The following is a 72,089-nucleotide window of genomic DNA, read 5'->3' as shown; positions in this document are numbered from 1 at the left end:
TAGATACAACCCACATGCAGTCCTACTGCACTTGTTGGTAGATGTAACTACTCTGGGGTCTCCTGGCAAGGGGAGTGATGGGTTGCAACTTGCGTCCACATTTGTGAAGTGCATCAGGACGATTGTACTTGGAAGGGTGCACGAGTCCATAAAGAAAGCATAGCCTGTACAGCACATAACAATACCATTGCGTTTTATACATACTGCTTATTATGCTCACATTACTGAGAAGCAAATTGGGACCACAGAAAGGCAAGCATCCTCTGTACTACACAAGGGCACAAAACCGCTTGATCTCAATCCTGCTGCTCGCCACATACCCAATTCGAAAGATGAGGCCAATGCAAACCATAGTTAAACAATATGGATATGTGCCTGGGTCTCTCGCATGCAATGCTAGTCTCATTCATGAAGTTGTGCCTCCAACAAGCCACTTCAATGACTGACCACTGTAGGCTTTCACTATCATGAATGTTCCAATGAATCCACAAGAAGCTGAAGCCCTGGCTCTTCGACAATCCCCTGCCCTAGGCAAGGCTTGGTACTCAAACCTGCTCACCACCAGGATACCCTTGCGGGTGACAATGTGCTGTACAAATACACATACCATTGTGACAGACAAAATACATCACCAATGTATTGATTAGTCTGGCACAACTGACTGGAACTCTAGTGTTCCATTATCCTTAGCTTAACTTGATGTGGGGTCATGCCCGCATATTCTACATAATAATGCCACACAAATGTATAACATGATCAATATTACAGGGTGTAAACATCCTTTGGACTCATGTTATATGCAATCCTACACAAAGTCCTTCACTGCATGTGTAATAAGAATACTCATTGTAATACATCAAGAAGTGTGACCACATTATCAAAGGTCCACATTATTATTTGTTGTTTTATGGGTTTTGAACCTGTTTTGTAGAAGACTGTTACTGAGACGTTTGCTTCTCTTTAATGCAAACAAGGGGTTGGGTATATTATTCACCCTTACATTTATTCTTCGTTATGCTTTTCTTCAACTGATTGCATGATTTGTAAGGTGCTTTGGCAATGTTTCCAATAATGCACTGTTTGTTGTCACCTATTCTCTTGGATGCGCTTTTGGAAATGATGACTGTACAGCATCAATCCCTTTGTTTGGTGGTCAGTGTTTATGAGGCTTTATCACACTGTTGTACATGTGTGCAAGTCATATGGATGGAACATATATTGTATACATTTTCCTTTAAACCCTGGTGGAAATATAGAAAGACATTCTTGTCAGTGGACTTGGGATCATCAAATTTAAGAAAGATAGCTCTTGCTAATCAGATGTTTAAATAAATATGAGGAGAAAATTAATTATTCATCGACAGTCTTAGTACACTTTGATTTTTCAGGACGATTAGGCCAAGATTAGAAATTTACAGCCATATTTACAATGAAGTTAAGGAGCGCGGCCTTAGCTTTTTTGGCCTATTGCCGCGCTCCGCCACTTCAGAAATGCAGCGCTTCACCATATTTACAAAAATACAGTGCAGCCCTACGTTTCCTCCTGTGCTGGCACTAAATTTAGCTGCCTGGCACCAATGCAGGCACCCTTGCACTATAGTGAAAGGGTGTCTGCATTGCAGGGGAAGATTGTTTATGTGCAGGAACGTGTCCCTTCCTGCACATAACCAATTTGAAATGGTGAATTGTAACTTCTATGTGTGCTGCATTGAGCAGCACTCATAGAAATTTCAACTCGTTAATTTTACAATGATTGTTTATGTGCAGGAAGGGACACCTTCCTGCACATAAACAATCTTTCCCTGCTACTTTGCCCATCTTTCCATGACCTTTGCTTTCTGCCAACCAGCCCTCCACGGGGACCATTTCCTGCAACCTTCTGGGGCTCCCAGAAGGAAACATGGCGTCATTTAGGGGCTGCAGCTGCGACCTCTGGCTTGACCCTTGAGACCACTGACACTATTCTTGTGACTCTAGCCTCAGAGGTGGCAAAATCAGTTCCAAGAATACATGGGCAGCTCCGTCATTATCATTTTCGGCCCATTTATTACTATAAAGAATCTATTAATAGTAAATAATACTCTATTATCATATTATATTATTAAAAAATTATATTATTCATAAATTAAGTAATAAAAAATGGACATACTTCGCTGGAAAGGGGCCTTTCTATGCTGATTTGGTAAGTAAAATGGTTTTATATGTATGTTTCTGTGCAAGCATGCAGATGAGTGTCTTTATGTGTGAAAGAGCATGTTTGTGTGTCGTAAACATTGTTTACCCTGAATCCAGAACACCGCATGCAATTACAACGTGGTTCTTACAACAACCGCATTTTAACAACGCCTGCCATACTCTGCAAGTCGGAATAACAACTTGCGGAGGGGTCAGAAGGTGTTGGATTTTAAATCCAACACCTTCCCTATTGTTGCACAAACTGGAGTTGGAATAGTAAATTATACTATTCCAACATCCAGTGCCCCCCCTAGAGCAAGTTGTTGTTCCGACTTGTGGAGAAATGGCATGCGTTGTTACTCCGCAGTCATTCTAACGACTGCGTTGTACTTGCATGCGGAACAAAAGCATGCATGCTAAGGTGGCATATTTGTATGTCTATATGTATAAGCATGTGTGTATTAGTAAAAGTGCATTAGAGTCAGTGGGATTGTGTGAGATTAAGTGTTTGTAAGTATGAGCGAGTGAGAATGAGTGAGGCTAGGAGTGAATGCAAGCGAGTGTATGAGAATGAATAACAATGAGCGTAACAAGTGAGAATGAGTGAGCTTGACTGAAAGAAGTATGTGACCCTGGCATATTATTATAATACCATTCTTGTAAAGAGCATGACTACCCAGACATGGGCTTCCCAGCGCTGCCTGGAATTGCAAGAAATGCAATGATGATTAATTATGCTAAAAAGTGGGTCTTTAATTGCTTTCTAAAGATGAGCAGGTTGTCATTAGGCTTGAGATGAATGGGTAGGGCGTTCCAAAGCTTGGACACTTGGTAGACAAATGATCGCCCTCCACTTCTGGAAACGTGCGAGCTGGGAAAGACGGACTGTGGGAAGAATCTCTGTTGGAATCCGGTCCGTGTTTTTGTTGTGCCTGAGCGGTGCCTGAGCAGGAGCAGGAGCGCAGCGGCCGTAGGCAGCGGCCGCAGGGGGTTCCCGGTTCCCGGTCGGTTCCCGGTTCCTGGTCGGGGGCTACAGGCTACAGCATCGCCTTGACAGTGCCGCAAATTGGCAGCAGCGGGCAGCGGCGGGCGTTGCATCCCGGCAAGCGGTGCATCCCGGCAGCCGACGCTTTTCGGCCTTTCTGGACTCCCGTCCCTGAGCACAAGAGCTCCCTGGTTCCAAGTCGGGGCGTGACACAGTTTCGCCACGACTGGCAGCGGCGGCCGGTGCATTCCAGTTCTCCCGGTTTGCCGATTCCCGGCCTCCAGCAAAGCTGCGGCAGCAGGACCTCCGGTTGGGTGAGGCGAGACACAGCCCCGTAACCGGTAGAGGTCTAGAGGAGGTCTAGAGGAGGACTTGAAGGCAGCTGGAGTGGAGCCGGATTCTGCAGTACGCAACAGCGGACCATAGGACCATAGGACAGCACAAGACTCCTTTGCCTCGACTGCAGCTTCGGGAAACTGGAATTGAGCAGCAAGTGGGCTGTGAACGTGAGCCGCATACAGCGGCTGATCCTGCTAATCCCTGAGCTAACTCTTGGACCCTGGGGAATAGCGGGAGAAGCAGGAACATTTATCTTTTGGCAAGGGGAGAGTGTACTCACCGTATTGCTCTCACAACACAACTTAAGCCCGGAAAAGTTATTCTTTCATGCTTCCGTGTCCTTCCCGCCCCAATAAACAACCAGAGTGAAGCCCAGGGTTTACCCCAGCTCACTGGTAGCAGCAGCAGGATTCCGGAAGCACGTACTCACTAGACTCCGACAGAGTGCGGGGGTCAGCATTTTCCCACTCTTGTAGAAAAGGAGCTTTTAAGTAATGATCTGTTGTGGGCTGTAATTGCTAGAAGGCTTTTAAGGAATTTTTATACTTTGCTTCCTTCGCACTTTCCTACAATAAGTGGAGACTGGGTGCGGGTGTTAAGTGGGGTGGATCAGGCGGAGTGGAGTAGGTGCCTCCTCCGGCCCGTAGTATCATCACAGGTAGTGTCTGAGCCCACGCTCCCCCCACAGAAACATAGGAACAAGGGGGGCACTAGGGCATCAGGTCAGCCCTTCCCCTGGAGAAGGACGCAAAAGGACGCACAAGGATACTAAAGGTCACTTGAGCAAATGGAGTGGGCCCGAATAGTAGAGCAGAGAGCAGGGAGCAGTGAGCAGTGAGCAGTGACCAGAGGGCTCAGAGGAATTTAAGTGGCATCGGGGACGGAGACCACATCCCTCCAACTCCTCCCCCGGCCGCCTCCATTTCAGTCCATCCTCCTCCTGCTTTCTGACAGCTGTTTCTCTAGCAATCTGACATCTATCTCTTATCTCCTTACGATCCCCACATTGGTCAGGGATCACAGACACTGTAACCTTTATCTCTAAGTTTGATCTTGCATCTTGCATCTTTGGGCCTATTGACCAAGCTCAAAGATCGGCGTTTGTCAGACACTCACCACATAGAATAAACATGCAGACAAGGAATGCGGGACTGACCCATCCCCATCCCAACTACCGCCCTCATAAGTCTGCAAGACGCCAAAAAGTCAAGATGTTATATTCTCTCGGAAATGTCAGAACTAGACACGACCCAACCTTACAGGACAGGACCTTACAGGATGGGAAATAATAATAATAATAATAATATGAAATTTATAATGTGCTCAGCTTACCCGGGGGCATCCCGGCGCAACAGGAACAAATAAACTCTCCCCAGCTTCCAGGACAGTTTCTAGGACGGATACCAGGAACACAAACACAAATACAAATACAATTACAAATATGAACACAAGTCCAACTCAAAACCCGAGTGAATATGTTGAAATTGACAATAGGAACAGAGACAGAAACATTATCAGCATTTGCAGTAGTAACAGCCCTAATGGCAACAACGATATCAGAAATTATTGTCAACAATTTTCAAAACAAGGCAATTCCACCTCTTGTGGAAAAACAGTCGATACACCTTCCTACGCATTTAGGACGGACACCAATGGAACTATTGCCAACACACCACCATGTGCTGCAAAAAATGAAACTTTGAATCAAAACCTTTTACTGTCTGTTCCCCTTTCGCCAAAAGTTTTCATTGTGAAGGGTAACAGAGCACAAGCTGAAGAATATTCAATCGATCACAGCTTGTTTAGATTCAACTATCCAGGAATCAGCATATCGGGACTCACAAACTCAGATAATGGTCTCACGGAAGCTCCACCTACCTCTGTTCCAGAGGAAAGTGGGACAAATAAGGAACTCTATTCTTTAATACGAAACCCCACGGACATTAAGGATAATCGTTTACTTCAGAAATCTCAGTTTGACCCCCCGACCTTCCCCCTTACGCCCATCAAACAGGGTAACGACGACGAGGGCCTTTCATTAGAAGAAAATCTCGACTCAGACTTGGAGCAAAGTCCAATAAACGCAAACGAACCACGGCCATTCGACTTGCATAAAACCAAAACGGAACCTAGTCTGGCACCACAAAGAATAGAAAATCATCTTGCATTGATTAATGAGGCTTTGATTTCAATAGGAAACGCAGCCATAATGCATGTGGATAAGCTAGACATCCAAATAAACATACTGCAATCAGTAGCCAACCTGATTTCCGGATTGGATTTAAAATTAGAACATTTAAACTCCCTAATTCGTAGAGCACAGGCGGACACAGAGGTAAAGGTAAAATCAAATGACTGCGGGTGCTCCCCAATACTGCAGACCTTGGGAAACTCCCAGAAATAATGAGCACATTAGTTACAGACCTTAAGTGTGAGGCGAATAGACGGATGAGCAATACAACACGCTCCTTTCCCCACAATTCAATTCAGAGTTTAAGCACAAACATCATATATAAAGAAAAAAATATGACAAAAGCAACGCATGCTCCACTAAGGCTAAGGGGAGATCAAACTAACAAAATAATCATAAGTGATACGCAGTCCACCGCGGACCCACATCAATGGTCACAAGATAACCAGGATAGCCTAGAGAAAATGCAGGAAACTTTCAGCAATGATAATAATGATTTCAATTGTCCATCGAGCATTAATATTTTGGCTTCAAATTCAAAGTTAAAACCACAATTTCGCCAAAAAATCGATAATAGTCCTGGAAAACCTGATGATCCAAAACCAGCTCCCTTAGTACTACAATATTTATCAAGGAAAAACAAGAAAAGCTGAAAAAGTTAAATAAAGCAAAAAAAAAATGATAGAAGTCATTTACAAGGGACCATTAAGCATTGGTTTACGCCGGTAAACCAGGACAACAAAGATAACAGCAGTGAGAACCAGATGGGTTGCGATAGTATACAAAAATCAATCACCGCAGATCAAAATAGAGACATACAAACAAATGGCATAGCCATCATTGAAATACCTCCTCAGAGCCTTCTGTGCACCTCAAGCGTGAATTTGACTAAAATCTCGACTGAAAGATCCCCTGTGCCCAGTGACCACCTGAGCAATGTACACGGCCCTCCGATCAACAAGCTTTGCTAAAACACCATTAACAAACTTGATGCCGTACAGACAATTGCTAATAATGACCCCCAAATTGAAAACACAATTAACGCCCAACGGGAGAGAAACACCGTCCAAGTAAGTCTTAAAGGCTGTCAACTTGCCCCGGACCGAACCATCACCTCCAGGACTGACTCGCACATCCGCATCGCAAACACAAATTGGACCGGGGGGGATCGGTCCTTTGCGATAATTCCATGCGGATATGTGAGCCTTTGGAATCTATTAAGGCCCTTCCCAACTCACTTAACCCCTGCCAGACCCTAGGCATAGATCGTGAAAAGCTGAAAGTCTTGTTATATCCCGAATACACTTCGCAGGGGAGCTGGGACATCCTCAACAGAGGGAACCTTCTGAAGCTGTGCGAAAGCATTCCAGGTCTGGAGAATATCAAATCAACAGACATTGATAGGGTGGCTTTTTCCGGCCCAGGGCCGAGTGAACTAAATGAAACAACTGAGATAACCTTCTCTAACCAGATAATGGCGAATGCTCTGAAAGGATATAAAACTCAACTGGTCAACGGGGCATAAAAATTAAGTCTCCTCTTGCCACCAAATATCCAGAGATTTTGAAAAATAAAGGGCCAAATGACCAACAGGAAGATCAAGATCTGAAGGGACAGAAAAGGTCGAACAGCAAACATCCAACTTCACCTGCCACCGGATCGATCTTACACGGCTCTATAGGTAGCACCCAAGCAATACAGCGGAGCAGCAACTCGATCCAAATCATCAAACATATAGATGGAGGCAACCGCTCCTGCTCAATTATGGGACATAGTAGCAAAGACTGGACCTGGCTCTCTCAGGCCTTAAATTCCAGCTCCTAATATTAATATTGGATACTTGTCGGGTAATCATCCGGTACCAACAAAGATCACCACCCGCCACATCCAGCACAATAACCCCATTGTGAGCAATCAAATAATTAACATAATGTCTTGGAATGTTGCCGGGCTACAAAACGTTTTGCAAAGTCCAGGAGTAATCATATTCCTAGCAGGAGCAGATATAATCTGTGCACAGGAAACATGGGCTACTTCTTCAACACCATTAGGGGATTATGCTGAATACTTCAAACCCGCAATAAAGGCCAATATTTTCGGGAGACCATTAGGGGGCATTTCAATATACAATAAGCATGCACTGAAAGTAAATTTTTCAGTAATACAGAATACATCAGACATGTTTTTGGCAGGTATTTTGAAAGGCCTGACTACGACAGACGGCCCAACATCAATACTTCTAATCAATGTCTATCACAACCGCTATGGGACGGGTGCAAATGACAAATTTAATCAGCTATTAAATGAGATGGAATCTCTATTACTACGGTATGCAGGCATGGACTCCATTATTTTGGGCGATCTTAACATGCATGATAAAGGGCAAATGATCCCTGAAAATTATCATAATGGAAGTACCAGAAGATTCAATGCCCTAATGCGGGTCTATAAGCTGGCATCGACACACTGTTTAACTACAAGAGATAACTCAACAACATTGATACCACCCACCTACAACAACCAGACAACAATAGATTACATTCTACTAAGTGAGAACCTACAAAAACATATGTCAAATTATAAAGTCCACCCCCGGATCGAAAGCGATCATGCTGCCCTAATCTTAGAATTGTCCATTAGTGCGAAAACACTGTATACTCTTTGTTGTATTGGAGACACAAAGGAAGAAGAGTTATATGGACTCCTTGGAAGAATCAAATGGGGACCGTTTCCGAGCCATAAGTTCGCTTCATGGAAACTAACATGGGAAGGCTGGCAGACTGACCATAATGACAAGGGCAGAATAGGAGAATGGGACTCACTCACATATGATTTAGCCCACCAACTCCGAGGGAGCGATAATCAAAGATTTCATGTCAACTCCGCTTATAAACTGGGATACCAACCAGCAATCAAGAAATGCTCAAGAGTACTCAATTCCAAATGCAGAGCCTATCGAGCAACCACATCGGTGACAGCAAAAAAAGATTTAAAACAAGCAGTAAAGAATCATGCAACAGTGGTCTGGCAAGTAATCGTGAACTTACAGAGGAAAATTGGCTGAAGATTTTCGAGTTGCTCGCTCCCAGTAAATCGCAAGAGTTTGGGCAATATATAAATAAGGTAACCCATGGAACCTCAAGCAGAGTGAACTCACTGGATGCAAGAACTTGGTCAGCCCACGTAAAAACTCTTTACACCAACGATTCAAAGAAAAACCCAATTGAAATAACAACTTTCGAGAACATCTAAATAAAACATCGATTGAATCGACGGACCACCCAGCCAATGCCATACTTACTGAAACACAGACAATACGAACAATCTTGAAAAAAATACGTCACAATGGTGCCCCCGGACCAAATGGCCTGCCGGGCTCCCTTTTCAGAGAGGATATCAACTTCTGGGCTGAGAATTTCAGACAGTTGTACACGGAGTGTAGGCTTTTGGAGGACGTCCCAGATTCCTGGAGGGGATCTCTATTACATCCAATCTACATAAAAGGGCCAAGTACGGATCCCAAGAACTATCGCATGATTGCCTTATTGGACGTTGAGGGCAAGGCCTATGCAAGCACTCTCCTGATGGAACTAGTGGATTGGGTCAGCAAGGAGAATCTGCTTCCTTTCTATCAGACCGGGTTTCGCCCGGGAGGCTCCACTTTAGATAACATCATTGTCCTATCATATTTAGTACAACAATCAACGGCTCGGGACAATCTGCCGCTTTTTGCCTGCTTTATTGATTACACAGCAGCATTTGACGGGGTAGATCGAAACATCTTATGGAAGAAATTGACCTGTTGGAATATCTGCCCAAAACTACTACAAGGCATTAGATCGCTGTATACGCAAACTTGGGTAAGAGTCAAACTCTTGTGTGAAACAGCCACAGAAAAAATCAGCACAGATCACGGGTTAAAGCAGGGCTGTGTTCTTGCCCCGCTGCTTTTAATCTATACACAGCACATCTGGGAAACAAACTGCATGGAGCTACTCTGGCGACCCCCAGGATTGGGGCAACCAGAATCCAGTTGATACAGTATGCAGACGACCTGGTTCTCTTGGACCATACCAAAGTTGGCCTTCAAAAAGGCCTAACAGCATTAGCAGAGTATAATGCCAAAAATAAGCTGGTCGCAAACCCTATGAAATCTAAGATAGTGATTTTTGGCCGCTATCCGAAAAAGAAGTTAATGAAATGGAGTCTGGGACCCTTAACATTGTCCAGCAATCAATCGTACAATTATCTTGGAGTATGGTTCAGTGAAACAGGCCGACCACAGGCCCATCGACACAAGCTCCAGCAGAAAGGAAAAATGGTTACTTACGCCATATGTAAACTTAACGCCACTTTGGAAAGTCTAACGACCATGGCTATCCAATGAGTCTTGAAGGCAAAGTTACTACCTTCCCTCAACTACGCGACACAGGCGTTCCCAGACAAATTGGTGCAAGACCTTGAAAAGATCAATTGTGCAGCCTACAAAAAGCTATTCTGTCTTCCGTCGTGCCCTAGGAACACTCTAATTTGCTTGGAATTTAATCTTAACCGACAATCTTTGGAAGAACTGGCAAAATACCTCTACTTAACTACTGTGACCCCAGAGAACTCAATGAAGTTTGTTATAAACAAAATATTTAATAACCTGGACAGCCTCAGCCAAAGACCTCTTGAACCTGGCCACAGAGAACTGGGACCCTAATATAATTAAGTATACAACTATTAAAACATCAATAAAAAAACAAGTAAGATCATGCTCTTGAAAATTGGATATCGAAGCTTTGACAGCTAGAGGCTTCCACGAGACCCAAAGCTCCCTTTACACTCTGCATGGCCTCAAACCACACCCCACACAGCCGGTGGGGAGGCAAGCCTTACAAAAGATTCTTGCAGCTAGACTGCACGTGCTTCCTTTAAAATACTTGTATCCTTCAGTGAAAGTAAGACCAGCAATTACGGAGTGTCGCCTCTGCCATTACAAGCGTGAAACATTGGCCCACGTCTTACTATGCTGTCCCGCCCTGTTGTCAATCCGCCGAATCCATTTAAGACCTATTCTCCTCCACCTGGGCACGCGGACGGCTAAGGAGGCAGTCCTTCAGCTATATTTACTGGACACGGTGAAGCACATGGCTAATTTTGCTAAGTTCATCTATCATGCCCGACAAGCCCTAATGGACAGGCCAATCAAGGCACATCATGGTATTCATCCGGAGGAAGGCACCATGCATGCTGCCCCCACTAAAAACTTGCCCAGTGCAGCCAAAGGAAGAACATTTTATTGCGTCACCGAAAACGAAACACCAAATGGTGGTTTTAGAATTAGGCCATATATATATATTATCATTTTATTCAATTTTGATTATTCTCTTTACATTGATTGTTTCTTTTTTTTATTGGTTTTTATTAATCACACAAATAAAATTGTCATACTTCATACTTCACTTCTGGCCCTTGTAATTCTGGAGACCGTCAAAGAAAACAGTCGTTTGATCTGAAATCTCGTGCATTGCTATAAGGAACAATTAAATGGCTCAGGATATGAGGCCCCTGAGCATGCTATATCTTGTGTGCAATACAGAGGGCTTAAAAGTCAATTCTTTTGTTTACTGGCAGACAGTGAGGACTGACATTTTACAAGGCACAAAAAAACACAAGTTGCAGCATTTTGAATAGTCTGCAACCTCTTTAGGGTACAGGCGGGCTGCCTAGGTAAAGCAAATTACCGTAGTCCAATCATGAGAGTATGAGACCTTGTACAACTGCTCTTCAGGTTTCACCTGAAGAGCGCCTTCCTCTAAGCTTCTAACAGGCCAAAACAAGTCCCGGCAACTTTCTTCACCTGGGAGGCCATGGGAAGATCTTTGTCCAAAAGAACTCCCAAGCTCATGGCTTTTGGTGAAGGAGATGGACGGTGTCTCAGGAATAAAGGCCAAATTATATGGTCCCAGAGGGATGGGGTGTTCCTGACCAGCATGACCTCTGTTTTGTTGTTGTTTAATTTCAGGCAACTAGAGGTCATCCATTTGTTGGATTGCGCAAGGCAGCTGGATAGGTTCACTGTGGTTTGACTCATATTGAAGGTACTTACTGAAGGTAATTATTAATTTATGGAGACACCGAGGGCAAAATACTGGTGTTGGCATACTTGAGACAGTTCTTAACATGACAGACATCTGTAACATAATAACGGGTTAATAAATATTACATTAGGGCACCCATAGCACATTTTGCAAAAAAATGCTTACTAGCTGCACTCTTTCACTACAATTCAGGGCAAGTATTACGCTCTAGAACTTTAGAAGATCAAGTCAGCACCATATTATAGGTCTTAGCTAAAGTAGACATATGTCTGTGTTGTGTTACATGCAGATATTAAGGAACTTCAGCTATGCCAATTGTGAAGTTCAGGTCATGTGACATGCCTTCCTGGAAAGAATATGGGTCAAACTTCATATGATTACACTTCCTGTAATATGTTTAAGGTCAAAGGTCAAAAAGTATAGGATGTCACTTCTGCTACCTCTGGATTTTTTAGGAATCGATGTGGCTAGAAAGGAAAACCGATTCATCTGCAGGAAATTGTTCAGCCTACCTTATCCTTTAATTATTTTTTAAAGCTTTGTAATCTTGTCACTTTGCAATGCATACAAAGTTACAATTTCAATTTGGTAAGCTTTATTTGATAAATTAGTCATAAAAGCACATAAAAGATAAAACAAAATACAAATACTTATAACCACAGTAAAATGTTAAAGTGCAAATGAACAACTCGTATGGTATCCTATGCACAACAACAAGTTGACATTACGAATAAGATACAATAAATCATGATCCACGTAAGGGAAATGAAACCATTGAAATAGGTAGGAGTAGGAAAGAGCTCAACAGGAAAAAAGGGAAAATTCGGATAGGAGGAGAAATTAATTTGGGGCAGGTCGACCAAGAAGAGAGCTTAATTAAAACACAGTTTGTTGCTAATCGCAATTTAAAACCAGTGTGATATGATGCAACATAAAGCTAAGCAAATGTATTTATGCAGATCTTGCTCTACTCACCCACATCCACCCACGAATTGTCCCAATTGCACAGTTGTAGGTTGAGTATGGGGCTGACTACAGTATCATCAGTGAGACTAACTACTGCGGGTCCCCAAAAGCCTACAATGGGGTAGTGGCCATTATTGGAAATATAGCTTTCTGTCAAAGTTACAACAATCCATACCGCGGAAAAGCAGAAGACATACAATTGTATGTGGATCTACTCAGTATTCAATGTATCATTGCAGATATGCATTATGTTGTAAACATTTAGGAAATAATGCCTGGCATTTAAATTCCCTCTCTTATCTCTGCAGCCTTATCTTTAACAGTTTTGTTTAAAATTGAGTGAAGCCACTAGGTATAAGTTAGTGACCTTGCAGTTTGATACTATTATTTAATATAGTGGGTGTGTGATGTATTCAGTCTGTCATGATTACTCTTAAGTTATGACCTAGTAAGACAGCCAGAAAAATGAATTGTAATGATTATTGGCCACGGTCTTCACAGGTAAGGCTTTCCTCCCATGGCCCGTTAATTATTTTTAGTACGCCTCCAGAGGTAGAGAGTGGTGTGCCATCCACATTAGGTTTTGAAATGCCTATCTAAAACAAGCTTTGGTAAATGCATTAGGTTTCGCCTATGTGATTAATAATAAGCTGTTATTTCTTGTAAGTTGTAGCTTGCTGAGTAGTTCTACAATATGTTACATAAAGTCTGTTAAAGTGTTATGACTTGTTTATGAACTTTATATACAAAAAGACAATATATTGTGCTGTTACTAGTGGTATAGTGTGTGTAAGTAAAGCAATTTTTTTTAAATGAAATGAAAGATGGAAATAATAGAATTAATTTATGTAATAGCAATATTATGTGTTAGGAGGAGTTCTGACAACTTTTGGGCCCGGTGCCACTGCACCTGCTACATCATTTAAATCATGACCCTGTTGTCTACTGCCTGATTAGTAGTAAAATATAGCAATGTTAGGTGTTTTGTGAGGTGCCTAGAGCTTTTGGTCCTGGTGCTAATGCAGCATTCAAATCATGACCATATTACCTGCTAGATAAATGTACTTGTCTTGTTTAGTGGGAACATTCAGCAATAATCTGGGTTTACTGTTTAGTCACTAGAGCTTTTGGCATCAGTGCCACTGCATCTGCTGCACCATTAAAATCAAGTCAATTTTAACTGCAAGGTAACTGTAATTGTCTGTTTCGTAGTCTAATATAGCAATAATATGTGTTTAGAGTTGTTCTGACAACTTTTAGGCGCAATGCTACGGCACCTACTACACCATTCAAATCATGACCCTGTTGTCTGCAATGTAATTGCACTTGTGGTTGCCTGTTTAGGAATAAAATATAGCAATATTAGGTGTTTAATGGGGTGCCTGGAGCTTTTGGGCCCGGTAGCATCGCACCTACTGCACTATTGAAATTGTGACCCTAGTACTTGATTGATAACTGCACTTATGACTGCTTGTTTAGTTGTAAACTATAGCAAAAATCAGGTGTTTAGAGGAGCTCTGATAGCGTTTGGGCCCAGTGCCACTGCACTAGCTGCACCATTCAAAAAAATTACCCTGTTGCCTGCAAGATGACTGCACTTGTGACTGCCTATTTAATAGTAAAATATAGCAATATTTGGTATTTAGTGGAGTTATGATAACTTTTGGTCCCAGTGCCACTGCACCTGCTGCACCATTTAAATCAATCACCTTTCAACTGCAAGGTAACTGCAATTGTGACTGCCTGTTTAGTAGTCACATATAGCAATATTAGGTATTTAGAGAAGTTCTGACAACTTTTTGGCCTGGTGTCACTGCACCTGCTGCACCATTCAAATCATGACCCAAGTGCCTGAAAGGTAAGTGCACTTGTGACTGCCTGTTTAGTTGTAAAATATAGCAATACTTGGTGCTTCGTAGGGTGCCTAGAGCTTTTGAGCCCGGGCCACTGCACCTGCTGTACCATTCAAGCAATGACCCTGTTGCCTGCAAGATAAAGGCACTTGTGACTGCCTGCTGAGTAGTAAAATATGGCAATATTTGGTGTTTAGTGAAGTTATGACAACTTTTTGCCCCAGTGCCACTGCACCTGCTGCACCATTTAAATCAAGTCCCTTTTAACTGCAAGGCAACTGCAATGTGACTGCCTGTATAGTAGTAAACTGTAGCAATATTAGGTGTTTATTGAGGTGCCTAGAGCTTTTGGGCCTGGTGTCACTGCACCTGCTGCGTCATTGAAATCATGACCTTGCTGTCTGCAAGGTAATTACACTTGTGACTGCCTGTTTAGTTTTAAATTTGAGCAATAATCTGGGTTTAGTGGGGTCCCTAAATTGTTGGCCCCGGTGCCACTGTACCTGCTGCATCATTCAAATCAAGTCCCTTTTAACTGCAAGGTAACTGTAATTGTACTTGCCTGTTTAGTAGTCAAATGTAGCAATATTATGGGTTTAGAGGAGTTCTGACAAATTGTGGGCCCGGTGCCACTGCACCTGCTGCACCATTCAAATCATGACCCTGTTGTCTGCAAGGTAACAGCACTTGTGGCTGCCCGTTTAGTAGTAAAATATAAATAGCTCTTGTATATCCATTTTATTTTTACAGTACAATGTTTATTACAACATTTGAAATTTGATCATAATGACCAAATCAATTAAGTTAAAAAACCAATCCGATAATGCCTATAAAGTGCAAAGAAAGGTACTGAGGCATGAATAGGAAATGCCACAAACGTTTTAAGGCAAAAGTATCTTCTTAACACAACTAAGTAATACAATTCAAGCAATCCAGTGTTGCTGTTAGAAGCTGTCTGCCTTTTACATGAGAAGAGATCTTATCTTGACCTTTAAATGGGGCTTAAACAGTGTGAACAGCTTTAGTAGAAGTATTGTAAATGTGTGCAGACAGGGGAAGTTAACAAAAAAAAAGTTCCACATAAAAGCAAATGGACACAGTCATTTGGATTTGGGAACTGATAAGAGCCCCCTTTGAAGATATATTAAATACAAGAGATTTCACAAGCACGTTGCAAGCGCTGTGCAGGTGAAATCTATATAGGGCAACCAACTGCCAGCCGCGGTCGGTAGTGGGAGTAGCTGCCGGGTGGTGACGTGGGGAGGGGGAGGGGCAGGGTGGGGGGTAGTAAACTATGGATTACGGAGGTTTACAGGTAAGTAAACATATACATTAATAAAAAGAATTTTGTTGCGCGCACTGCATCTCCAAATGCGATGCAGTACAAGCAACGAAATTTGTTTTATTAATTTATATGTTTACTTACCTCTAAACCTCCGTAATCCATAGTTTACTACCCCCCACCCTGCCCCTCCCCCTCCCCACGTCACCGCCCGGCAGCTACTCCCACTACTACCGACCGCGGCTGCCAACTACAGTATATTAAACCTGCTGATGCACTTCATTGAGTCCAAACGCCAGCGCCATCAGTGGATTGTGAAGCTCCTGTACATTAATTTGCATATTTTGATATAAACAAATTCAGACGATCTTAAGGAATTGGTTGTGTGATGATAAAATGCTCAGTCACGGATGCAAATACAAAGGAACTTTGCTATGCAAAGAACATTTTAAGTTAACTAGACTATGGTAGTTTAATTGGTTTTGAACCCCTTCTTGTCTATTTCTTTTTAAGTACTGTGAAGATGTCTTGTTGAAGGCCATGGAAGAGAAGAGCCTCTGCCCTCCAATGAAACAAAACGGGGAGAAATATATGGCATTTTAAAGCAATACCCGGATCAGAATATATTGTCAATGAAGTTCATTTTAAAAGCATGCATAATCTAAAGAAAAGGCTATGATGTGTATCTATGTATCTATCAATAGTAAATTATTCTTGCAGATATGATTTGCTTCCAGCAGAAGACATTGCTGCTAATAAATAATAGAATTTGATGTATTGTGTGTGCGACTGTTTGTCATTCATGTTGGAAATTAGAAATATCACAGCTAAGGCTGTGGGGAAAATAAAGTTTGAATTGGAGAGACAGTGGAATTATCTTGTTCGCTGGCCAATAATGAGCACATTTCTGCACTGAGCAAATATTGTGATCATCATTAGAGAGGGTATAGTTCACAAAATGACTTGCAAGGTTATGGGAACCATTGGAGGTTAACCAAGGGAAAATAACTTTTTTGAATTCGGAGATCCAGCTGGGTTGGTGGGGGCTGGCCCTTTGTTTTGCTTCCTGTAGAAATTCGAATACAAATCTCAAAAGTTCCTGTTGAAGGAGTGAAGTTGCATGAGAACCGGTGAGTTAAATCTACAGTAATTTACTACCTACGGTTATACCCTCTGTTTACTGGGATGGTTGCGACTGGGGGCATCAAAGATTGTGACTAGGGACATAAGGGTATCATGTTGGTAAAAGAAAAAAATAATTCCTACCTAAGGTAAAAATAATATATATTTTTTTAATCAGCATCCATAATAATTGAAAGTGATGTATAGAATTACCTAAATGTAATCTAATTATATTTTAGTATAAATAATGTCCCATTCATTTTAAATGAGTAATTCTTTTATTTTGGCTTGATTGAACCATAAAAGGTACGAATAAAACAATAATTTAAACCAAGATAAATTCATTCAAAAAGCACATTACATGCACTGTAAAATACAGTTTCTTCCATAAATAAAATTATTTAGTACACATTGTTGACAGAAAGGCATAGTCTGTGAAAGGTCTTTGTGCAAGTGAATGCTCAGTCCCTTGTCAGATAGCATACTAATAAGGCTAGGTAAGCAAATCAAATTTTGCAAATAAAACCATCCAAACTATCATTAACCCTTTCAGCGCTCATGACGGAACCACTCCGTCATGAGCCACGGGTGCCGTGTGCTCATGACGGAGTGGTTCCGTCATGCTGCGGCCGTTGGCCGCCGCTCCTCCCACGCTGCGCTGATTCCCCGCCTGTGCGGGCGATTAGCGCAGTGGGCGGAGTCATGACGGAACCACTCCGTCATGAGCACAGCTCAACCGTGGCTCATGACGGAGTGGCTCCGTCATGAGCACAGCGCCACCGCGCTGCCCCCAACCCCCCCCCCCCCCAGCGCTGCGGCGGAATTCCCGCCGCAGCCAAGGGGTTAATAACAATACTCATATCTAAAAATGCTACTCAAATATAAAGGTATGCTTCTATAAAACCCACTTATTTCAGTGCATTCATCCTGATGTACTATTTTGGGGAGAGATAACGTGAAAATGAATAAACGATACAGTAATGGGTATTTGTTTTCCATTCTCTTAGCGCTGTATGGCGATTAAAGATGACAAAAAATCAAATCAATAAAGGGGAATAATCCACTGTGAACATTGCCTTACATAGGCTTACAGAAAAATAAGACATGTTCATCATTCTCGATTGCTGGACAACCCATGGGACATGTGTTGGCAAATATTTCTTTTTTATTCCAAAAGCAAGCCAAGGGTAGGATCCCCAGTCTGAATTTTATGTAAAGTGCTCGTACAATAGGGTTACTTATAACATTCATAAATTACTCACATTCAGGTACAAATGTAAACATCATTTACGAATTTACCAGACTGTCTGAATTAACAGAGGATGACTTTGCTTCTAACACAAAATTCCAATAACGAATGTTCACTTTTCGCGGACACCACAAGTCAATGCAATGGGATGTATACAATAATCATTCAAATCTAGCTTCATAAGCCATGTTTATATGTATTGTAGCCAAGGGATGTTACTCGCTGATTGGCCCTCGAGGAATACTCTTGCGCAATCCCTATATGGACCCAGCTTCTAATTTGTCCACAGGCTGATCCAATATAAAATTGGTCTCTAGGCAACTGGGAGCATAGGGACACCGGTGGGAAATCTCAAGAGAAACCTCACAAAAGCATTTTCAGCTTTTTCAGAGAAACTAGATTACAGTGGCCTCACAGATCTGCCCCATACAGGGCTGCTTTACAGGCTTCACCCTTGTATATCTCGATAGGAGGTGAAACAGCAAAAGTGGACACCCTTTTAGCAAACATTAAGATCCACCCTTCCTTTTGCTTTCAGGACAGTATATAGTTTCTATATTTGGGGCTGCCATCTATGACAATAACTTATTCTAGCACCCAGATAATCAAATACACTAACCCTGCCCAATGTCTCCCCCTCAAGCACTACCTTTCGCTTAGTTTTCTGATTGAAATAAACACCATTTATTTGGTTTTGTTACTGTTCATCTCTAGGCCCTGCTTCTTATGAAAAAGGTAAACTTTTCCCAGGAAAATATAGATGGTCCATTTTCAAAGTTTTGGAAAGAAGCAAGGCATCATCTGCGAGAAGAAGGCGCGAGAAGAAGGCGCGATAGTCATCCCCCCCCCCCCCCCCCCCATTTTGGGCAAATCATTTTCGCAGTCATAAGATCCATTTATTTATAGAATAGAGAGGGTCGGGGCCAAAATGCGCCCTTATCTGACACATCTTCGAATGGGAAAATCCTCTGTCATTCTCCTGCCAGTCCTCAACTAAGTCTTGCAAAATTCTCTGTGTATGGGGCTTGGGTAAAACACAGTAGACCCAGGGGAACTGTTATGCTTTGTAAGACCTCCCAAAGCTTTGCCCTCAAGACAAGATCAAATGCAGCACGGAGGTCCACAAAGGCAAACAATGACAGCTCCCAATCTATGTCTACATTCTTCCCTTTAATGGAAAAAAAAGCATTATATGGTCGATTGTACTGATATTTTGTCCAAATCCTGCCTGAAGGTGAGACAATATTTGCCTCGAGGACATCCATTCCCATAGCCTTATCAACATTTGCCTACAATAGAAGTCTTGTGTATTATCAATTAAGCTTATAGGTTTGTAAGTTCCCTGGACAAGCCCATCTTCCTTTTAAATATGGGGATTATTGCAGCTCCTTTTCAAGAGCTCGGGATAGGGGCCCCTACCAATAGAGCATTCATCAGGGATTTCACATACGCTCCCCAAATCCCGTGCTCAGAACAAAGAAAATCAGTAGGAACTCTGTCCAGGCCAGGTGCCTTCCCTGGTTTCTGTGCCTGGATCTCAGCATTACTTTCCTATATTGTAAAAGGCCTTTTCCCATCATCAAATGAATCATTACGACCAACACAAGGAATATCTGTTATTTATTCATCTAAATTCGTGCCTGCATAAAGCCGGGCTGTAAAGTGATTAACCCATTCCTCCAGAACTATATGACAGTCTGGGTGAGTGAACTCTACAACCATTATATGCAACCAGGTGCCAAAAGCGCTTGTTATGCTTTTGTTTATCGGCAACCAGCAATTCATCACAGATGCTAGCTTCCCACTAGACTTTACTGGTTTTGAGATTCTTACCATATTCCTGTCTCTTTGGTACAATCCCTGTTCTTTGGTTACTCCTCCTCAAAGTTATCACCAAATCATTCTCACCAATTTTAGATGAGTCATCAAGCCATTCATTAAGTCTGGGCTATTGCATTAGCCAATAAAACTATATACTTCCGCCACATTTGCTTATCATTTAAGAAAACGTCTGTGGGGATACAGTCCATACCTGGGGCCCGTCCCTCTGTGACAGCCTCAAGAGCCCTATCCACATCTTCCAAGCTAAAGGTAGCATCTTTATAAAACGTGTTTGGAATGATGTCTCCACACTCATACCTTCTGTCACATGCATATTGTGGTTTGAAAAATTCAAGCCACTGATGTTGGGCTACATTATTCTGTACACGTTCAGGACACCCTCCCCTGTCCCATTTATATATATCCCAAAACAATTTTGGGTTCTTAGCTTTGCAAGCTTCTTTCAACTCCTGCCACTTACATCTGTCCCATTCTTTCTTTGCCGCCTTCTGAGCCTCCCTATACAGCTTCCTCGCCTCTCTTACCTGAGTGGGGTCCTGTTTTTTTATTGCTATGCCCAGATTCGATCTGGTTTGCTTACAAACCGCATTATACCAACTTTCTTCCTTCTTCTTATTTTTCATTTTTCCCCGACCCGGTTTACAAAAGTGGGCCTTGAGTTTATCAAAAAGTGTACCATGTACCTGAATGGTACTAAGCTGGAATTCGGGGGTTAGCTCGTGGTGTCCCAGAAGTAGCAATACCTTAGCTACTTCTTCCCTAATTAAAAGCAAGGTCTCAGGATGCTCAACGACCCTGCTCCACTTTAAATGGTGCTCATCATTTGCTAGGACTACTTCTGGAGCTATGCTCTCACCGGTGGCCGTTCCTAATCTAACTACTGCCAATTCAAAAGAAGAGGCAAGTGGGTTGTGGTCACTCTCTAAGCGCATGATAACAACCATATCCCTTAGGCAATGCCATAATCTTAAATGGACAAGCATGTAATCTATCCGGCTAGCCCTACAGCCATTATCATACGTATTGCAACCCCGCCTATCTGAATGTGTGCGTCCATTAGCAGCTCTCAAATGGTTCCCCAAGCAAAAATCCTTAAGTTGGATAGCCGCTTCGGTCCATTTTTTTTATAGGAACCAGATCAAGCTGAGGAACACCCCATCTCGAGTCTTCCTCTTCTGATATATTTTGGTCCTCGTAACCCAGGGGTTCAAATGTAACATTAAAGTCCCCAGCAATGAGCGGCAATGTGTTAGCTGGTAAAGCCTCAATTAAATCTTCCAAAGCGGAGACTACCATCGATTTCTTTCCTCCCGGGAGGCCTCTAGCATACACATTGTAAATGTCTAAATTACCACCTGATGGGAAGCAGAGCCTCACCGCCAATATGTCTTTATTGAGAATCGGTAGTTGACGTATTTTGCAACCTAGTTTCTGTTTAACCCAAATAACTAATCCTCCCATCGGTCACCCCCTTTCCTTTCTATCCGCTGGCACACAAAAGTTCACATACCCCTCACGAAAAGCAGGTTCCACCAACCACGTCTCTTGAAAGAGACAGATATCGTATATGTCTATGAAACATATGTTAACATATATTTGCAGTATAACGCTTATATAAATCTCTGGGTGTAGTGTTTTATTACATGGGGCTGCTTAATTTGCTAAAACGCGTCAGACGTCCACATATGAGTACACATCTAAGAGCTAAACAAATATGGAAATATACCATTTTACAACGCCAGTTATTCTCAAATCACTAAATAAATAAGGATAAATACCAATAAGTTAGCTAAAAAATAATATGGATAAATACTGACGGAAATGTTAAAAAAATAAATACCATAAAACCGGAAGCCCTAATTATGATTACCACCAAGGCCCTCTAGGAAGGTATTCAAGATTCTTAAGGTCTGAAAAGATTTGTTAAAAGGGGTCGACCTGATGTAAATGTTAATCAACAAGTACAGGGAACCTAACTTAGGTGATAACTTGTGTACTAAAAGATCTGGTGAAGCAATATTGATTCTCTTAAAGGCACAATATTAAGATATTTTCAGCCAAATAATAAGCCCTCCCAAATGTCTACCTGCTGCTGATGGAATATCCTTAACGCTACAAGCTGTAAGGCCCTATGAATTTCCCTAAGGGCCAATGTCTCTGGAAAAAGGTATATGTTAAATATATCGACAAAAGAGCCTCAATCTTCATCATTTAATTTTTAACGGATTCCAGCAGTATTTCATGAAGGTAAGTGGCGAGAAGACATGCTCTTTTTGTGCATACAATTCATATTCAGAGGAATGAACATTGGCTGCAAACTATTATTTATCGAGTGAGCTACAATAATGCCCTTCTTCATATCTTCATTTGGAGCCAATTCTCCCAATCTGGGTTCAAAATGCTCTTCTCTTACTGTTTAAGAAGGTGATTGAGTCATTGGAGCAGGCAAAACAATATGCAAATCCAGAAGTCAATGGACCACTCTCAATGTACTCCGTTGAGCAATACTAAACTTAATCCCACATTTCCTGCTGGTTCCATTTCCTCCTTGGTAGAAACCACTGATCCACCCCCATTCATAAGCACAGGCATATCCAAAACTGGGGGAATTGATTTGAAACAAATTTCTGAGCTATTTGGGGTGAGGGTCCGTTGGTCTAATGAGATCAAGCCCTCGCCCAAACTCAAGAGAGGTTAGGTTTAATTCAATTGAATCATTTACTCCCACAGGCTCCACAAGGTATCTTGCATAATTAATTTCAGAATAAACAATCGACTGACATTTCCTAACATGCCTAATCCAATGTAAAGCCTTATTCTTCAGGGAATCGTTATTTTCAAAGGATCCAGATGGCAGCTTTGGTACTCTCACCATAAATACCAAATATCCAGCGTGGGTGTCAGAGCTCCCCTGCTGTCTCCCTGTGGGAACAGTGTCAGAAGAAGGCATATGTTTGGAATTGAGCACTCCATAAATATGACCCGCAATACTAGGCCTTGTGGACATAGGATAAATAGATCGCAGGTGGGCACTTGAAGGGTACGATAACACACTTGTAGCCAAACCACAGCCTGAACTCTGATAATAATCACCCCATTGACTTGGAATAGTTAATCAGGACAAGGATAAGGATTCAATAGGAATCATAGATAAGCTCGTCGTAGCGCCCCAGCCTTGTTGGGATTGCAAAGTCCGGGCACTATGCTTCCACTGTGATTAGGTTAAGGGTTTTCGCCACATCCACGAGAATTTCCTTCAGGTTGGCAACCTCCTCTCTTAGAGGTAATATCAAACCGATTGCTTTACTAAGCGCTGAGGGTGCCTGTGTGGGTAAGCTTTCTAGAGTGTGTGTAGACAGTATCTGTGAAGGAGAAGCAGAGTCACATACTTCGTGCAGCACCAGAAATCTGTTAGAACATTCTACATCTATGCATGTTTGAGTATCATCCTTGCAACCAGAGGTCAGAGAGGGCTCCTCATCTTGGCCCAATGTAACAGCAAGCATCAAACTACAGGCAGAATTGGCTTGGGCTATAATAGAGTTTTTCCGGGGCTTTGGTTTCAATTTAAATAAATCTGGAACGTTCCCCCCCTGTGAACTTTAGTTGCTTTATCTTGTGTATTACCTTGGTTGCCTAGAATATACTCCACTTCTTCTATCAATGTATCAATCTCATTTGTTACAGAGTTTGCTGTCACATAGCTTGACTGCTTGGGGAGTTTGAGTTGCACAGTCTTATCCACCAGGCTATTTAAAGCTTTTCATTTCCCCATTTGTTTACTACGGCTGCGGGTTCTTTAAAAAAGAAGGCACATGCTTGTATTCCTATGTCATTGTCAATGTTAGTATATTGTGATACTACGTCCATAGTTATTAATGTGTAGGATTCCTGCCAAGGTATATCCTGAAGATGTCGTAACATGTCACTTGTGTCTTTTATGTAGGAGTTGAGGTTCAAAATGAAAGGCATTGAGAAAAAATTGATATAGTTTGCTTTCGGTTCAAGTAGAGATTCTTTGGCAGACACAAATGGGCGGCCTGGCGGTTTCACAGGATCTTTATGAAATTTTGGGAGAAAGTAAATAGTTGCTGTCACAGGGAAATCCGTTGTTAAGTATTTTCGTTCTTCGTCATCAATTGATCCCTGCGATGACCATAAAGAATGACATCATAGTGTTATGAAATTGAAACTGATTATTCCTTCCCACACATAAAGGTGTTTTTATGTCCCAAGGTAATCAAATGGGAAATCATGCATTATCAACTCTGCTTCTACCAAACAGTTTTGTTTACACTTTAGGAAAAAAAAAATCACTATTGTTTTCTTTGTGCACATAAAAATGTTAAAACGTTTGGTCCAATAAAAAAAAGAGCAGGGGTTGTATGTCGAACTACAACTCCAAAAATGACAGACGATAGGAAACTTAATGGACAAAGGTCACATGATTTGTAAAAAATGCTTTTATTGGCTATGTTTCCTACTGCCAGTTGTACCGTGATCAAGTTCTCAGCAAGGAATGGAACGCGTCGGTGTGGCCTTGATATCTGATGAATTGTAAAAATAAATGAAAGAACGTAATTTACTTAACCGGGGAGTGTGACCCATTTTTCCTTGGAGTGGAAGTATTTGGATGATATATATATTCCGCTCCCAGCTCCATCGGGTAATCGTACCCGTAACAGATGACAGCACTCGCAAGGGAGAGCTCAGAAGATTGTATTCACGAACTCCGGGCATACAAGACGCGTTTCGGCACTTAGACTTTGTCAATTTCTGCACGAAACGCCATCTTGATTATTTATATATACAATCACATCAGTGGTATCCATTATTACAACTGAAAAAGGAACACTCAGTGAAAACGACAACAGTTGTCAAAGTTCCGCCATCTTTGAATAACAAGAAGCGGAACTTACAATGCAATAAATATCGCATTTCATGTTATACATGTGAATTCATAGAAGCTCTATGTGGGCTGACCCAAATCTCATTCATAAATTCCTTGCAACTATTTATCATAGATAACAATCTCTACCATGAATGGGCCGATGTAAAATCTTTGCAACTGTTGTTATACCTAATGGTCTTGCCCATAGATAGGCCAACATTTTGTATTCTACAGGAATAACCATTTTACAACATCTTTTCAGTTATATAATCCATCAGCATCTATGATCGCACAAATGAACATTCCTCGTAATTTCCTCATAAATTCCATAAATGATGCCAAACAAAACAAAAAATAGAAATAGATTCAAAGTTAACAAGGTGGAACAACCACCTAGTTGCAGATACGACGTTAAATAATATCAACCCAAATGTACAGCAAATTCCTCACTGCTATTCAAACCCAGCAGACTCTTACTTTGCAGATCTATGATATAGCGTGATTCTAAGTGCCTTAATTTCTGTATCCTATCTCTGCCCCTAGGATTGACTGGTACATGGTCTAGACAAAAGTATGTCAAGAGGTCCCTGTTCGGACAGTGTAATTTGTTATAATGTCTCGCTACAGGGTACGATTCATCAACATTATTAATCGCCCTCATGTGTTCCAATATCCGTATCTTAACATTATGAATTGTGCTTCCAATGTAGCGAAGCCCACATGGACAGACCAGACAGTATTTGCATAAGGGGTGGTACAAGTGAGAAACTTAGCAATCTGTTTTGGTGTACTGAGTCCAGGGGCATCATACGACAATGTTCGTTTACTCTTTTTGCAGGCCATACACTTACTTTTTTTTTTTTAGTTTTAAAGGAAAGTTTATTGAAATTCAATTACAACAGAATAACAATAGAACATAATGTCTAAATACATCTAAAGTGCAAAACATGTCATAAACAAGGGGAAAAATAAAGAAATAAGGGAAGGAGATAGAAGGGAGAGGGAAAGAAAATATCACTTAATAGAGCAAAACATATGCATTAAGAATGTAATCATTGGTATACAAAAGTATACAAAAAGTATACACAGATACACACAATATACAGAAACTCCTCCAATAAAGATGCATAAAATAAACATAAGACAATCTATATGAATATATACATGAAACCATCAGGAATATGTTCATGGAGGTTTGGGAACTTCTTCTGTACAAGGGTTATGAAAGGTAGGGATCGAGCAGATACGTTTAAAAAATTTGTGATGGGTAACCATAGTAAGTCACGCTTAATAGCAAGTGTAATGGGATAAACATAGGCCCTGTCTAATCTGTGATGATAACAAACCCCATACCACCAAGCTTGAAAAGAAACATTTGAGGTATCCTTCCAAGATTTAGTGATTTGCTGAAACGCTACGGCTATAAGTAAACCAATAATGGATGTGCTAGTAGTGGAAAAAGACCATATGTCTGAGAGACTGCCTAAGAAAATATGTGAAAAAGTAAAGGGGAAATGGGTGGAAAATTTTTTATTAATCTGTTTCCACACATTGGTCCAAAACATATAAATCACCGGGCATGTAAATAACATATGTTTAAGATCTGCCAGTGAAGCTGAGCAAGACCAGCAAGTAGAGGCAATGGAGGGATCAATTATATGCAGTTTGGCAGGAGTGATCAAAAGTCTATTATATATAAAAAATAACGTTTGAGTTGTATTTGCTGCTCTAGATGATTTCCTTATCTTGGTCCAAATTTTTGCCACATTAAAACAGAAAACGATTCCTCTAAATCTGATTCCCAGTCTTTTTCTATTTTAGATTTATCTTGAGTGCTAGAAGTATCTCTTAACTTTTTATAGATTTGGGAAGCGGAGGAAGAAGCAAGTAAATAAGGGAGAGGAAGAGGAGAAGAGTTGGTATGAATGATGGAATCAGAAAGGGCATCATAACTATTTTGTGCAACCGTACTCAATAGTCTATATTTGGATTCAAAGGATACTGGTAAAGAAAAGCGGGATTGAAGAATAGAATAGAGAAGGAGATACAAGTACCTACATGAAAAAGTTGGTGAGTCCAATTAAGACCAGAGATCTTTCCAGTCCTTCCAAAAAAGCATCTTGTTTCTAATTTTAATAAGAGGATTATACCACATGGGGGATTGCAAGAAACGTGAGCGATCATCTAAACCCTCCAGGAAAAGAGGAGAAAATATTTTCCGAGAGTTTTTAAGAATGGGGAGAGAGAATTTCTTGGGACAATGACACAAATTCTTCAAAAGTGAAAGGGTGAAAGAAGGAAGATTCAACTTCTACCCACAAAGGCTGAGAAGTGATATCAAACACATGTTCAGATAATAAGGAAACAGAATGCTTAAGAAAAAATGAAGTATGATAAGAGGCAAAATCCGGAAAATTAACTCCACCCAACTGCTTAGGACATTTAAGTTTTGCAAAAGACATCCTAGCTTTCTTATGTTGCCATAAGAATTTTGACAATGTAGAGTATATATTTTTATAACAGGATTTAGGGACATTAACTGGAAGATTAGAGAGATAAAACAAAATTATTGGAACTAACATCATTTTAATAGAGTCTAATCTACCCCACCAGGATAAAAACAAGGGATAACAACGAGTTGTAGAGTCCTTTAGAGTTGTTTGTAGGTTTTTAATATTTAGTGTTACAGTGTCTTTAATAGAGGATTTAAACCACAAACCTAAGTATTTGATCTTAATCGGACTCCAATGAAAAGAAGAGGCCAAAAAATCTGCATGGAAACAAAATTTATTCAGAGGGGGAATTTCACACTTATCAACATTAAGTTTGTAACCTGATACTGTCGCAAAATCAGGATGGAATAGAGGATTGGGGGTTGGAAATTAATAAAAGAATATCGCCCGCATAGGCAGAAAGTTTCAAATGCTTATCCCCATAAGGGAAGCCGGTAATATCCTTATTCATTCGAATTCTTGTCAAGAAAGGTTCTAATGCCAAAATAAAAAGAAGAGGAGAAAGAGGACATCCTTGTCTGACACCTCTGAAGAGGGGAAACGAAGAAGAAACAAGGCTGTTAGCTAAGATAAAAGATCTAGGAAAAGAATACAATAAAGAAATATAAGCAAGAAATTTCGGGCCAAAACCAAACCAAACAAGAACTGCGAACATAAATTGCCAATTAACCCTGTCAAATGCTTTTTCGGCGTCTAATGCAACAGCAGCTAAAGAATGCTGGTAGGAATGAGACTTACTAAGTACATTGAAAAAGAGTCGGTGGTCTTTACCAATTAATTTGGGTAAAATTTTGTCGAGACAAAGTGCAAGAATTTTTGCAAATATCTTGTAATCCAGGTTGATTAAAGAAATAGGTCTATAATTTTTACATAAAGTATGGTCCTTATTATCTTTAGGAAGGAGGCAGATTAAGGCTACCTGACGATATAAAAAATAAAAATAGTTGGTGAAGTTTAGGAACAAGCAAATTGGAAAAATGTAAATAGAATTCTATCGTCAAGCCATCTGGCCCAGGAGCTTTGCCTTTTTTAAGCACCTGAATGGATTCCAGAATATCTTTAGGGCCTATATTTGCTTCTAAGGGGGCAAAATCGGTTTCTGGAAAGGAAGGAGAGGGGATAGAGGATAAATAATGATCAATGTCAGTTAACAGGGGAGGAGACTCCGGAGTATAAAGATTTTGATAAAAGTTAGTGAATTCCATAAGAATATCTTCATCCTTATGAAGTGTGATATTAGATGAGGAGACAATAGACTCGATTTTTGTGCGCTCTCTTTTAACTTTAAGATACTTGGCAAGAAGATTGCCTGCCTTATTTTGCGCGTTGTAATACTTGGCACTAGATTTAAGTAAAAATAAATTTGCGGTTTCCGTGGAGAGTTTATTAAAAGAGAATTTGGCCTTGAGAAGTTTATCTAAGTCAGATTGAGATTTAGTTAAGTAATAAGAATGCTCCAATTGTCTAATTAGCGTGTTAATTGACTGTAAGGCATGAGAGGCAGCGCGCCTTTTATGGGAGACAAATGAAATAATGAAATCTCTAGAAGCAGCTATAAAAGTGTCCCATAACACCTGAGGGGATATCAGAGGAGACTCATTTTCTGTAAAAAATAGGGATGAAAACTCAAGGAAGGCTGGGGGAAATTTGGGATCTAATAGGAGAGACTTATTAAACCTCCATCTCCTAGTACCTTTTATGGGGGGGAGTAAATCTAGGCACAGGAAACTGGAGCATGATCAGAGATTAAAATAGAGCCTATTTCAGAGTGGGTAATATGTTGGGTCAAGGCTTTAGAAATAAAAATGTAGTCAATCCGGGACTGGGAAGAATGAGCCTGTGAGTAATATGTGTATTCCCGAAGTGTAGGATGGCAGAGTCTCCAGGAGTCAACAAGAGAACGTTGGGATATAGTGGAGGTAAATTGAGTGTGCATGGGAGAGGGCGAGAAATGGGAATTGGACCTTCGATCTAAAATAGGATCCATAATCGTGTTGCAATCACCCCCTAAAATGAGATAATCATCAGAAGAGTGCATCAATGAAGCGAGCATCTGGGGCCAAAATAATTTATCTTGTATAGTGGGAGCATACAAATTAAAAATAGTTAAAGGGATTTTATCAATCAACAAAGATACAGTAACCCACCTACCATCAGAGTCATTGGCTTGGTTTATAACTTTGATATTCAACCGCTTATGACAGAGAATAGCAACACCATTACGTTTCCCTGAACCAGGAGATGCAAAAACATGACCTACCCAATTACGGCGTAATTTGGTAACTTCAACCTCTTTTATATGAATTTCTTGTAATAACACAATATCCCCTTTCAAGTTTGCTAAATGAGATAAAACACGTTGCCGCTTAATGGGAGAACCCAAACCTTTAACATTCCAAGTAAGTATATTCAACGACATCTAAAAATATAACTTATATCAAAAAAGTTGTGTGAGAGTCAATTATGTACAAGGGTAACTAAAATAAAACATCGTATAATAATTTGAGAGAATGACAATACAACTAGAGGAGTATTGATAGAATAAGGTAAAGAAATATGAAATAAGAAAGAGTCTTGAAAAAGAGAGATTGTAAGCAGAAAGGTATGAAGAGAAAAAAGAGAGAGTTAGAAATAAGTAAGAAGAGAAATACCAGAGGTAGACCAGAAATTGGAGAATGAAGAAAAATAGCAAATCAAGAAGATAGAAAAAAGTGAAAGAAAAGATGAGGACAAGAAGCAGAATAACAACAACAACAATACACATAATATAACTGTGATGAAAGAAGAAAGAATAAGGGGAGACAGAAAAAAATGAAAAAGAGCCAATTATAGAATAAAAAATACAAAATATCACTAATACTTGAGAAGAAAAACAGAAAACAAAGAAACATAGTAGAAAAACACAATAAAATATATCATAGGGACATACCACAGATAAACATTGAGGATGGGGGGGGTGAAGCCACATAGGAAAAGGCAGCATACCAGACGGACAACTCCAGGACTGACGAGGGCACGAGAAACAATGACCTCCAGGGATAACGAAGGAATAAGAAGGAAGGGATCATATAGTGCGTCTATGAAGGAAACAGAAAAGAAAAAATGTTAACCAACAGGGTCATATACTGAACAAAAATGCAAAAATTGAACTTGAAACAGATAACCACAACAAATGCCAACTCAAGTCAAAGAAATACGATCGGGACATATCCATGGATTCATCCCTGCAAGTATTCAAAAAATTTTGGAGAAGTGCAGGATCTTCATAATTAGCTGTTTTGTTATGATATGTCACTTTGAATAAACACGGATGAAATAAACCATAGCGAGCATTCAAATTACGGAGTGCAGGTCTCATATCCAAAAACTTCTTCCGGCGATCTGCTGTGGCTTTAGAATAGTCTTGAGCAAAAAATAGATTAGAGCCATTCCAAAGAATCTTCCCTTTTTGTTTGGCAGCCTGAAGGACTTTGAGCAAATCGGTGTACTCCAAGAAATATAAAATAACACCTCCAGGTTTCACAGAAGACGCAGCAGAAGAACCCGGACTGTGACCCAAGCGGTGAACTCGCTGGATGTTGAGAGGAGGCGATTCAGGAAAACCGAGAAGCTTTGGTAGGAAGGATCGAAAAAATGACAGGGGATCAGGACCTTCAAGGCCTTCTAAAAGGCCATAAATGCGTAGATTATTACGCCTATTTCGGTTTTCCAAATTCTCCACCTGCTGCGCAAAATGCAAGATCTCCCTTCGCATATCAGGAACGTGATCTGTGATAGCTTGAACAGATTCTACATGAATCTCAAGAGCATCAACCCTCTTCTCTGTGTTTGACCAGTTATCTTCAAGATTCTGAAGGCGAAAGTTAGTCTCTGTCATGTATGGCTTAAGAGAGCGTATTTCCTCCAACAAAAGCTCCATTGAAATTGTAGGTGAAGTAGTTGGAGGAGATGGAGGGTTAGCCTTTGTTCTCTTACCAGAAGAAGAAGGAGAAGCAGAAGGAATTTTAGAGACTGGCTTAGCGCTGGAGCACGAAGTAACAGACGGCAAAAGTTTAGAACTGACGGAGTCAGAACTAGGCTCCTCCATAGTATCCTGTACTATACTGAAAGGATTAGAATCCTCCATTGATGTATTTTTTGCCTGCTGGGCGTTACCACGGTTAGTGCGAGGCATTGCCATTCAAACCAAAGAAATGCAGAAAAGGATGCCAAAATATATCAAAAAAGTCACAAATAAAATAAGTTTAAAAGAAACCCAAAAAACATCAATGAACTGGGTAGAAGAAATAATCCAATGAAGCTGGAGCGTTAAACCATGGGCGTTAATGCCTCAAAACATATTTTGAGTGAAATGCCACAAAACGGTGTCAGGAGGAAGCAAATGTCAAAGAACAGGAACAACTGAGGCCATAAATGCTCACCGCTAGTCACATGAGCAGCCGGGTGTGAGGAGAAGCTTCATCAACGAGACGCGGGAAACCGGAACATTCAAAATGGCGGCCGCTGATTTCATGTAGCCACGAGAGGAAGCAAAATGAAAAAAACAGCCAACTCCGTCATCTCCAGAAGCCGTCGACATCACAGGCAGTGCAGGCGAGTGTCCCAGACATGCTCCCACCACTGAAAGATCCCAAAATGAGGGAAGGATGCCCTGGGGGAAGCCCAACGCGCTACTCCGTCATGGAGCGCCAACGAGCAGCGGCCATTTTCCTCGGCGTTCAAGCCACGCCCCCAGGCTTTACACTTACCACACTAATAAAATCCATTAAGTGCTTTAAAAGATGTTCTTATAGGCTCTTCATCATGGTAACTATGAACCAGATGATCTCTCACTGATCTAGCTTTCCTGAAAGTGACCAATGGGTTAGATGATAAGTCATCCATTATGATGTGATCTGTAAGTAAAATATTCCAATTTTTTCGCAATATCTTCTTAAATTGATTGGCATTCTCAGAAAAGGTAGTAATCATACGAAAAAACCCATTACCGGACTTTTTGGTATCTTTGTCCATCAATAAATCCCCTCTACGGATATTATTGACCCTGGATAACGCATGTGACAAAACTGCTTCGCAATAGCCTCTCACTCTAAAGCATACTAGTTTCAGCAGCCTTCTGAAATTCTAAGTCACTGGTGTTGTTCCTCTTGAGTCTTAATAACTCCCCGTATGGGATATTGTTAATGAGCTTCTTTGGGTGACTGCTAGATGCAAAGAGAGTGGAATTGCCTGCAGCAATTTTCCTGTAAAGTCTAGTATTCAACTGTCCATCTGATATATAGACTGTCAGGTCTAAATAATTGACCTCCTCAGTACTCAATTCACCTGAAAACGTCAGATTAACATCTTTGCAATTCAAAACATCGATGTATGACCTTGCCAAATCTGGTAAACCATCAAACACAATGAAAAGATTGTCGATATAACGATACCAAGCCTTTATCTTCTTGTTCCAGATTTGATTGGGCCCCGCCCAGGCCACCTGCTCTTCCCACCAGCCCACTAACAAGTTTGCGTAGCTGGGGGCAAAGCAGGTGCCCATCACGGTCCCAGACATATGTCTAAACAGCTGTTTTTGGAACAGAAATATGTTGTGAGTTAGACAGAAACTTACAAATTCTAGTATCATGCTGCTATGTTCATAAAACTGCAAATCACAAGATTCTAGGAAGAAACGTACAGCTCTCAGTCCATCAGCATGTGCAATACAAGTGTAGAGACTGGTAATATCAAGTACCATTAGACAATAACAATTTTTCCATTCAATTTTATCTATATATGTAAGGAAATCCTTTGTTTCATATATATATATATTTTCACTGAATGGTCCTTTTTCAGTTGTAATACCGGATACCACTGATGTGATTGTATATATAAATATTCAAGATGGCTGCGGCGTTTCGTGCAGAAATTGACGAAGGCCAAGCGCCGAAATGCGTCTTGTATGCCCGGAGATCATGAATAAAATCTTCTGAACTCTACCCCGCGAGTGCTGTCATCTGTTACGGGTGCGATTACCCGATGGAGCTGGGAGCGGAATGTTGAAGCGGGAACACCCCCGCTCGGCGTGCACCCGTTCTTGAGTAAAACTGACTGGTGTTTTGGAGCTGGGATATATAAATATATGTGGCCTCTGCTCTTTCTTTCGGAAGGGGGTTTTGGAGATGTTAAACGCGTCAACCAGAGACGCGGTACAGAGGCCCCCGTTTCCTAAGCAGGCCTGGATGTCACTGGCTCCTGCTTCGGCATCGTTTTGCTCTTCAAGGTATTGAAGGATCCAGGCCCGCCTTCAAGTTTGGGTGAATATGCGGCGGGACAGCAAGGTTATTAACCTCGGCTTGGGCGGGATGCATTGCCATATCTGCCCCCGCCTATTGGAATCCTGAACAAGAGGGCTGAAGCGGTCAAAGGGGACCCGAGACGGCATCTTGAATTTTAATTAGCAGGGGACTTTAAACGCTATGTGGAATATCCTGCCTTCCACTAAGTACTCAGACTATTCCAAGTACAACTCCATGCACCACTTACCTGGGAGCCGACAAATGCATCCTGGGAATCGCAGTCCTTAAGCAATCTGGGAACTGTGATAGGTGAGCACATCATTAGAGGGGTGGAGTGGACCACGCACCAATCGCAGTGCGGCAAGATATATTTAAATGCACAGCGCAAAAAGCCTCCTGATACATCATGGCGCTGACGAAGGCCGGATAAGGCTGAAATGCATTCGCCAAGCAATTTGAATAAAGAAGCTTCCTCTGTTCCCCGATGTGGCCTCTGCTCTTTCTTTCGGAAGGAGGTTTTGGAGATGTGAAACGCGTCAACCAGAGACACGGTACAGAGGCCCCCGTTTCCTAAGCAGGCCTGGATGTCACTGGCTCCTGCTTCGGCATCGTTTTTCTCTTCAAGGTATTGAAGGATCCAGGTCCGCCTTCAAGTTTGGGTGAATATGCGGCGGTACAGCGAGGTTATTAACCTCGGCTTGGGCGGGATGCATTGCCATATCTGCCCCCGCCTATTGGAATCCTGAACAAGAGGGCTGAAGCGGTCAAAGGGGACCCGAGTCGGCACCTTGAATTTTAATTAGCAGGGGATTTTAAACGCTATGTGGAATATCCTGCCTTCCGCTAAGTACTCAGACTATTCCAAGTACAACTCCATGCACCACTTACCTGGGAGCCGACAAATGGATCCTGGGTATTGCAGTCCTTAAGCAATCTGGGAACTGTGATAGGTGAGCACATCATTAGAGGGGTGGAGCGGACCACGCACCAATCGCAGTGCGGCGAGATATATTTAAATGCACACTGCAAAAAGCCTCCTGATACATCATGGCGCTGACGAAGGCCAGATAAGGCTGAAATGCATTCGCCAAGCAATTTGAATAAAGAAGCTTCCTCTGTTCCCCGATGTGGCCTCTGCTCTTACTTTCGGGAGGAGGTTTTGGAGACACATAAGAAGAATAGTAACTTTACTATGTTCATGCAGTGAGTAGACGTTTTGCAACATGACCATGCGTTTTTACAGCAGAAGAAATGCTTTACTGTCAGAGATTACGGTAAGTCCAGGATTGTGACTCATCAAGCAATATGGAAAAAAGACTAACTGTGCCATGTGGCACTAGAGGCTAATAAAGGAAGTACTAGTGTGAGTTGGACGATTGATGGCAGTGCAACAAGGTGTGCTATGCGCCTACGACTAAGGACTATGGAGCTCCAGATGCAAAGTTGCCAATATAATGCTCATTTGCGGTAAGCTCAGATCTTTTACACTATGAAAAGAGAGCCAGTCTATTAAGGTGATTAATGTAATATGTAGCAGGCAAACATGGGTACTATTTGACATGAAGATACAAAAAGGCTATTGAAAATTTTTCATTGCCTAGAGGGTGGAGAGAATTCAGAGTCAGAGTAATTCCTCCCTATATAATCAAATTCACAAATGGTTTTACTCCAACTAGCCAGCTAGTGGTCGGTATTTTAGCACGTAGATGGAATGATGTGAAGTGTCTGGTGAGGGAAATTTTAACTTCACCAATAGGTGAGCAAGGAAGCAATTCCTTTTGGTTTAGGTACCCTCACACACCATAGTGGTGTCATGCTTCATCATCGGGTCACCCCGACGCCTAAAAGTCGGGGTGGGCTCAACCACAATGTTGGGAGCTCTTTGAAGATAATGTAGACCAGGGGGGACTAAATACTAAAAAACCTCAGGCAGATCCCCAGTTTCCCTTTATTTTTGGGTCTGGCTGGGTTAGTAAAATTGTTAAAATGGGGTCTTTTTAGGAGGGTTATGGTCCTAAGACCCTAGTGCCAACATGTTTCAGTCCGTTTTTTTGGCCGTAAAGGTCCAGGACTTTCTTCAGGGCTAGAGTGGCCTCCCTGGGAAGCAGAAAGGAAATTCCCTATTCTGTTTATTAAGGCAAGTGCAGATTGTAGTCCCCCTGGATGGAAACCGAGGGAAATGTAGTTTTCACATCCGGGTTATCGTGTTTGTGAACAAGAAAACTTGTGTTTAGATCAAACCAATCAGATGACCCTATGGGAAACGCCACCTGTTGTGGGACACTATCCTTGTGGTTCATGCGTGGCTTGCCAGTTCACTGAACATACAAAAACATTAGAACTAGGTTTGCAGTCACCATGGGAACAAAGATCACATACCAATTGCAACTCCGAGTCAGTCATTTATATGATCAAGTGCCCGTGTAACATGATGTACATCGGGATGACTAGCCGGAAAGTGAAGATTCGCATTAGCGAACACAGGAGTACTATAAGGAGAGCAGTGACAGCCACTAGACTCACAGCACATTACCACGAAAAGAACAACAAGGACACAGAGATCAGATGGACTGTATTGGAAAAAATCAAAAGTACAGGGAACCAACAGAGAAAACTGCTAGAGCGAGAACAACGATGGGTGTATCGTTTAAAAACCCATGAAAAGGGCCTTAATGATTCTATACCATGGAACCGACTGAATAAGTAAAAACTATTCACCCGTCATAACTCTGCCTCTAATACTCGCATTGTGATTATATTCTCAGTATATCTGAAATGAAAATCCTAAATAATATTTTGATTACCATCTGTGGGCATGACCTCCCCCCCTTTTACAAAATTTATACAAGCTTCTGCTAGTGGGGCTCCATGGCACTTATGACTCAACAAATCCATCTAATCCTATATGACAGGTACATTAGATGCAATAATACCCACTGTGGAGGCATATTTACAAACATACACTAGAAACAGTTCATAACTGGACTCACGCACAATGCGCCCCAGCAACCCGCGATTTGACATTAATATCTATTTGTCATTCCAGGACATTGTGCCGTCCCATTCTGGACAAAATTAAGTAGTCAGCAGTAAGATCAAGACCTTTTTGATTTTAGATGATAAGAACACACATTTGGTGTATTCTCTATTATCGCGGTTCTCCTGTAATAACAGACCACATCTCCCAGGTTTCTCTGAACTATTGGGACTACTTGTGGAGTTTACCCTCTTCGGGTCGTGTATAATCAATCCCTTGATAAGCTACATCAACAGACATACTTTTTTCCCCCACCGTGTTTTGTGTCAGTAACTCGCTTTGAAAAATATTCTTGTGTAATAATCATATTAAAACAGCCTCTAAATTGGTTTGATCCGAACACAAGTTTTCTTGTTCACAAACACGATAACCCGGATATGAAAACTACAATTCCCTTGGTTTCCATCCAGGGGGACTACAATCTGATGTCATTGACCACGGGTTCAGGCAGAACCAATCCCACGAGAAACACGCAGATACGGAAGTATAAGGTAACCGATCCACGACACAACGGCGCAAAAATCCGGAGATCGGGACCGAGTAGGTTGAGTGGCGGGGCAGGACTCTTGACAAAGTAAGTGGGGAGAGCACTGTGAACTATCTCAGATATGGGCACATTTGACCTTTCTACCGAGACGAAATCCGATACTCCTATTTTTTAGTTTTCTTGCCACGCTGCACTCCCAATACTCCTCCTCTCCTTTTCTTCTCTTTTCCATTCCTCTATACTTGGGGAACCCCGCTGACAGGGTTTGACTATAGAGCTACCCCGTTTAGCCCACTGATCTCCTGAGGAATGAATTACATCTGAAGTTCGGGTAAGAGACGGGTGCCTTTAGAACAAATAACGATGCACCAATGTATCAAGGATGTTTTTAATAATCACGCATGGTACATGCTACTGTTATTGCACAAAAACGGGATGAGTGTTTTTTAAGAGCGGGATATGTGAGAGTTTTTTTACATTGATAGTACTCACTAACTAGCATGAAGAAGCAGTTAGGATGCGAGTAAAATCGCCACCGCACAATATATCTGTCACTTTGATTAATTGTGTACAGATACAGTTGCGAGTGGCACATGTGTGGACACACGCGAGCACCATTTTGTCATAGAAGGACTTGGCACTTTTTGGTGTCGTTGTGTTGTCAAAAGCACGTTGTGGGGCACATCACTTTGGAAAATCCCCAAAAACCTACAAATATTAGATGTATGTTTGTTTGTCCATGTTTTTCTCTTACAGATGGAATACTACGAGTGACGGATTAATCTATCAGTCATCTACGCAAGGAGCAGCTACTCTGCACTTGCCTTAATAAACAGAATAGGGAATTTCCTTTCTGCTTCCCAGGGAGGCCACTCTAGCCCTGAAGAAAGTCCTGGACCTTTACGGCCACAAAAACGGACTGAAACATGTAGGCACTAGGGTCTTAGGACCATAACCCTCCTAAAAAGACCCCATTTTAACAATTTTACTAACCCAGCCAGACCCAAAAATAAAGGGAAACTGGGGATCTGCCTGAGGTTTTTTAGTATTTAGTCCCCCCGGTCTACATTATCTTCAAAGAGCTCCCAACATTGTGGTTGAGCCCACCCCGACTTTTAGGCGTCGGGGTGACCCGGTGATGAAGCATGACACCACTAGGATGTGTGAGGGTACCTAAACCAAAAGGAATTGCTTCCTTGCTCACCTATTGGTGAAGTTAAAATTTCCCTCACCAGACACTTCACATCATTCCATCTACGTGCTAAAATACCGGCCACTAGCTGGCTAGTTGGAGTAAAACCATTTACTATTTGACATGGCCAAAGCTAAGTATAGATGGAGAGCTCAGTATAGCGCGTGTGTGTCAAGGTATGGGGAATCGCTTGTCAAAAAATAGTGAGCGAGCGATGGTCAAAAATGATTTATAACATAAAATAATTTTAGTTAATTATTTAGAAAAAGAGTGTCTACTTAATGCTGGCAAATGTGATGTAACACATAGATGGTGATTAGTAAATAAGTCAGTATGTGTTAAATATGTGTAGTAAAGGGTGAGAGGGGAGAGGGAAGGTGAAGGGAAAGCACGTAGTACTTTGCCAGAAGCTAAATAATGTGGTGCCAACAGTCGGGAACCTGACGTGCTCATTTAAAGAAAACTGGCTCTTGGTTACTGTGGGCGCAGGTTCACCGGTACTCTATATGTGGTTCAATTTATGAGTTAATGTAAATGTAAGAAGTCAGGATTACGAACCCTAAGAAGACCAAAGTCAGGGTTAAAGATAAATGAAGCCAGTCTTTACTATTACAGTTTTGGTTAAACAACCTTACCTAGCAAGAAATAATAAATAAAAAATAAATGTAAAGAGAAAGCGGGGGATATTCGAAATAAAGAAAACGTTATGTATCCAAGGAAGGGGTTTAAGGCTCACCCCACGTGAGACCAAGGTTGTGTCACATATCTCAATGAACTTAAAGGAATTAGAAACATTAACAAGTGATTGCAATCGACATAGGTCTCCCTTAGATAAGCATGGAAATAAGTCTACCATGCTAACGAGCAGAATAGCGTTAAAGTAGAGATCACAGCGCTAGTGCGCAATGGCTATTCAAGACACAACAAAATAAAATTGTAAGATGGTACAAAAAAGAGGTATAGCTGGTAGTACACAGGGGGTGTATATACAGGTATTTAAGATGAATACGTAATAGTGAACAAATCCATATATATACAATGAAGAATACAGATAGCTGTAAGGTATAGCATATGTGTTTACACAGAAATCAGTAGAAGGGAGGAGGAGGCCAGTAATCAGTGTATCAGCAACTAGATTAGCCTAGGGTACCAAGGATGTCTCATAGGAAGTGGTGTAGAAGAACGGCGTTAACCGTTGGAAGGTTGTAAGCAAGCAGGGTCCGAGCCTTACCTGTTTCCCAGAAAAACCCATTTGGGTTTGTAAAGACACTTAGGGGCACAGCGGCATCTACTTGGAGAAATAATCAAACTGCAAAGACCAGAATGCAAAGAATTGACACGCCCATCCGGGCGGTACCTATTTGAGAATCACAAGTGTATCGAGAACTTTGCTGCTGTTACCTGTTCTGATGCCAGTGAACAAGGGCTATGACAAGCTCGAAACGCGTATGGTGACTGTATTTTTGCTGGAAGGGCATTGCTGTTGTTCTCTGCAGTCCGACCAATAAATGGACAAAAGCACGCTGGGTGTGGCGCCTCATTTGGGAGCATTTTCTGATGGATTTATAGCGGCCCGCTCTGGCTGCGAGGCGCCCCGCTGCTTAACAGGGCAGATTCAGCACCGGTGTTTAAAGGCACGGAAGAACGGCGTTAACCGTTGGAAGGATGTAAGCAAGCAGGGTCCGAGCCTTACCTGTTTCCCAGCAAAACCCATTTGGGTTTGTAAAGACACTTAGGGGCACAGCGACATCTATTTGGAGAAATAATCAAACTGCAAAGAACAGAATGCAAAGAATTGACACGCCCATCCGGGCGGTACCTATTTAAGAATCACAAGTGTATCGAGAACTTTGCTGCTGTTACCTGTTCTGATGCCAGTGAACAAGGGCTATGACAAGCCCGAAACGCGTATGGTGACTGTATTTTTGCTGGAAGGGCATTGCTGTTGTTCTCTGCAATCCGACCAATAAATGGACAAAAGCACGCTGGGTGTGGCGCCTCATTTGGGAGCATTTTCTGATGGATATATATATTACCTACTGGCGGTCGCCAGTAGGTAGTTATAGTTAGGACCCCTTTTCCATAGGAAAACCTCTACATTCTATTTTGAATAACTTTGGCGCCGGTCGATGAATCCTCGCGAATTTCTCAAAATAGGTGGGGCGCTACGATCCGCTCCTACCCTGAAAGTCTCGGGGGGATCCGTCAAGCGGGGGCTGAGATAAAAGGGGGGTCCCAAAACGCATTTTTCCCATGCATTTTTCCATAGGACCTTTAGAACGAGCTACAGCCCGAACGGCTGAACAGAATTACTCGAAATTTGGCAGAGAGGTAGTCCCTAGGTCAAGGAAGTGCCTTTTGTAGGTTTGGTGTAAATCTGTTGAGTAGATTCTGAGAAAATAGCCTTTAAATCAATATATATATCTGAGCCCGCTTACGGTACGCTTACCGTACGCTTACCGTAAGCGTACGGTGGCGTGCGCGAGCGCGATTCTGATTGGCTCTTAGATCTTAGTAAACATTCGAATCGGTCGAAACCAGGAAGCGGCGGCCGCCATTTTGTGTATTTCACTCTGAAAAAAAGAGTGAAAACAAGAAAAGGGGGCAAAGAGGAGAGTTACAGACCCCCTTACATTTGTGAGGGGGTCAAAGAAGGACTGTAAAGTACAAAGAAAACATTTATTGATTTTTTTAAAAATCACGGGGTACGCGTACGGTGAGCTTACGGTAAGCGTACGGAAGAAAAAAATGGCGTGCGCGAGCGAGATTCTGATTGGCCCTAAGATCTTAGTAAACATTCGAATCGGCCGAAACCAGGAAGCGGCGGCCGCCATTTTGTGTATTTCACTCTGAAAAAAAAGAGTGAAAACAAGAAAAGGGGGCAATGAGGAGAGTTACAGCCCCCCTAACATTTGTAAGGGGGTCAAAGAAGGACAGAAAAGTACAAAAAAAACATTTATTGATTTTTAAAAAAATCACGGGGTACGCGTACGGTAAGCTTACGGTAAGCGTACGGAAGAAAAAATAAAAATGAATAAATGAAATGAAGAATTAAGAGTTAAGATATTAGGGAGCTCTAAAAAGAGCTGTTGTGTTTATGAAGTCATTTTTTTAGTGGTACCTACAAGTAAGTACCGATGCAGAGTCTAAGGTTCAAAAGGAAGACTCTGTTCCCTTCATCATTGAAGTGCACACCATCTCCTCTATAAATGTCTTGCATGTCATAACGCAAGTTGTTGTGGTAAATGGCACCCATACCATAGTCACGGAGGAAAGCAGAAACAGATTTGTTGACGTGCTTTCTTGCTTTGTCAATCTGTGGACAGAAATGATTGGACCAGTTCCATTTTTGCCTTTGGCATATGTTGGAAAACACAAAGGCAGTTTTAGGGAAAAGTGAAAACAGTTGTGCAAAGGTGTCCTTCATAAGCATTTCCAGACCTACCCCAGTCAAAGTGCCTAGGTCATTGCCACCACAGTGCACTATTATGAGGTCAGGGTGTTGGATTTGCATGAAGGATTTCACCAATGGCATCAATTGGTGCCACTTTAACCCTCTCTGACCAATCCATTTAATGTCTACATTTGGCAAAGCAAGGTCTCTCACCATATCTGTTTTCTCTGCAAACTTTTCACTCCAGAAGACATAGCTGTGCCCTACAATCCACACTGTGAACATCTTCAAAGGAGAACTGGATGCACTCAGGAGGTGTCTTTCAGTAGAATGGCAATATGAAAAGAAAGACAGTTTGGAAATGGAGGCATAGATATTTTTTTCAAAACAAAAAGAACTGATTGGCTGTTTCATACCATTCTAGAATAAAAACTAGGCTGTATGTGTAAATTAATAGAAGCATGTTTTGTATTGGTACAAAAAAATGTGTAACCAAAGAACAGTACTATGGATTTGCTGTTAGGTTTGAAAAGTCAAGCACTCTTGCTCTGTGGAATTGAAACATTGTTTGGCGAACTTCTGACCTAACTCAACACAGCAGTGTTCCATGAGCTGTTGCTATGGTAGCAGGCAGAAGTCAAGTTGGGGGAAGGGTACTAGGCAGAAGTCAAGTTGGGGGAAGGGTACTTTTGGAAAAGGGTTGGTTTTCAACCAATAGAAATGTGTGATTACATTTGAAAAAAAGGGGGAAGCACTGAGATTTGAAACTTACATGTATATGTGTGGAAAAATAGAGGGAAAGTTTGCCATTATCTGGTTCTGCTGAGAGGAGAGAGGTGAACACAACAGAGATCCTGGCTCTGATAATCTGCTGTTTGAGTGTCACATTTCTTTCACAACTAACTAATTTTAAAGGTGAGTTTAGAGTTTGAGAGGGGATGTATGTGGTAACTTAAGAAATGAATAATAGAAATGGAAATTGTTTTTGTTGTAGTTTCGTTTATCATTTTCTGTTTTGGGACAAATTTAAATGTGAGGAACATGTAAAATAATATGGAGTATGTTTTCACAATAAATTAAGGTGTACTGGAAAAAAAAAGAATAGTTTAAGGGTTTGAGGTTGGACTCAGTAATGCAAATACATTCAGCATCACTAAGGCTGGTTGCCCTTGCTGGAGTGTAGGCAGCCACCCAGGTTACACATGGAGGTGGTCTGAAAAAGAAGTTTGGACATGTGCATTTAAGAAAATCAAAAAAAGTGGTTTCATAATGTGTCAGTCTGTAAAAGTGATTTTCACTTGCCCCGAAAAAAAAGAGCAGTAAGTGTGCTTTCAAATTGGCAAAGAAATTTCGTTTTGGGACTAATGTGAAAACATGACTCTGTGTGCAGAGAGGAATTATAGGCAGAGATTTATTGCGTATTGCTCTGGTGATTTCACAGTTGCATTAGATGGAAAGGGGGAGCGAATTTTTGGGGGAAGAAGCAGACTCTTAGCACACACCCATGTGCTTGCCATGTATAATCATGCACAGTATTTAAAAGCGAGTGGGGTTTTCAGGTTTCAGTCTGTAATGCAAATACATTCAGCATCACTAAGGCTGGTTGCCCTTGCTGGAGTGTAGGCAGCCACCCAGGTTACACATGGAGGTGGTCTGAAAAAGAAGTTTGGACATGTGCATTTAAGAAAATCAAAAAAAGTGGTTTCATAATGTGTCAGTCTATAAAAGTGATTTTCACTTGCCCCAAAAAAAAAAGAGCAGTAAGTGTGCTTTCAAATTGGCAAAGAAATTTCGTTTTGGGACTAATGTGAAAACATGACTCTGTGTGCAGAGAGGAATTATAGGCAGAGATTTATTGCGTATTGCTCTGGTGATTTCACAGTTGCATTAGATGGAAAGGGGGAGCGAATTTTTGGGGGAAGAAGCAGACTCTTAGCACACACCCATGTGCTTGCCATGTATAATCATGCACAGTATTTACAAGCGAGTGGGGTTTTCAGGTTTCAGTCTGTAATGCAAATACATTCAGCATCACTAAGGCTGGTTGCCCTTGCTGGAGTGTAGGCAGCCACCCAGGTTACACATGGAGGTGGTCTGAAAAAGAAGTTTGGACATGTGCATTTAAGAAAATCAAAAAAAGTGGTTTCATAATGTGTCAGTCTGTAAAAGTGATTTTCACTTGCCCCAAAAAAAAAGAGCAGTAAGTGTGCTTTCAAATTGGCAAAGAAATTTCGTTTTGGGACTAATGTGAAAACATGACTCTGTGTGCAGAGAGGAATTATAGGCAGAGATTTATTGCGTATTGCTCTGGTGATTTCACAGTTGCATTAGATGGAAAGGGGGAGCGAATTTTTGGGGGAAGAAGCAGACTCTTAGCACACACCCATGTGCTTGCCATGTATAATCATGCACAGTATTTACAAGCGAGTGGGGTTTTCAGGTTTCAGTCTGTAATGCAAATACATTCAGCATCACTAAGGCTGGTTGCCCTTGCTAGAGTGTAGGCAGCCACCCAGGTTACACATGGAGGTGGTCTGAAAAAGAAGTTTGGACATGTGCATTTAAGAAAATCAAAAAAAGTGGTTTCATAATGTGTCAGTCTGTAAAAGTGATTTTCACTTGCCCCGAAAAAAAAAGAGCAGTAAGTGTGCTTTCAAATTGGCAAAGAAATTTCGTTTTGGGACTAATGTGAAAACATGACTCTGTGTGCAGAGAGGAATTATAGGCAGAGATTTATTGCGTATTGCTCTGGTGATTTCACAGTTGCATTAGATGGAAAGGGGGAGCGAATTTTTGGGGGAAGAAGCAGACTCTTAGCACACACCCATGTGCTTGCCATGTATAATCAAGCACAGTATTTACAAGCGAGTGGGGTTTTCAGGTTTCAGTCTGTAATGCAAATACATTCAGCATCACTAAGGCTGGTTGCCCTTGCTAGAGTGTAGGCAGCCACCCAGGTTACACATGGAGGTGGTCTGAAAAAGAAGTTTGGACATGTGCATTTAAGAAAATCAAAAAAAGTGGTTTCATAATGTGTCAGTCTGTAAAAGTGATTTTCACTTGCCCCGAAAAAAAAAGAGCAGTAAGTGTGCTTTCAAATTGGCAAAGAAATTTCGTTTTGGGACTAATGTGAAAACATGACTCTGTGTGCAGAGAGGAATTATAGGCAGAGATTTATTGCGTATTGCTCTGGTGATTTCACAGTTGCATTAGATGGAAAGGGGGAGCAAATTTTTGGGGGAAGAAGCAGACTCTTAGCACACACCCATGTGCTTGCCATGTATAATCATGCACAGTATTTACAAGCGAGTGGGGTTTTCAGGTTTCAGTCTGTAATGCAAATACATTCAGCATCACTAAGGCTGGTTGCCCTTGCTGTAGTGTAGCAGTCTGGACATGGGCTTTTTAAAAAATCTGAAAAGTGGTTTCATAATGTGACAGTTTGTAAAAGTGATTTTCACTTGCCCAAAAAAAAGAGCAGTTAGTGTGCATTCAAATTGGCAAAGAAATTTCGTTTTGTGACTATTGTGAAAAGAAATGTAGTAATATATTTAAATAAAATAAAGGAATTTTTTTTAGTTTTTTTCAGGTATTGTTGAAGAGCAGTGAACAAAATTTAAGATGCCTACAAAAACTATATTTGAAGACAACTGGAGGACCAAAGTTAGTAGAAGATGCTCATGTTGGGAAAAAGAAAAAATCTTCTGGTAAGCAGAAAAAACAATTTCTTAAAAACATATACAAAACAAGGAAAAATGTACAAAATGTCTGTATTGGAAAGAATGTTACGAAACGAACAGAACAGGAAAAAATTTAGAATTTAGTTAATGGAAATATACCTTCTGCAACTGAAAAGATTTACATAAACAGAAAAACAGCATTTAAAGAGATACGTAGAAAAATGTTTCAGAGAAGAGTTATGTCCAATTTGATAAAGGATGTGAAGAAATATAAGAAAAAAACAAAGTTTTTTAAGAGAAAAAAAGAAATTGAAGCCATTGCAGCAAAGGCATTAGAATTAAAAAGGAAACTATTCATATTAATTTTGAATAGGATGCGTACATTAGACAAAATGGTTAATGTACTGAAATCACATAGCAAAAGGAAAAGAGTAGTGAACAGAACAAACTTTTGTAAAGTGTTTTTAGGAAAGTGGATGCATAGTTCAAGTAGTGAACCTTTTTTTAATGAAGAGAGCTATTTTCAAAGTAATAGTTTGCTGCATGCAGTTGACACCAGAGGTCGTTCATACGAAGTAACAAATGGTTGCATAATGGAGAAGGAGATAATGGTTCCAAGAGATGAGGTACAACTGATGGCAGATGAGGTAATGGGGAGACGTCCTAAAGCCCCAGTGTACACTTGGAATTGTAGTAGTATTTGCACTGTGCGTCAGGAATCTATTGACAAATTTCGTGAGTTTCTAAGAGAATATAGTAAAAAAAGTGTAAAACAGAAGATTAAGGTGCTTCAAAGTCTGGATCCATGCAGAGTGAGAGAGAATACTGGTTTGCAGGGTCATTCTCTGGCTTGTCTATCTAGAAAAGTGTGCAATAGTGTTTTCCATCATTTTAGGATGCTGGCTGTTCATCATACTGAAATGAGAAAGTTTGTGAGACGGTTGTATTTTGCCAAAAGTCCAGCAATAAAGTTAAATGAATTGAATAGGGCTCTGTTCCGAGGAACGGTATCAGATGTAGAGAAGGTTGTTGATGAAATTCAGTTTTGTTACTTTGGTTCTGAACAAAACAGTGCAGAGAAGGACACAGTAAATGAGGAAGAAGTGGAAGAGAATGTAGAACCCTCTGTAAGTAACACATTTAATGATCACATAACAAAATTTGCAATAGTCTCTAATGAAAGACCAAATTTTACTTGTATTTGTTGCCGCAGAACTCATTATAGAAAACAAACTAGGAATGTTGATCTCTACAGAAAGTGTGAAAATGAAGATAATTATAAGTGGAAGGATTTTGCAACATATATATTTCTAGAAAATTGTTTTGAATTGGGTGAAGATCAGCGTATTTGTAAATACTGTTGCAACAAGTTAGAGGAAAATAGAATGCCGACCAGAGCTGTACATAATATTTTAGAATTGGATGCTATTCCTGCTGTACTTTTTGAATTAAATACATATGAGTCTATACTCATTCAATGTGTTCATCCGTTCCAGACCATAGTACGTATGGAGCCCAAAACTGGTAAATTACCTCCTTCAGATTTACTGAGAGGTTTAAAAGGTAGAGTGGTGTATTTGCCCTTGGATTTGAAAAAAAATATGGAAACTATTGATGCGGATACTTTGGAAACTGAACCATTAATTATTCTGGTTAATGGTGTACCTACAAAGAATAAGAAGATTTGGCAGGAGCTGGTAGATGTGCGGAAAGTACAAAGAGCAAATTTGTATTTGAAAAAAAATAACAAATGGTATGAATCAATTTATATAGAAGAAGAAGAAGAAGAAGATTTACAAGAAGACACAGAAACACCAACTGGACAAATTGAAAAAGTGGACAAGTCAAAGGAAGAAGAAATTTATGAACATTTTAGCATACATCCTCTTCATTCGAAAGAAGTTATGGGAGACAATATTGATCTCTTTCAGATGAAGAAAGCAAAAGGAACTCCCGTGAGTGTATGGGAGGAGAGCTTGGAAGCTCGATGTTTTCCCCAGCTGTTTCCTAAAGGAAAAGGAGGACGATACGATGAACGTCCAGAACAGATTCCAGCTTCTGAGTATCGGACTACAAGACTATATGCTGAAGATCCCAGATTTCGACAAAGTATTCCTTATTTGTTCCATCTTTTATTTGAAAGCGACTTGTCTGCACTGTCTTATGCAGTAAATCACATTTTAAAAAGTGGAGTACATTTACAAAATGTGTCTGCTAAGGATTTTATGGAGAAAGTGCAGCACCGAGATGATCATTTGGAAACACAACTGATCAATCTGATGGCTTGTCAGCGTGGGACAAATGAATATTGGTACCGACGCCATGGTGAACTAAAATGCATGTTACGGAATTTAGGAACACCAACATGGTTCCTTACCCTAAGCTGTGCCGAGTAAGCTTGGGATGATTTACTGGATTTTCTACGAGAGGCCAATTCAAACATTAAAAACATCGAATACAAGACAGCAGGAGAACTGTGCTCATTGGATCCGGTTAATGTTTGCTGATATTTCAATCATAGATTTGAGGCTATGATGTCCTTCATCTGCAATAAAAAAAATCCACCCCTTGGAGAAGTAGTGGATTTCTTTTGGAGAAAAGAGTACCAGGCAAGAGGTGCTCCTCATATTCGTATGCTGTTGTGGATCAAGGATGCCCCAAAGTTTGGAACAGATGCTGATGAAGCAGTGTTATCTTACATTGAAGAATATGCAACATGTGCTATACCAAAAAGCACAGAAGAGAACAAGTTAAAGGAGCAAGTTTTACGTTTCCAAAGTCATCGGTGTGGAAAATACTGTCGACAGAAATACAAGAGCAAAGAAAAATACTACACTAAATGTCGATTTGGATTTCCTAGACCTGTTCTTTCAAATGGAAGAGTCAACAGTTTTATGTCAGCTATGAGACATACTATCACAAGAAAATCACCTAAGAATACCTACAACCTAAAAAGAAAAGAAGAATCAAAAAATATAAATGACTACAACCCAGTCATTTTATCCATGTGGAACGCTAACATGGATATACAGTATGTAGCTGACAATTCCATTGCTGTTGCTCGATATGTAACGTCTTACATTACGAAATCAGAAAAAACAGAATTGAAGGAAATGTGGGAAGAGATTTCTCACGAGAAGACTGTCAGTAAGAAGCTGTACAGTTTCAGTTTAAAGATGTTATCGCATCGAGAAATTGGATCCTACGAATGTTCAGATAGGTTATCTTCTGCAAGTCTCTACTCGAAGTCAAGAAGAATAATTTGGGCAAGTTTAGGCCTTGCAGCAATGAGAAATCGGGTACTGAAATCTATAGGAGAAATTGAATATTTGGCCGAGAATGACCCAGAAAGTACAGATATTTTGAAAACAAACATGTTGGACACATATTATCCCAAGAGAAGTCATCATCTGGAGAACATGTGTCTCTATGAAGTGCTGCAGAACTACATTTATTCACGGAAAGCCGCAGAAGACATCAACAATGGAAAATATAAAGTCGTTGGTGAAGAAGGATGTTTGGTGAAGCAAACAAAAGGAAGTTTGATATATCACCGGAAGCTGAGTTGCGACACTACTGACAAGAAGGAATTTTACTACTTGGCTCTTTTACAGTTGTTTAAACCATGGCCTACAGAGGATGAACTACTGGGAGAATTCCAGAGCTATGAAGATTCTTTTAATGCTTGCAAAGACAGCATACAATGCAGTACATTCTCAACTTATCTGCAAATGTTAAATGAAGAAATTGAACAGGAAACTACAATTGCAGCAGAAATAGCTAGAGATAGTTCTCAGGACAGCCAAAGTTCAGGAACACTCAGTCAAGATCCCCTAGGACAACCAATCGTTGAAAATGAAGCATCAATAGCCATGAATGAAGTGGAAACGGCTATGAATCAAGCTCAAGAAGAATTTATAGACGTAGAAAATTTGGAAAGACAACTGAATCAAGAGCAGCAACAAATTTATGAAGAGATCAAAAACAAAATTGATCATGGATTTCTACATGAAAAAAAAGAGTGCTCATGCACATCATTTCATCCAATCAGGATGTATGTAAGCGGACAAGCTGGAACTGGAAAAAGTTTCCTAATAAAAGTAATCAGAAGCTACCTAAAGCAAAAAACGGATTCTACTTTGTCTTGTGTGGTTACTGCTCCAACTGGGTTAGCAGCATATAACATAAAAGGAATCACTTTACATCGTTTGCTAATGTTACCAGTGGAGCATGAGAACAAAATACAATTCAACAAGCTAACTGGAGAAGCATCCTTGGAAGTTTCAAGAGTATTGAAGAAGATGCAAGTTCTCATTATTGATGAGGTGAGCATGGTATCAAACTTAATGCTTGCCTTTGTGCATTTAAGAATGCAGCAAATTTTGAAGACAGACTATGACATGTTATTTGGTGGAAAACACGTCATAGTTTTTGGAGATCTTTTGCAACTTACTCCAGTTAAAGGACAACCAGTGTTTAATACTGTCACACATGAAGACACGAAGAAGTCATTGGGAAGCATCGGAAATACAAATATTTGGTCCTTCTTTGAGTACAAGGAACTTACTACTAATATGAGGCAAGCAAACGATGAAGAATATGGAAGTATTCTGAAAGATATCAGGATTGGACTACTCACAGAAGTTGGCAAAAAAACATTACAGAGTCGGCTGCTACATAATTTATTTCCAAAGGAAGAAATAGTTGCAGAGAAGATATACAAGAACATTGCAGAAAACAAAAGTGTCATCTGCTTAATGCCAACTCTACGTGAATGCTCAATATTCAATGAGGAGCTTTTGAAATTGGAAAAGGAAGAGATCAGGAAATTGGAAGCAGTGGACAAAATTGAGGATGGAAGAATTACTGTCACAGTAACAGGCAAAATGAAAAATAAATTGGACTCACTAGAGAAGAACATCTCCAAAACAGCTGGATTAGAAAAAAATCTATATGTTTGCATGAACTGTAGAGTATTTTTAAGGAGAAATTTGGATGTTGAAAAAGGTTTAGTTAATGGAGCGATGGGAAGAGTTGTGGGTTTTATTAATTATCAGAAAAAAGAAGGAGTTGAATGTTTAAAAATAAAATTTGATCAGATAGAAGAAGTTAAAGATATTTGTCGTTGTACAGTACGTTTTATGCTTGTGAAAGACTTATATGTACGTAGGAAGCAGTTTCCGTTTTCTCTAGCATATGCTGTAACTATTCACAAGTCTCAAGGATTGACTGTAGATTGTGCATTTGTGAACATTGGTTCAACTGTGTTCAAAGAGGGTATGGCTTATGTAGCTTTGTCACGAGTGAAAACATTATCAGGTTTATTCATGATAGACTTTGATGACTCAAAAGTTAGTGCTGATACAAACTGTGTAAAGGAGTATAATAGATTAAGAAGAAGCTATGCTCCTCATTTAGGTCAGTATCCTGTGTTGGAGAAACGTGTAGTTTCTCGTAAAAGAAAAAATGAGAATATCTGTAATGAAGATGTAGAGAAGAGGAAAAAAAAGAGGAGTGATGTAATTGCAAGCAAAAAGAAAAAGGAAAATGAAGAACAGGTTGTAGGATGTCATTTTGAAAATAGCTCTGGTGTCAACTGCTACGCAAATGTAGTGCTGAATGTTGCATTTTATCTGGAAAGTTTGCAAGAGCAGATAATAGTAAATCAGGGAAAAAGATTCTGTTCAGAGCTGAGTCTCCTTTTTCAAAAGCTGAGTAAAGATAAAACTCAAATAGAAAGTGCTACTGAAATTAGAAAACTTTTAGATGTATGTTCAGGACGAACACAGTTTTCTCAAAATGAACAGCAAGATGCACATGAATTTATGATGTATTTTCTTCAGGTAGTGGAAGAAGAAGGAGTTCCCATTGACATTTTTTTTGGTCTCTCTTATAAATGGGAACATAGTTGTGATTATTGTTATAATATATGTGGCTCTATTGTTGATAATGAAAGATTTATTTATTTGACATTGCCAGAGAGTAAAACAGTCACTTTTGCAAAATTAGTTAAAGATGCTAATCATAGCATGAAATGTGGTGAGTGTAATTCTGACATGTTTTCAACATTAATTTTAAAGGAATACGGACAGTATGTAATTTTAATGATGCAACGATGTAGAGCTGATGGTTCAAAATTGGATACTTTAATAAAGAAGTTTACAGGACAGCAATTATCAATTTCAGGAAAAACTTTTGTAACTGTTGCAATAATTTTCCATGATGGACCTACTGTTACTTCTGGACATTACACAGTTTATCTTAAATGTGAAAAAGGCTGGACACTGTGTAATGATTCCCAATTGATTTTCAAACAACGTTTGCCTTTTGATTTAGCAAATTCCTATCTAATCTTCCTGAAACCTAAATTTTAGACAGATTTGGCAAGATCTCGACAAAATAATTTTACCATTTTACTGGATTACCATTGCAATTTTGTAGAAATTTTTTTTTTTAAATTATCATTTGGCCTAATGGAAAGATAACCAATTGTAATGTGGACTTTTTTAATTTTTAATGAAACTTTGAAAAACCAATAATTTAGAGATTATCGGTAACATCTGCACAATTTAAATTTTGGAATGTTATTGGACTGCCATTGGAAATTTTTTCAAAAATGATTTAAAAAATTACTATTTGGCCATGCGGAAAAGTAACCAATTCTATTGTGGACTTAATAAATTATTCAAAAAATTTTCGTGAACCAAAATGTTACAGAGAATCGGTGAGATCTGGACAAATTAAACTTTATAATTTTATTGGATTACCGTTGGAAATTTATTCCAAAAAAAAATTTAAAATTATTATTTGGTCTAAAGGAAATGGAATTAGATGTATTTTGGAGTTATTTGAGATATAATATTGTGATTATACTTCTGAAACAAACATATCAGACGGTATTTTAAAGAAATAAGTATTGGTATTAGATGATATTTTTTTAGAATATTATGCATTTCTATAATGTTAAGTTTAAGTAAAAAGAGAATCAGGGCTTTTTTAATACAATCTTTGTGATTGTTATTTTTTTTTGCCCGCTGTAAAATGATGAATGCAATTGCTTTCACAATTTATAGTGAAATGCAATATATTCTGAAAACAGCAAAAATAAGGCAAAAATATTTTTTTGAAAAAAATGTAAATATGTGTACTATATTATAAATTGTTTTAAAAATATTAATACTTTTTTCTTTTTTTCCAGATAGATATAGAAAATTTTCGAAAACTAGAACCATTTTTAAAACTATTTTTTTTAAAAATAAATGAATAAATATTTTTTTGAGTGAGTATGGTAAGTCAATAATAATAATAGTAGTCTCTCAAGGACCTTGTAATGTGATAAATGATTTTTAGTGTTTTTTTTAAAAAATAAAAAAAAGTACGCGCACCGTACGCGTACGGTAAAAAAAAATAAAAAAAGTTTTTAAAAACATATGTAAAAAAAAGATGAAAGATAAGGTTGGCTCTTAAAAGAACCGTTGTGTTCATGCAGGGACAGAGGAAAGGAAGCATGGGAAAATTATTCAAAGCGACAAATGTGCTGATCTATTTTGTTGTTCACTAGGGAAACACTGGTCTCCCTATGGCAAATTAGATCATGACAAGAGGCACATCGAATATCAACCCTCAGAAATCGAGGGTTAATTTCCAGAGGGCCAGCAGAAGGAGATGCTCCCCCCACAGATGAAGGGCTCACCTGACCTGCAGAAGAAGGAGTCAGCCCTGCAGATGATGGTCCAGGCTGAGCTGCTGTGGATGTACTTGCTTGTCTTTCTGAAGAGTTACCTCCAAAAAGATGACCATGTGTCCTTCTGTGTACATCCTGGAGGTGTCTCTTCATGGTGTGATTCCCAAAGGAATACTTCCTGTCAGGATTACCTCTAGAAAGTACACGCTTACACAGCTTGCAAGTTACTAAGGGTGCATTCACCTTTTGCTGGCCTTCAGGAAAAGTAAAATAATCCCATACATAAGAGGGCTTTTGTTTCCTCGATCTCTGCCTCAAGACAGTGCTGCTAGTGCTAGCCTCACTCTCAGAAGAGCTCTGCTGTTCTGCCATCGTATCCCAAAGACAAACCAGCTCCTTCTCCCAAGGGATCACAAGCAGAAATGAGGGGAATGGGTGTGGTGTAGGAGAGTTCTAGAACTGAAAGTAGTTTCAACCAATCAAAAGTTGTGTTTCGTGATCACATGACCTACTGTACGCTTACGGTACGCTTACGGTACGCTTACGGCAAAAGTGCGCATGCGCGTAAAAAAGACACGTGCTTGCGTGCATGCGCATAACAGTCACTCCCCGGCACTTCCGCGTAACGTGCGTGTGTAGCGTAAACGCGTACGCGTCCCACGCGGAGTACGCGCGGCTACGCAAATTGCGTAACTATACGCAAGCAGCGTAGAAAAATTACGGACGTTGCGTAAACCGTACGCTTACCGTGAGCTTACGGTACGCATACTAAAAAAATAAAAAAAAATAGAAAAAAAGTACTGCAAATAAATTTTACATGTTTATTTTAAAAAATATATTAAAAAAAACATATTAAAGAATTTTAAAAATTTAATCATAGTCTTTATAAAAGGTAAGAAAATTCAAATAAAAAATATGTTAGAAAAAATAGAAGAAAAAAAAAAATTAGCATTTAAAAAACCTTGCAAATTCACTGAAAAAACCATGGGTTTCACACACGTTATAGTTAGGAATTAGCCTTTAAAAAACCTTGCAAATTCACTGAAAAAACCATGGGTTTCACACACGTTATAGTTAGGAATTAGCATTTAAAAAACCTTAGAAATTCACTGAAAAAACCATAGGTTTCACACATGTTATAGTTAGCTGGACATTTTACTCATAAAAAACCATTGAAATTGCCCCGTTATAGTTAGTTCAGCTAACTATAACTCGCGCGCCCGCAATGCACTGCTGATGACGTCACATATTACATCACTCATGACATGGTCAGTGACATCACTCATGACATCACTGATGACATCTCAAATGACATCACTGATGACCTCACTGATGACATCATCCTTGTGATAGAGTGGCAGACCTCCTCTCACCCTAATATAACCTTTGATACACACATACAAAAATAGAGACTAAAATTTACAAACGAATTGACATACCAATACCAGTAACAACAACCTCTTCAGTAATTCTAAGATCCACATACACATCCATTCATTCACCAACTGTTCAATACAGTCACTCATACATGTACTAACTCATCATATGTACTCATACACCTATACATCCTGTCACACAATGCCACTCATCCATAGAGTTACTTACACACATAGTCACTCATGCTAATAAAGAATCAAACATCCATTTACTTGCATATACAGTTATACACACACCACCACACTTACTTCTACGGAAACTTACACATACTTAGTCTTTTAAACAATCACTTATAGAAACACATACTTATTCATACAGGAACTCTTTCAATCTCTCACTCTCACATATACTCACTTATATACACCAATAGTCACATATACTAGTTTAAAACATATGTAGTTACTCATAAAGACACTATTGAGACAGTCATTCACTCACTAACACACCCATACACACACTCATCCACCCATACAGTCCTGCACACATGCTGTGTTCAACACATACAAACAGTGAGTCACTCATTCATGCACCTATGCACTACGTAATACCCTCCACCGAACCATGCAGACACTCATACTGATACTCAAAAAACCAACTAATATCCTATATAGACACCCATGTAGCTACTCACCAACCCATGCAGCCACTTATACACAAAGTGAGAGACTGATACAGATATTTACATATTTAAACATTACTCACTAAGCCATGTATTCACTATGATACACTTAATCAGTCAGTTACACAATCAATTTTTCAAAAAGAAATCATCCATTTAGACAGTAATATACCCATTTATTCTTCCATCGACCTTGAGATATACATATATAAAACATATTTAATTTTCAGAAAAACACACATTCACTGGATGATGTCATCAGTGAGGTCATCAGTGATGTCATTTGAGATGTCATCAGTGATGTCATGAGTGATGTCACTGACCATGTCATGAGTGATGTAATATGTGACGTCATCAGCAGTGCATTGCGGGCGCGCGAGTTATAGTTAGCTGAACTAACTATAACGGGGCAATTTCAATGGTTTTTTACGAGTAAAATGTCCAGCTAACTATAACATGTGTGAAACCTATGGTTTTTTCAGTGAATTTCTAAGGTTTTTTAAATGCTAATTCCTAACTATAACGTGTGTGAAACCCATGGTTTTTTCAGTGAATATATATATATAGGGGGCCCCTTATTGTGTCACATATCTCAATGAACTTAAAGGAATTAGAAACATTAACAAGTGATTGCATTCGACATAGGTGTTTTTACCCTGCCCCCTTTTCTTGTTTTTTTTATCTTTCCGTTACCTTTTTCTTTCGCCCTCCTCCGAAGTACAAGATGGCTGCCAACACTTCCTGGTTTGAAGTGTTGGCAGTCAATCAGAGGCAAGCTCTGCTCATGTGGTTTGGCTCCGCCCAGATATCAAAAGTTTTTTTAAAATTAATTTCTCAGGAACTACTGAACGGATTTACACCATTTAAAAAAAAGGGTACTTTTTGAACCAAGCGCTACCTTTTTCCAAATCTGGTGCAATTCCGTTCAGCAGTTCGGGCTGTAGCTTTGTCTAAAGTTTCCTACGGACATTAACATGGAGAAAACCCGTTTTGGGACCCCCCTTTTTCCCAGCCCCCGCTTGTCAAATCACCCCGAAACTTACAAGACAGAAGCTAACCAGAGCGCCCCACCAGTTTTGAAAATTTCATGAAGATTCATCAAACAGCGCCAAAGATATTGGCAAAAGAAAAAACGCTTTTTGAATAGAAACGAGGTCCTATGTATAACTACCTTAAAGGCCACATAATAATGGATATGAAGTCTTAACTCCATAATAACAAATGAGCTATATCTGTGACCTAACTAATTTGATCATGACAGTGTTCACTCCACCTTATGACGATCTACTGCATACCGACAAGCATGGCAGAGACATCTACATATACCTATGCCTTCTTTATGCATTGCATCTATATACTTACCTTGTACCTATGGATCTATATATTTATCACTTTCTTCTAATTCAGCATATCCAATGCACGACCCTATTTCTCACCCTACACCTCTATCAATATATCCTCTACATCCACTCTCTCATTGATCCCAAACCCCATACCACAACTATGATCCCCAAAATAACCCTTTATAGACTCTCCCCTACTCTACCCCTCCTTGCATCATCTAACAACTCTTTTACTATACCGATACCCCAAAACAAGCTCTTCTAGACTCTTCCCCTCCATATCCCCTTGTACTCATCCCAAGCCTCTTCCACCTGCTATAATCTCCAAAACAAAAACAAAAAAGTCTAAATCCTTCACTCTTCTATCCCTCCACTTTCCTTTTCAATCAAAATAACAGACTAACATGTCCACTTCTACAATTTCATATTTCACCATACTAATTCACCACTAATCCTTTATGGGTTCCAGAGTAGCGTGCTACTCGCCAAAAAAGCACTTTAACACCTCATCAAGGGTAGCAAGCACTATAAAAATGCAAACCTCGTTCCCTCTTCTATCCCTCAGCTACCCTTCACAATCCAAATAACTGAATAACATATCTACCACTCAAATTACTTTCATATTTCACTATACTAATTTTCAACACTAATCCTTTATGGCCAACTTTCAGAAACCTGCTGCCTAACTCAAAATCAATGCCTCCTTCTCCCCACTGATTATGCTCACCTGGGGTAATTGGCAGGAGTGTCATTTATCCCCCTGCGGTCCTTCAAATTCCCCCAGGAGAGCACGCCCAGCCACGGGTATGCTGATTAACATTTGTTGTTATTTTATCGACAGTTATCCTTTAGATAGTAACAAATATGCTGGACCCAATGTTATAACTAGGTTCCTTCACTCCTTTGGATACGGTTAAGTCCCCAGGATTCCCTCTCACCACGTACTCCCATCCACTCTGTATTCTTTGCAAGTGCAGAGATGAGACGTAGTGTGGCCCTTAAATTAAACCATAAAGGACAGGATTGATAATGTGGCTTATGGTGTTGAAGTACTCTCCCTATCATGACTGTCACCATGCTTGTGACTCAGTTGCAATCTACATTATTATTAGTGATTCCCCAAGCCCAAACATGCCTTTTGTGACACTTTCAGCCTGCGTAGGGTAGAACACTCTATTTGAAGGGACTTGCCTCAAGGCACGACCCTCCTGGGTCACCGGTATTGGGAGTAACAGCGTCTGCCTGCTCTTTGGCCCCTCTGGATGACCAGCAGTGCTCTCACAGTATTTATTCTCCTCTGTGTAGCCGGTGCCTTCCGTTCACTTGGCCCCTTCGCATCCGTAAGGCTCCCATCCACAGCATCTCCGCTCTCCTTCTCGTGGTTCTGGAAGCTGACGTTCTTTGTCATCTCTCCTCGGGTTTTCCAGCAAGAATCTGCCTCCTCCAAAACACTGACCTCTATCTCTAAACACTGGAGTCCACCATTTATCTCTGGGGTGGGCTCCAGAGGGCCAATGACGTCAGTTCGAGCAACTAGCATGGTGTAGCCTTCCCTGGGGTAAACAGTGTCTGTCATCTTGAAATCCTCGGGCGCGATTACCGCCTGACCACATTGCCTTTCCAACAAGAATGGACATGCTAGCAATTCTGTGATGGGGCAATGGGACAGAAAATCCACATTCCCCTGCAGTTTCCCAGGTAAATGGAAGGCCTGAAATGAAAAAGACTGCACGGCCAGGAGCCAACATAGTGCTTAAGCATTCACATCTTCATGCAAAACAAGCCAGGCAAGAGGAGCATGGTCAGTCAAAAGAATGAAGGAACGCCCCAACAACTAATATTGAAGGGCCTCCATAGCCCATTTGATAGTGAAGCATTTTTTATCAATTGTTGCGTAATTCACCTCCCAAGGAAACAACTTGCGGCTAAAATACGAAACTGGGCACAAATTGCCCAGATGATCAGACTGCAACAGAGCATCACCTAAGCCTTGGTCAAAGGTATCAGTCTGCAACACAAAAGTCTTATCAAAGTCTCGAAACATATGGACAGGGGATTGACACAACAACTGTTTCAATTGCTGTAAACTCTGTTCCTGTGCATAAGTCGATGACACCAATTTCCAGGTATACTTGTGCAACAAAAGATCCGTAAAGGCTTGCAATTTCAGATAACTGGGAAACAAATCTCTGATAATATCCAATAAAAGGAGTGTAGCTCCATTTTCGCTGTAGTTTGGGGTATGTTGCGAATGGCTTCGAGTTTGTTCAACTGGAGTTAAATGACCCCCGCAAGGATGGAAAAACCCAAATACTCATTGTATTCTTTCAGATTGAAAGTAACTCCTGCCTGGTTCAACGTACATAGTTCCTGATCTAGATGTTGTAAGTGAGTTTCCCAGTCGGGACTATACACGACTATGTCATCTAAATATGTAACAGCATAGGCTTGGTGAGACGGTAACAGGAAATCCATGAGTCTTTTAAAAGTGGCCGGGTCCCATAGAGTCCAATTGGCCGAACCTTAAAATGATAAAGCCATCTAGGAGCCTGCCAGTACCCTTTCGGAAGATCAATTGTGGACATTACCCAGGCTCCACTCAATCTCTCTTCCAGTTTGTCCACCTAGGGCATAGGGTAAGAGTTAAATTGTGAAATAGCATTCGATTGGTGGAAGTCGATGCAAAAGTGAAGACTTCCATCCCTTTTCTGGACTAACGCTGCTTGCAAGCACCAAGCAGTTTGAAAGGGTTCTATTATATCAGCCTACAACATGGCAGCTACTTCCAGTTTCACTGCCTGTCATCAAGCTGAAGGAATATGATAGGGCTTTAGCTTAAGTACCTGAGTTCCGTCTGTGATGATGTTATGAGACAGATTCACTTGATAAATCTGTCCCACCGGCCTCTGTGAGCGATGGAACCCTAAAGGTCACAGAAGTTACCTTTTCCAGTTCCTGATAGGACCTTGCCTTGTAGCTAAATTCTTCTTTTTCGTGGTAAGAAGCACAATCAATACTTTATCTCCCACAGCAAATTCCCTTATCCCCCTGATCATATGTTTGTTCTGGCCTTCTCCATATTGCTATGTACCTCCGCCCATAGGGTGGAAAGGGTTTCCTTTAGAATGGTACTATACCTTAGTAGAAGTTTACTCTCATCATCTTTCTCTGTCCATTGCTCAGCAGCTATGTCCAGAAGTGTACAGGCCTTCTACCGAACAATAGCTGAAACCGGGAAAACCCTATGGACTTCTGTATGTGTGTCTGAATAGCAAACATGACTAAGTGCAGTTTTCTATCCCAATCCTTCCCATTCTCATAGATGATTTTCCTAAGCATGGTCTTAATTGTTCTGTTGTATTGTTCTACTAAACCATCTGTCTGTGGATGGTACACCGCAGTACGGATCTGTCGAATGCCCAAAGATTTACAAACCTGACTCCTCAAATATACGACATACAGGGAATACTCTGATCACTCAGTACTTCCTGAGGGAAACCCACCCACGAGAAGTATGAAACAATCACCTGTGTGACTGACATAGTGACCATACTAGTCAAGGGCATTGCTTCTGGATACCGCGCGCATAACCCACCAAGACCAGAATAGATTGGTGTCCCCGGGCAGACAGGATCAAAGGACCAACAAGGTCCATCCCCACACGCTGAGAGGGTATCTCAATCATGGGAAAGTGTCATAAAGGACATGTGACACCCCAGAGGGGGTTGACAACCAGACATCTGGGACAAGAAGCACAATACTTAGCTACCTCCAGATAAACCCCATCCCATTAAAATTTCTCAAGCTGATATTTTAATGTGTGTTCTTGTCCATAATGTCCCACCTCCACCAGTCTGGCTATGAGAAGGATGTAATACTTGCTCTCAGAATGTCAGGGGTACTAACAGATGTTCCGTTTAGTGTTCACCTCCCAGAGCAATTCTTTATAACAACCCCCTCTTGATGCAAAAGAAAGGGCCTACCTGAGCTGGATCACCCCCTGCACTTGTTCCCATGCAAGTACATGTCAGGATTCCTGCCACAGCTCACCTCTCTTGACTATCACAATATACCAGCATGACTCATATCATTCCTCCCAACACTTATGAATGAACAAACATCTTGTACCCTAACATTTGACCATATTACATGCTGCTGGTAATAGCTAGCTGCAGCTGGTGTACCCCTGTTTTTTTGAGAAGGCTTAATAACTTTCACAAATGTTTTACCATGCATGTGCAAGGTCAGATTTCAGGGACCACAGAAACATCCAGAAAATCCACCAGAATAAGCATCAAACAACCGGCATAGATGACCTCAACGTGAACCTTCTGGAAGTCAGCCCTTATAAAATGAATCCCCTGCACCTGTTCCTTGTTATAAGCAGTTAGAATGCGGCCTTTGTGAATATTCTAAAACATCTTTGAAAACACAGCCTCCTCAAATTAATTATCTGTACATATTCCTTGTTATAAGCAATTAGAATGCGACCTTTGTGAACATTCTAAAGAACCTCTTAGAAGGCAGCTTCATCAAGTTAATTATCTGCACCTGTTCCTTGTTACAAACAATTTGAAGCCAGCTCCCTTGATCCTCCCACTTCAACCTCACCGCAAAGGACGTCATGCATTATCTGGCACCTGGATGGAAAAAAGAACACGAAGAAAAGGAGAGATGCATTACAAATGCTGAGCTCAGTTGCAACATCATGCTGCAAACAAAGACAACCAGTGTTTTGTTCAACTTGTACCTACTGTTGGCAGGGCTCTGCCAGCGAGGACTGAGGTGAAGATAACCCCGTTCAAATTTGCGTGTGTATTTAATGCTGAAATCATACTCCCTACAGTTTTGAAACCTTTGATGAAAGTGCCTCTACGGACAATTTAAATGAAAACAAAACAACTACAAAATTAAAGGTTGGTTGAGATTTGAAAAGCTTTTGTAAGGTGATACTTTAAGAGATAAAGTTAATACTATACTAAAGTCTTATTATTTATTTGTTTATAGGTACCATATCTACTAGTACCATTTATCAGACTAGTGTGAATGCCTGCTGCAGTGTAGCTGTTGAGTAGATGAGCCACAGCATGCTCTCTCCATCCCAACCCCCTGGGATTTGCCACCGGAGCAGTGTCTCATCCTGTAAATCGAGCTCAAGTCTCAGGAGGTTTCAGGAACTAGTGTTGCCGCCTTATTGGAATCATCCGAGATCCAGGTAGGTGGTTTATGACAGTACCAGGGTGCTATCATTTCTCTGGGCCATCCAAAAACTCTTGGTGGGAGTCTGGATTTCTTCTGAGAATGAAAAGACACACGTGGATGTAGTCTGTGATGACATATTATAACGTATCCGTTGTCTTCTCTCACTTCGTGTATTTACCTCCTTCTGAACTGTGACCTCAACTTCTACCTCACAGAAAGGTGCCTCCCTAAACCATCCCACCATGGGATTCTGGTGTGTCAGGCTGGACAAATACTCATCAAGCCTAGGCGTGTCCGTACCAAGTAATACCTTCTCCAGTAGGGAGGGAACAATCCCCACCTTACGTATCTAGGATCATCATCTACCTTAAGCCGTACTTCAGCAAGGCAGTACTTTTTCTCGTCATCATGCACATAGGTTACCTGCACATAAACCCCCTCCGGTACATGGGCAAGTGAAACCAGTTTTCAGCTGACTAAGGTATGATGGCATCCAGTCTTTAACAAAGCAGCCAGTGGTCTACCATTCAAATGAATCCTCTTCATGACACCCCCTGAAACTAGAACCTGGCCATTAGCACACTTTAACTCCATACGCTCATGAGTGGTAGTTAGTAAGGGACAATGTCTGGCTATGTGCCACCATTCATCACAGTGAAAATATTACAGTCCTTTTAACTGCCCAGTATCCCCAATAGGTGTTTTTATGTGTACTTTAGGCGGGATTGGTGCCCCGTCTTCTATTGATGAAACCCCACCATTTCCAGGTACTTTAGATGGACCCGTAAGGGCACAAATCGGGTGTACCCTAAACTCAGGTGAGCAATGGTATGCACAAGAACCGTGAGATTGGGTTGTTACTTTACCCAAGATCTGGTTTTGGAAGGCGAAGCCCCAAGATTTTCTTCAGGATATACTCTCTCAGTTATTTCTCCTCAGTAGACGATGATGGACGAAGCCACCGATACCCCAAATCCCTTATCGGGTAGTATAGGGCCCAGAGATAATCCCCTGCCATCCACCTCTCCTTCCTGAACCTGTTGCTGTAATACTCAAGGTCACATCCTAGCCGTTCCAATATAGCCTTTTTAATCTCCACATAGGCAGTTACTCCGGCTGGTTTGCTGCCTGATATTCTGCTTGCAATTCACACAATAGTAAGGGTGCAATAAACTAATGCCACCACTCCTGAGGTCAAGTCACTGTAGTAGCCACTCTCAAAGTTCACAAAGAAGTAGTCAGGGTCATTCCCTTCCTGATACTTCTGAAGAACTGCCCCTGGTACATAGGGATACACATATGCACTAGATATAGCATCCGTAAGCCTCAAAATGGCAGTATCCTGGACTTGTTGTTCGGAAGTTAGCAAGACAACCTGATGCTTCAAGGCTGCCTGAAATGCTTCACATTCATTTTGGGCAGCTTGGGTCTGCTTCTTCAGCACCAGCTGTAAGTGGTGCTGACCCCCTGCTAATTGGTGACCATTGCAACTACAGTGTCAGGCTGTGTCATCTTGACTGACACTAATATCTCACTTCTGACACCACTGTTGGTCCTGAGGTCAATCAACTTCCCCCAGAAGGACAGCCCAACCACATATATACTTTTAAGCATTTATTATCAACAACTCTTCTTAAGGCAGTAACAAATATGCTGTTCTCAATATATCTAGGTTCCTTCACTCCTTCAGAAATTTCAAAGTCTCCAGACTTCCCTATCTCCATGTCCTCCCATCCTCTCTGTATTGTATCACAGAGACCAGGCGTAGTGTGGCCCTCAAAGAAAACCATAAACCACAGGATCAATAATGTGGCGTACAGTGTTGAAGTACTCTCCCTATTGTGACCGTCACCATTCTTGTGACTCAGGTGCAATCTATGTCGTTAATAGTGATTTCCAGTGCCCAAACATGCCTTTGGTGAAATTCGCAACACTGTCCACCACCTCTTTAGGGTAAAATACTCTATTGCAGGGACTTTCCTGAAGCCACGGACCTCCTAGGTCACCGGTATTGGAAGTCATAGCATCCGCCTGCTCTCCGGTCCCACTGGAATCATTGGCAGTGCTCTCAGAGTGTTTATTCTCCTATGTGGAGCCAGTGCCTTCAGTCCATGTCAGCCCCTTCATGTCCTTTAGGTCCCCGTCCACAGCAACTCCGATCTCCTTCTCGTCATTCTGTCAGCCGCCGTCCCTCCTCATCGCTCCTCTGGTATCCCAGCAAGAATCTGCCGCCTCTGAAACACTGGCCTCTCTCTCTAAACACAGGAGCCCACCATTTAACTCCCGAGCGTACTCTGGAGAACCAATGACGTCAGTTTGAGCACCTACCACAGTGCGGCCCTTCTCACTGGGACAAACAGTGTTGGCCAACTTGAAATCCTCGGGCACGACGACCACCTGCCCACACACTAGTATTCACCCTCACAAAGGAACCCTTAGTGGACAGGATCCCATGCGACCCAGCAATCCATGGCATGATGATAGATGGCTGAGTCATACAAATAAGTGTTCTACAGGGAAGGAAATTTGAAACAACATTTCTTTCCAAAAGACATAGATATTCTATTGACCTGTAGTTTAAATACATTTCTTTTTTGCAGGAAAAAGATTTCTTACAACCACATTGCAGATATTTTCATTCTGTATTTTGAATCATACATCTCAGAGACTAATCATCTTGTAGTGTATAAGCAAATCGAAAAAGGTGATCCAAGTGACTGTGCAGTGAAAAAGTGATTGTCATGGAGCCATAACAACAAAAGTGGCATAGAAAGATCAATATTTAATAATTATACAGAATATGTACAAGAATCCCAAAAACCCCTTGGATAATTTAGCTGAGCAATTGAAACCCAAAGTTTTGAAGCATTGGCATTTAAGAATCCAGCAATGAATGTCAGGAGTGGGCATAAATTAAGTCGACGTTTTGACCCCTAAACTGGATGAATCCTCTGAGGTCCTTCATGCGGACAAAACAAAGGTAGTCACCTCTAAGGAAATGTAACAAGGAGTCAATCCTAGCTCAGTGCCATAGTCAAACTGAGCCAGTGGTGAAAATTTAAAATTAGTTCTTACCAAACCTCAATTGATCAGGGGCAAATTTCAAAGAAGGAGTTTCACTCACATTTCATTCTGTGGGAAATGTGAATGATCTATGCTTATTAGATACAGGAAACAAATCCCATACATGAAAAAGTAAAAGGAGGAGTATAAAGAGAAAATAATAAAATGGCACGCACACCAAAAGCAGTGCACATGTTGTCAATCTGAAAAGGGTTCCAAAGGTCAATTGTGCTCACTCAGTGTGAAACTGTGAGCCCAAGAAAATGTCATGCTGAAGTGTTCCTCTCATGAGAAAAGGAGCAAGAATGCACAAATGTGTATTTTATTTAATCTGAAGGGGATTACAGACATGTGAAAATGCGGGCATGTGACACATGCATGGAGAAAAGGCGTGTCTTAGGTAAGGATGAGCAACATAATGAAATCCAACCTGTTTCAACCCACACAAAGGCCACTGCGTACTGAAAAAGAAAGAAAAGCATGCAATTTAGGGAGGACTCCAGGATACAGATTATCAAATGAACAAAAATATATAGCCCATCCAGTTCCGAACCCAACCAACAATGTGTTAAGCCAAAAGATAGTGAAACTTGAAAAACTGAACAATAAATTGATTCCGACAAAATTAGATGGGCATCTCATGACACAATATCTGCAATCCAACACTATCCCAGTAGGCCTACAGATCCAAAAGGAACCAGCTATTTTCATAGATGATCCCAAATACCTACAAAGTTTCTGTTTTGTAAGGTCACAATTGTTCCCATCATTGGATGATTTTTTGGCATCAACACTGCTTTAGAACATGTGATAAGACTGGAGAAGGAAATAGAAGACTTAGTGAAAAAGATTCTTGACAATCAGCCATAATAAATGCAAAGGAGGCTAGAAAAAATGTTTTTATACGTTAGAATTATGACACAACAGAGGAAACTATACAAGCTTGCAAAAGAAAAAAAAAGTACAACGAGAGTCTGACTTACATATATCCAGTCTCATTAGAATCTGAAAGAGGAACACATTTCAATAATGAGATAATTCGGATGGTTTGTGCCGCATTACAAATTGAACAGAAATTGCATTGTGCTTATCAACCTGAGGTGCCAGGTATAGTTGAACAAGTCAATGGCACACAAAAATCGAGACTAGCCAAGGTCTGTGCATCCACAACACTGAAATGGCCTGATGCATTACCATTGGTGTTGATGAGTTTAAGAAGTATTCCAGACAAAAGAACTGGATTGTCCCCTCACGAGATTGTGATGGGAAGGGCTATGAGACAGCCAACAGTCCCAGCAAATCAACTTGTGAACATAACTGATGATTTAGTGCTTGTTTATTGCAAAGGATTGGCTGATATAGTGTGTTCTGTGTCTCACCAGGTTGGAGACGTTGCAACTACAGTTCAACAAGTACAAGCACATGACTTGAGCCCTGGAGAGTCGGTGCTCGTCAATAAGCATGTGAGGAAGTCTTGTTTGGAATCTCATTGGACTGGGCCATATCAAGTGATCCTTGTGACAACAACAGCAGTTAAATGTGGTGGCTTGCCTAACGGGATCCAGGCTAGCCACACTCCTCGACTCCCATGTCCACTTGAATGCACAGTCAGTTGAAGGTGAACAAAGAGAAAGAAGAGAATCTGAACAGACTGGGAATCAAGTAAAGTGGGCACAAGCTACTGTACCACATAACACTGTCATTGTGGATGCAGAAAAAGAGTTGATCCCTGAAAGAGACAGAGAAAAAGAAAAAAGGGAATCAACTAAACAAAGTCTTGAATCTTGAAATAGACATTGTTTCTGGAAAAAGAATAAGAAAAGGTGACAAATGGCCAAGAGGATTAAAGGAAGTGAAATATACTTTGAATGAAAAGATTCCAGCAACTGTAATTGAAATCTCTAGCCAATCTGAACAAAGTGATACGGAGGAAGCCGAAAATACAGTACGCAGAACAAAAAGAGCAAAAATCCCAAATAATACACAACACCTGAATGGACATATTTGGCTGCTGCAACAAACGATTGGGAAGAAGAACTCATCGGCTTTTGTTCCAAAGATAACTCATAAGATGAGCCACCCTAAATGAACTGTGCACAAGAAAAAGAGTGCAGAAAAAGAGAGAGGAGATTTGAAAATAAGGCTGTGACCTGAAGCTCAGAAAGTGTGTGGTACACAGATCTTGCTAAAAAATGATACTTTTATTTTTTTTATTTTTTTACTTTTTTATTTTTGATATCTAATTTGGATACAACTGAAACTGGTAATCAAAACCAAGGTTTATTTAGGCGAAGGTGTTTTAACCCTTCCTTTATTGTGTTCTTATAATATTGTTTGTCTGGGTAATAATTTTATTAGTGTCTTATTTTATGTATCCTACTAGTGTTTATTCTACTAATAATGATGTTAATATATTAACTGATGAGAAGGAAGTTCTTAAAGAAGATCCAGAGACTAATATTAAAAAACTAACAGGGAATGGCTTACATCAGGATAATTCTAATAATGACTTTTCGTTAAATGTTTTTACAAAACTACTCTACGAGTACGTGAACACTATGGTTGCAAGGGATTGTTATGTGTGCATGCAATTACCCTTGTCTGTGTCAGAAGGGGTGACTTTTCATCACCTTCCATTAACATATGGAATTTCGTGTAGTGTACTAACCTGTTTATTCTATGGCAAAGTGCAATTCCAATATTTTTACTCGAATTATGATTTCGTGTTTTCAGAAGCTCCTATTAAGAAGAATATGAATATAGTGAACAGTGCAAGGACTGCAGAATACATGGGAGAATTTTTCCATACTACTAATTCAATAGATACTGTATACACAAATCAAAATATTATTGCTTGTAGTTTACACAGTGTAGAAATAGAATTTATAAATACTGTAGAAGATAGGCAACAAGAGTTTAAAAGAAAGGCTGCAGAACAAAAGACTAATATACCTCCATGGGCACATAGGGAGGGTGAATATAAGAAAGGTGAGACATATGCTGCAATGAATCTAGACTGACATCACAAAGGGAATCTTTGCTTACTAAGACAAACACTGAATAAAACAATTATTTCATTGGTTCTAGTGAATGCGAACATACCTTTCTAATTACAGGGGGTTAGGGATTGAGAGGTGCTACTGATCAAATCTGCTCATAAGTGTGTTATTATCAAAACAATGGCTAACAGTGTGAAAATTATTAACATTATGTATATCTGGATATTAGAAAGTACAACATGAAAATGTTCAAGAAAGACACAACATGTTTAGTAAACAGAAGCTGCAACGTTTAACATGCAGAAAACATGGAAATACATGAAGTGTTCTTGCATGAACTAAAATGTTATGAGAGAGACTTGAATAAACATGCATTTAAAAACCTGTATATAGAAATATGAAATAGTAACAATAGAAATGCTTACAGAAAATGTTTCATGAAAGGTTTATTCTTTCTTCATAAGCAGAGAAAAACAATTATTATTAATAGCCTGATTTTAGAAAATCTAGTTTATACTTATGTGTTTAAATAGAACAAATGAACATTGAATAATGGATTTTCTTGTGTATTTTCTTTTGATTCCCTTAACCCCTTCGGTGCTCATGACGGAACGGTTCCGTCATGAGCCACGGTTGAGCTGTGCTCATGACGGAACCGTTCCGTCATGACCACGCCCGCGCAAGATTCCGTCAGCACAGCGGCGGAATCTGCGCAGCATGGAAGGGGTTAACTGAAGTGTGTTTTATTCTTCAGAAAAACCAACGGTTTTCCTGGTTTCTCTTGGAAGACCTTAAACTCTGCTAGATTTAATTTTTCTCTTTCTAATGTAGGCCAAAGAAGAATTTACTTTGTCCTTCATTATCTCTAAAAGTGCTGATTTATTTGTTTAGTTGTGCACAAAGCATATCACTAGGATTTCCTTCCTACGATTTGAGTATTTCTTTCAATGAAATAATTGTGTCTACTATGTGGAAAGCTGATGTGGAAGCGAGCGTGAGGACACAAAGAAATAACAGTTTATTTCCTGCTTCCGAAGAGCGATGATGACATTCATTTTAACAAAGAACTTAACAGAGAAATCCGGGTGAACTGACTGAGATGATGATCACCTCATAAGTTTGAACAATAAAATTGTGGGGAACTGTGAAATTGCAACTTTAGGGCGGTTGAACTTTTTAACATTCGGGGTATAATTATTACTGTGAGAAAAGAACTTGGCAGTAGCCATTTTTACGAGAAGAGAGCCATTACTTCTCTGGCTGGCTATTATCCTTGCAATGCCTGAGCTAGACCATCCTGATTATCTTGCAGTTCATCGGCTAGTGATGTTGCTTACACTATACTTTTTCAGCTGAAGGATTAGCTATTTCTGACTATTGATGCAGCGTAGTTTACCAGCTCTATACACACAAATACACACAACTCTCACTTTGGGCCCATATACATTCATACATTCAATGAGCTAGCAAATATCTGCTGGTTATCAATTTTGATTTACCTTAGAGACCTGTTACACCAGTATCATTACCATTCCCTGTCTCCTTATGTAAATGTACTTTGTTGATAGATCTAGTTGTAGATTAGAATAGGAAGGAAATAATGACACATTTAGACTTTAATTTTAAAGAACCAGACTCTGAAGGAGTTTTAAGGATTTATCTGAATTAATAATTTTGTGAGTCAAATCAGAATACACGTAAATACATCAAACTCTCCGTCACGAAAAATAGTACAGTTAGTTTATAATCGATTCACATTAACCCCTTCAGTGCCCGCCCCTTTCCCCGCCCTGTGCCGGCCGTTGCATTAGCGGGCGGGGTTTATGACGAGCTGGTCTCCTCATGGGCACAGCGCAACCGCGGCCCATGACGAGACCAGCTCGTCATGGGCATTGAAGAGGTTAATTACATTCTTGTGATGACAGTACCTGAGGAGAGAAAGAACAGAGAGCAAATACGGAGCATAACCCCACAGAACTATATTTATCTAGAATGGTGTGAGGACCTAGACATCAGAGTGTCAAAGATTCAGGACAGGTTCAGGACCGGAAAGGTGACCTCTTCTAGTGTAACGCCAGCGTTACACCCCTCTCTGGTGCTACTCTCTCCGGCTCAGGGTCGTCCGGACCCCTTCCTAGATGTGCCTCCTCGGTTATTCCGCGATTCTTCCCTAGTGTTGGATTCTTTAGTCAGATTACAGCAAAATCGGGCAGCATCTCAGCATAGCATCAGCATCTTGGCATCAAGGCGTCAAGTGTGTCTAACTAACTAAAACTTACCTCTGTTATACCAATTCGAGTGTATGATCCACCCCCAAATGTTTCAATTCTATGTATACCCCTCAATCTGATTGGGCCAAGCAGTGGGGTGAGAGCATCACACCATACTAAGTGCAATAACGTTCTTTAGTTCCATTGTCTAATTCCCTGCCCCTTAATTTTAATACCCACAAGCTTTATTCCCACAAGCATTTCATTTGTTGATCGATAAATCTGTAGTACAATGTTTCAGCTTCTTCCTTTCGCAGGTTCAAGAGTTGAGCTTCCCATGTACTTGCTGGGCACATGTGATGCAACGTTAGTAAGCACAAACATGTTGGTTATAGTACTACAGGTTATTTGAGAAGATTGCATACGAGCAAGTTTCTTTTTATAAAAAACCTTGCTCCATCAATCCCCTCTCTGATGGCATTTTATGCCAACACTAGCTTCTATTAAATCAGATGCCAACTTTAGCATTCTACCATTTCGATTTCTTCAGATCTTTTATTTCTGTCTTTATCCTTTTTAAATTGTGATCCCTTATTCTTTTGTAGATATTTCCCTTCAATTCTTCAAGTCGTATTTCATCTAATTTTCTTTTCCTACACTTCTCATTCACTTCATACCCCTTTCTCTTCCCACTGCATTTGTGGCAACACATTATCATCAGAACTAACAAAGTTATACCCATGATGGGCAATAATATTTGACCTAAGATACTTTTACCTATGTTAGAAAACCAACCACTGATAGTGGAAAAACTATTTGTTATTTTCTTCCATTCATTGTCAACCTCCAGCGGTTTCAGTTCCTCTTCCAAATGAGTAATATTTTTAATATACCTTCCAATCTTTAAACTTTTGTCAGGAATATAAGTGCAACAATGTTGCGCTTTCAACATTTTACAGACTCCACCCTCTTTTGCTAATAAGATATCAAGGGCAAGTCGATTTTGCAAAACCATAGATCTAACAGCAACTAATTCTGTATTGATCAGTAAAAATCCTCCAGCAGTGTCAGTAGATAACTGATCAACTACTGTCGACAATTGACAGATTTTACGAGAATTCAGCAGAACACCCACCGAAGGTATCAATGTACCAAATATATCACCTACTATTTCAGAAAAACTAGCTCTTTTACATCGGGCTAGTCCATTACTGTCATTATTGCTTCGAGTGATTCGTTCAACATGATAAACTTTAGGGAATACTATACCAAAATAGCAACTCCCGTACCAATGATCAGGCAGCCTAAAATAGGCTTTGTTTCCACAAATATAATAAATTCCAGGAAATACTGGATCAGTTCCTCCTTTTAGTCCCCAACCCCCAATTACTAAGAAGTTATGTTCACACTCACTGGAACCAATAAATGCATTGTTATATTCTGTTTTTAGTCTATGGAGACAGATTTTTGCTTTCTTTTCAAAATCCAGAGACATAGCAGCATGAGTCTTGCCAGTTACCAAAAGGTCTTACTTCTCAACCCATTTAGGTATCTGAGGTTTCGGTTCAGAGGCCCTTCTTTGGAAATCCTGTCTCCTCTGTTCTATTAAATTCAAAAATATATTTTCTTCTTCATGTAATTTACATGTTGAGTTGGGTTTGTGTGCATCAGCTATATATATTGCCGTCATTGTTAGAAAATATTCACCCATGAATTGTGAGTCTCTAGTACTAAGGACGGGGTTTAGGCTCTTTCTCTTAGGAACCTCTGAAAATATGACATCTACATTTGAATAATAATACTGTAGTTTTCCAGTTCTCTAAAATAAACTAGCCAGTACACTACATATGTCAAGGGTAAGTGATGATAAGTTACCCCTTCAGCTACTGAGTTTGGTAATTTCATGCAAACGTAACAATCACTAACTTCCATTGTTGCTACATAATGTACTAATAGATTTGCAAATA

This window comes from Triturus cristatus, chromosome 10 (genome assembly GCF_964204655.1).
Source record: "Triturus cristatus chromosome 10, aTriCri1.1, whole genome shotgun sequence".
Taxonomy (NCBI): Eukaryota; Metazoa; Chordata; class Amphibia; order Caudata; family Salamandridae; genus Triturus; species Triturus cristatus.
The sequence above is the reverse complement of the archived record's forward strand: the minus strand, read 5'-3'. Positions refer to the sequence as shown.